The 71,125-nt window shown below is 49.3% G+C and overlaps 1 protein-coding gene across 1 annotated transcript; it reads left to right on the top strand.

Annotated features, from left to right (window-relative positions):
• Positions 1-14,622: 14,622 nt before the first annotated feature.
• ADRB2 (adrenoceptor beta 2) lies at positions 14,623-50,843 on the top strand. The gene is made up of 2 exons (XM_074916165.1): positions 14,623-15,995; positions 47,287-50,843. The coding sequence occupies exons 1-2, from the start codon at positions 14,822-14,824 to the stop codon at positions 47,319-47,321; spliced, it is 1,209 nt and encodes a 402-aa protein (XP_074772266.1). The 5' UTR covers positions 14,623-14,821; the 3' UTR covers positions 47,322-50,843.
• The last annotated feature ends 20,282 nt before the right edge of the window (positions 50,844-71,125 follow it).

The raw sequence follows: 71,125 nt of genomic DNA, 5'->3' as shown, positions 1-71,125 counted from the left end.
TATGCTAAGCATGGTGCAAAAAGAGGTGCAGGGAGCCGCAATTAGACACTGAGGTGCTGCATGTTAATTTGGGTGCAGGCAGATACATATTTGCTTACATCAAGGCACTGAGATGTGAAGAAGAGGATGAGTAAACCGGGAGACAGCTCCAATTGTTGGCCCAGGGCTCTCTCCCTTCCTGCCACTCTTCATTTTTTATCAAGATTTTTCCTGCATGATCTGGTAATGAAACCTGTTTGTGTGAGTGAACAGCACCCTCACACCCCCACCACATGTCCCTTGCAAGGTGGTAGACAAGCATCAGATGGAGGGAGCACAGAAGAAAGCATTTCTTCCTGGGAGAAAAGGCTGAGGAATAAGAATTCAGGAAATCCCTCCAATCAGTACTACAGATTCATAGTAACCGTCTCCAACACCATCTGTTTTCAACTCTTCCTGGTCCAGGCAAACCCCGTGCTGAAGAGGCTTCAGCACAAGAACAAAACAGCAATTGCATTCACGTCTTTTCCTGTTGTCTCTGTCCTTTCCCTGCTGTACCAGACCTTAGTCCCAGCTCATGACAGCATATTTGTGAAGGACACTGACCTACCCAATTCAACTCTTGAAAGACCTAGAATGCTGTTGTGCCAAACCACAACTAAAAGCAATAATCTTTGAAAAAACAGATTAAAAAATCCCTCCCTAATCCTTCTGTTTTGGCAGAACTTAAAAACATCCTTTAATGCATGAGTAAGTCTTTAGACATCTCCATGCATCCTAGTTTTCTCCTAGCCACCAGCCTGATGATTAGAAATCTGTCTGTTCTGCACCGTGTAGCGCTCCAAGACCTGGGACTGTGCTTTGCCATGGCCTGCCGGGAGCCTGGGGATGGTCCCTGGGTGTCACCCCTGCAGAGACAATACCCTGCATGGTTGTTATCTCCTCTCTTTGGCCAGGAGCTGACAAGCACTGGTCACAGTGGCACTAAAACGGCTTTAACTCCTCCCCTGGCTTTACAAACTGCTGTGCCCAGTGAAAATGAGCTTGAGAGAAGTGTCCAAAGCTGAGGTTTCCTTGGGTGCTATAAGACCTTCTGCCGTGCAGAGATAAGGACGTTGACAGCATACCCTTCTCTCCATGGCTGACTGACTCTTAGTGTCTCTTCACTGTGTTGTCAGATGAGTCTCACTGAAACTAAAGGTCATCCCACCGTGTGAAAGCAGTCTTTGAGAGAAGCAAATCAGACTCGTTACCTTCCACTGTCAGCCGGCAGCAGCAGTGGGCTGAGCTATTGATGATTCAGCTCTGCAGTTGCCGTTAGATCCTTTTCTTCTCTTGTTTTCCCAGGAGAGCCCCCTGACAGAGCAGAACAAGCAACCACCCTTCATCGAACAACTGCACAAACGGGAGCTGTCAACAACATCTGAGACCACTGAGGAACTCGGGCTGCCAATAGGCCTTTAAGAAACCCATGATTTATAATTTGCAACAGGAGCTACACACTCATTTTTTCCCCCTTGGGTGAAGGATCCAAAGCAAACAATGCTGTGTCCTTATCAGCAGAAACATTTGCTGGGGAGTGGTCCAAAAGTGACTGACGCAAGGCTCTCTTCTGTGAAGTGCTTTGTCCTATTCCCAGATGAAGTACATTTGCATCCAGTTAAATCCTTAGAGCTTCATCAGAGGGCGTATATATAGATGTGAGTAAGAAAACAATGATGGACACAGTGGTAAAAAAATTACCATAAGGTTCCTGCATTCTTTATTCCAAATCAATATGCTACATGGCAGACGGCTGGTCATATTTGTGCTGTTACCTATAATAATCAGCCACTTGTCTAGCCACCATCCTAGAAGTGGGAGTGGCTACCTACTATCAGTTACCCAGTAATAGCAAAGATAGGAAGCTCCAGAGATGAACAGACTCTTTATAGATGAAGAACAGATGCTTTGGCTCCTCCACTGACAACCCAGGTAAGAAATTCAGTAGTGCTTCCACCAGTAGGATGGAGGAAATATAACAGATGCATTAAATATGTGCTATTTCTTTCCAGTCTTGGGGGTGTGGGTTTCTAAGCAAGATCATAGGTCCCAGTGCACCGCTGGTCATGGCAGATGGCTACCAGGTATTATGGCTGCTCACAGCAATAAGGAGTTGGGATTATTGAGCCTTGGCCTCAGTCACCTGCAATGGCATCATGATTGCTGAAGTCAGATGTGGCCTGTTGCAGGACAAGCCCATTGCTCCTCATCTTGCTCAGCTGCATTGCTGGCAGCCAGACACCATCATTCATGTCCTCACACCCTGCAGTTCTGCAGAGTCCCAGGGAGTTTTGTGACATAAGTAAATGGGACATAGGTGGGAGGTGCAAGACCACAGCTGCTGCTGTGCTGCTGGGCTGATAATGTGTCCCCAGGGCTGAGGGGCTAGTGCCCCCCTTGCTTGATACCACTGATAGCAGAGGTGCCTGATCTCCAGGACTTTCCTGGGAGAAGGTGTAGATGCTCTTTCCTTCTCCAGCCTTGCCAAAAATCAGTTCAGCAGGCACTCAGGGAAAGTCCAGAACATTCGGGAAAGCCCCTGCCTAGAAGACAGCTTTTGAGATCACCAGGATTTTACCTGTTCCTCTGCTGTATTACAGATGGCAGTGGTGCCATTTCTGCCCTTTTCTCTGCCCCATGGCTTTCCCAGCACCCTGGCTGTGTGTTAGGCTCTGCACCAATACCAGCTTTGAAGTCACCGTGGGTGGCACAGGAGCAGGAAGCTGGGGATTAACAGGAAGATTTATTGTGAAGGGAATAATCACGTGCACATGGCACAGATCGGATAGCCCTTCTGCAAGCCAGAGCTACTAATGAGGTGTTTCCCCTGTGGTTGACGGGCTCATAACCAAGTTCCTGTCCTATTCTGTTTCCCAGCACTGTTTATGGTGGTTGTCTGACAGAAATATTTTCTTTCTTGCCCTCCCCTGGTGCTGCCCTTCTTCATCCTGGGCACAGATGGTGTGTTGAGTCCCCCAGCTCCAAGCTCTGCGTGGTTTCTGGGCTCAGCATGCAAGATCTGCTCTATGGCACAGCCTCTCCTGACCCCACTCTAGTGCTGGGTCCCAGCTTATCCACATGGATCTGTCCCAGCCACCCTGATCCCCCAGGCCAGGGCTCACCCAGACACACTGCACGGCCACCCTCACTAGTCGGCTACCTTTTTTTCTTAAAGGGTTGGTCTATATAATTTTAATTAGTTTTTACATAATGAATAGCTAAGCAACAAGCTTGGTTTTCATTTAGCCAGTGCTAAGTAGCTATCTTGTATGCTTTATTTTGCCAAGTAATATGTCAGTGGAAAGTAGCTGAGTAAAATGAAGATTTTGGCTTTATAGGATAAAGAAGATACTGTGCATGGAATGAAAATTGTTTGAAGGTGGTTTGAAAGTCACATGGTAGCACTGTGTTCCTGTGTCTAATCTAAGAGCATCAATGGGAAGTGCGATTTCAGACAATATTCCAGGAAAAGGTCTGCTTTTGAAGAAATCCAGACCTCAGTAGGACTTTGCTGTACTCCTGATAATGGACTTGAATGTGCAGGAGAGGGGCTTGAGAAGTGGCTGTGAATGAGGTGGTGCAGCCCTGTAAGGGACATGGTGGAATGGTTTCAGACTCCATGCTCAGCTTCACTTTTGCATTCTGTTTTGCCTTTTTGGGGTTCAGTATGAAGCATCTGCTTCCTGTCATAGGCTCCCCTTGGAAAGATTTTAGCTTCAGGGAAGCAGCAACCAAGCATGAAAGATCCAAGAGCTGGGATCCCACGGGGCTGGGCCAGATGCCTTCATTTCTCCCCCACCAGTGAAGCTCCTGTGAACCGGGGTCTTCCACATCTCCCACAAAAGCTGCTGACTTCACTCATAATGATAATAATAACACAGACTGTGAGGGTTGTTTAGTTAATAAGCTTCAAATTCTTGGGGGAAAAGAAAGGTTCGGTGACTTGGCTGGTGAAGTGAGTGATGAAGCCAGGGCCCGTGGTCCCACACTCACTGAAAGAGAAGTTTGTTATTCTTGGCACCAGACACCAGTGAAAAGCAGCGGCTCTGTATGCTCTGGACTGCTTTACCTGATTCAATAATACCCACATCCACCCTGGCTGGGAAGTACAACTGCTGAAGTCAAGTTGATAGCAGGTGAAGGATAGGGGTCCTGTTTATTTTAATTTATTTAAAGCCTTATAATTACTTTTCACATGGCTATATTTGTTATTATTGATTTTGGAGTTCAAGCAGGATTTTCCCTTTTAAAACTGCACCCACTTGTGCTCGGCAGCTGCCTTAACTCATGCAATAGGAATGAACTGAGATTTACAAGGGAAGAGAATGCATACCTTCCTATAAAACGTTTCTATCTTACTAAGGTCTAGCAATCACAGTCAAACTAAACCACTAAATCTGGAAAGGAACAAGGCTTTTTTCCGGATTAAAAGTCTGGGGTACGCTGCATGGGACAGTTGTAGCTGGTGCAGCAGACATCAGAGGGATGAACCACCAGGTCTCCTCCACACCTCTGCTTTGTCTGTAAAATCACCTGTGATCTTTTAACTTTAGACAGTCTCTTTGGAAGCTAATTAAGTTGTTATGGAAACTGCTTAAAGGAGTGAGTTACTCTCCAAAGGAAGTCTTCACCTCAGTCACCTACTGTGGTTTTTTGGGACAAAGCCCAGTGCTACATTCAGTTGGTGGTGGAGACAGCTCCTGACCCACCTTAGTCTGCAGCTGAGTGTCAAAGCCACCCACAGGAGCTGTGCCCCGAGTCCTAATGGGGACATTGTGCTTGGATTGCTCTGATCTCCTCAGTCTGTTTTTTTCAGCTGCACAAGAGCAGTTTAGGAGATGAAACTAAAATATCTGGTAAGAAACAAGGGTTTTGTAAACAGATGACAGGCAAAAAATCCAGTTTCTGGTCCAATGTACCTCCACTCTGATGTGCACAGCCCTGTGTTGTCAGCTCTGGGATGTGAACACTGCTCCTGTACCGCACTTCAGTCTCGAGAAGCAAAAGCAGCTGTTGTGCTGGTAAAGGGACGGTCACCTTCCCGGTGTGCCCTAAGCAGGCAGAGCCCACGCACAGGCAGGGAGCTCCATGCGGTCCTGCCCCACCACCCCTTGGCTAATCCTGCGCAGAGGGAGCCGATGGCACCAGGGGGGATGCCCACAGGTCTCTCTTTCCCTGCAAGTGCTTTACCCACAGTGCACATTCATCCAGCTGGTTGCCTGTGGTTACACTACAAATGAAACAGTGATGACTAATGAATTCATCAATGACGGGGACAACAGGGAGAGTGGGGAGCAGGTTCAAAACTGGAATAAAAGCCCCTTGTGCTCCTGCTGGGAAACACATGGGCTCCTGTGCAAAGGAGTTGGGACAAGGACAACACAGCACACCAGCTCTCTGCTGGCATTGGGGTATGCTGGAGGAAAGCGCACAGGCCCTTATAGCTGCTGGATCCCCATGGCTGTTTTATTTTAAGGATGAAGTCAGTTTGTTTGACTACATCTGCATTTATAGCATCCCCAGAAAAAAATGTACAGCTCCACAAGCTTCATGCATGTTGCTCCTGTCTGACTGTGCAGCAGAGCTGCCAGGCATAGGCATGACCTTTTGGCAAGAGGTTTCAAACCCTGACTCAGAGGGACCTGGCAACAGCAGGGAGAAGAGCTCAGCATGATTTTCAGGGTAACAGGTCTCTCACTCAGGAGCCAAGTGGGCTGCTAGAAATCCCATGGATGAAACCATGGTGTCCTGGAGGGAGGACTTCTACCCCATGAGGTAATGGCATTTCTGCCTTCTTCCCTTCCTAATCCTCAACCAGGATCTATGTTTACATTTAGCTCTTCATTTTGGAAATGCAGGAGGCACCTGCTCCTCCAAGTCTCTAGGACACCTCTCGCCACTTTTCCACTCCCACCAGAGGGTTACACAAGTGATTATGAAACCAAATGGTTTTGACCTTTGAAGTGGGAAATCAATGGCTGGGCAGGGCTCAATTCACTGCAGAAATATTTACAGTCACATCAGGAACATTGTATTAATTTCATTCTGGGGAGAAGGCAAGGAGCCAGTACGTGTTATGCTCGATTCATACATTAAGATCTTCATTATTACTCTTGGTTTACCTGCCCTGGCTTTCTGCTGTGCCCTGGGGAGCAGCTCAGCTGCAGTGCAGGAGTCAGAGACGTTTTTGCGGAAGAATGTTTCTAGAACTTGGAAACCTAAGTGCAGAAAACTCCTCCCGGGGGCATCTAGGGAGATGGAGGTTCCCATGGACCCAAAGAGTTGGAGAAAGATGACCACGACAGCAGTGAAGGCACAGAGATTGGGTTCCTGGAGAGCTTCCCTGCTTTTTGTGCTGACTGCCAGGGCTGGACCATCGCGGCAGTAGCATCTCCGGGGATGCAGTCACAAAAGTCCTCAGGCATCATACACAACCTTTTTTTTTTTTTTTTTTTTAATGCGAAAAGCTGAGCCTTTGATGCTTTATTGGTGAACTGAGGAAGAGCGTGCCTGTGTTCTGGGGGATGGAGAGCAATCCTGGAGGATACAGAGTTCTCAAAACTTTGTGTCTCCATCGAAGAGGTTAATAGCCCGAGTAAGAGAAAAAACCCAGGCCTGCAGGTTGTCTATTTAACTGGTCGGACTTGAAACCATTTTTATCCCAAGTGTTCTGCCGTGAGCTGGCGGAAGGGACGAATCTGCGTTTGCCAAGGCTAATTTTAGTCAGAGACAGCCTTACACCATTTCCCTCGGGGCTAGCTAATTAAAAAAAAAATCAACCACAGATTAAAATCACCCAATTACCATACTATAGCAAATAAAAACACTAGCCAGAGATGTAATCTCACGTGCTATTAAAATGCACTAACACACAAAACACCATTCACAGATACCATCTCCTAGATGAATGCCACACACAATAGCCCATCTAAAAGCGATTACTTACATTGTTTAAGGAGTGACACGCAGTGTTTGTTCTGACATTCCAGAGTGGGCTGGGGTGAGTGAAGAGTCTGGGTGGTCGTGAGACACGGTGCCTTTCGCTTTCATGTGCTGCTCTGAATTTAGCCCGAGATCATTAATGAGCAGAGAAAATGAGGACTCGCTGATGTATAGTAGGCGAGATATGCGATACGAGCTGGGAATGTGTTGCAAATTCCTCCCAGAGCTAGGGAATATGTTAAACAGGGTTCACCTCAGATGTAGTGACCAGGCTGAGAGGCGGCAAGCGATGTGCGAGCTATGGAGGCTGGCTTCTGCCTACCTTCTGTTGTACACATCGCCTTGACATCCATGGTCCCCAATTGGGGAAGTCTGTTGATGCTAACCAGCAAAATAAGTGTCTTTGCATGTTCTAGAGATGTTTGTGTCCGGGGGTCTCAGTGTGATCATATTCCTAAAATGCATTCACTTCTAAAGGATCCTCCTGTCCCCCAAATCTTGCATAACACAGCTACTGCCTTTCTTTTAGAGAATCGGTTCACTTCCATGCTAAGAGAAAAATCTCCATGACAATTCCCACTGCAAATGTCCAGCCTCTCTGTAAAACAGAAGCCTGATGGCTACAGACTGAGGCATTACAAAGAAATGAGACAAGTCTGGGTTTACGCTAAGCCACTTCTGAATTGTGATTTTCTTTTTCCAGCAAGGTATTTAGGAAAAGGATGGGACCATATATGTTGTAACCACAGAGAAAAACAAGCTTTTTAGCACCATCTTGTGAAGTCTGCTCTAAGGACCTGGCAGTAATTAGTGAATGTCCTATTCAGATGCCTGGAGGAATAAGGATTAATTAATTCTGCCTCACTGAGGGAAAACAGAAAGTTAAGGGCACAATGACTGAAGAGGTCTATGTGATCTAGGAACCAAGTGTCAAGGACTATAGTCGTTTCTCCTTGGGTGTATTGACAGTCCAGGTCTGGAGCCACCTGTGCAAATGCTAAGCACTTGCCCAAGGGCTCAGAAGAAGCTGTAGCTCCGCAGGGATTGTACAGCTTTTGAAATGGATGGCCAGGCATCTGCTGGCAGTGTGGGCACGGCAGACTTGACCTACCCATACTCTAGCTAGCCAGGGTGCCATCATCTCCAGCGTGGGCTGTTCAGATCTGTCCAAGATCTTGGCATGGCTGAAGCCCTTCCTCCTGCACCCTTACTGCTGCTGTCGGTCCTCCTGGCCATGCGTTCAGTGCAGAGCTACGGTTAGAGCTCAGCTCCATCTCCCCCTGGACATCTTCTCCTTCTGCACATCTCAGCTCCCCAGCTGTCTCTGTCCTGCCAGGTGCAGGACACCCGGGCACCAGCTTTTGGCTTGGCCCCAGCACATGTCAGCGTACCTGTTTTCAGTCCATGCCAAGGAGTGGAGAAAGTGATTAAACTAAAATTCCTTCAGTTTGCAGCAGATGAAGAGTGTGCACACAGCACCCACCGTGGCCATGCCACCCTGAAGCAGTGCGTTAGAAAATCCTCCTCTAACTCTTGAACCATCCCTCAGAGCTGAGGGAAAGCGTGGTTTGACCAGCAGCCACACAAGCTATTTTGGGTTTGATATGCAGCAGATTTGATAAGAAAGCTCTCAGGAAAAAACAAATTTCCTCTTGGACTCCGTAGAACTGGGCACATATTCCGGCACACAGAGTTCCCTTTCCTATAAGCTCATGAGTAGCCTTCTAAAATTAGGAATGAGAGGTGAAGCTCTGGCCCCACTGCAAGCAGGCACCTCTATCCCCAAGACCAGTATTCTCCTTAGGAGTACAGTAGACCCTCGATGGTGCAGAGGTGAAGAGGGCAGAGGGCCCTGTGCTTTCTGTGTGGCTTCCCTGGTGTGCCTCCTATATACATGCCCATTATTTATGTGAGTCGGAGGTTTACACTGCATCAGTGTAGGTGCCATACAGTTTGCCTCCTGCTTAATGATACTGAGCATTATTTGAGGAGCTCAGACCACCTTTCAAGAACAAGGGCAGGAAAGAGGCTGGAAGTGAGAAGCAAGGCCCCTCAGTACGGCCACAACTCAGTGCTTTTGTGTTTGAATCAGACTTGTCTGACTCACACTATGAGTGTGTAATTCAGTGTGTCTGCAGCCCAGGCTTCCTGGAAATTATGGCTACATTTATGTAGCCTCATCTGCTCTGTGGCCCCAGGTGCCCATGGTACCCCACTGGTGTCTCCTCTGATCTGCTGGGTGGGGTAATGGGACAGAAGTCACCTCCATGTTGATGATGCCTGGAGGATGGGGTGCATTTTGCACTCAAAAAAACTCTACTGTGTGGCAAAATCCCCTGCTGCAGGCTCACACCACAGCTTTGTACCATGCGGGGAAACAAGATACTGGGGAGTGGACAAGAAAGGACTGCTGGCAGCATGGGCTCAGAGGTCATTGCCAGGGACAACTCAAGAGGGAGGTGCGGGCTAGAGACAGTGACCTCCTCTGCTTATGAAAACCATGTTCAATTATGGGAAAAACAGTAATGAGAAGAAAAAAAGTCTTGATAACAATCTTTTATCTCTAACTATTATTCTGATGCTCTCTTCTCTTTCCTCTGCTGCCCTCATGTTGTGTCATTTTGTAACCTGTATTCACCATCAGTATTGATTTACAGGCGAGCAGTTCAGTATTTGGCCCAGAGACAATGAATCTCTGGTGTTCAGCTGTTCCGGCCAGTGTCATGTTCCATATAAAGCACCTCAGTTTTCACTGGGGTCATTGCTCATATTCAGCAGTTTCCTTTTTCCTTGGTCTAGTGTAAAAAAAAAAATAAATAATGACAATAACTGCCTCCCTACCAGAGGTTAATATTAATAGCCATGATCTCCCACACTCAGCAGATGCCCCGGGACATGCACAGAGAGGACGAGAGGATCCTGCCTGCCTTGGTGCAAGGTGATTGATTTCCCCCCTTGCTCAGTTTCCTTTCACACCTCCACGGCAGCCCTGCCATGGGAGGATGTGGGGATGGCCACTCTTTAACAGCAGTAGCACCTGTGGAAGCCTTATGGATCCTCCTGTGTCAGATGGGTGCTGTCTCAGGCACTCCACATCATCCTGCAGCCCCCAGAGTGGAGGAGAGCCCCTCCGCCACCCCATCCCCCTGCGGAGCACAGAGTGGGCACGGTCCTCCGGGGTGTTGGGGCTGGGGACGGCTGCCCAAGGGTGAAGGTGGCAGCAACTCCCCTGTCAAAAAGAAGCAGAAGTGTTTCCGTTCCTTTATTCCTTCTGCTGCCCTCCCTGCTGCAGGTGGGTGCCAAGGGGAGCCCTGGGCTTCTCCTTACTGCTGCGGGCTCCTGGAGCATGGAGAGGCCCCAAGATCCCCACCGGGCTCTTGCAGGGAGCTCCAAGAGAGAAAGAAGCAAACAAAAATTCCCCACTTTATCACTTGAACCCTAACTTCTAATTGCACTGCTGTTCCAAACAAGCATGAATGAGAGATTAACGGGGAGCTGTGAGTCACGGGTGGCTCCCCCTCATGGCTTATAAAGCAAGAGAGGAAGAGAAATCAAGAGCCAGGAGGCTGCGCTGCTGCTACCACAGCTAACCTGCCGAAAGCTCCCTGACCCCAGCCAAGCTGCTCTGAAGCAGAAGAATGAGGAAGCCAAAAGCCCCCAGAGGAAGGCAGAGGTGACCCACAGAAGGTGTCCCCATCGCTCTTCCCACGGGCTGGCAAGCTGCCCCAACACTGCACTGCTGCAGCACTGCCTAGAGCCCACTGACGGCCAAAGCCAGGCACAGGCAAACAAATACAGCAGAAAAAAGGGGAAAAGCAGATTATGAAGTCTCTCCGAGCAGGCAGTGCCAGAGTGCCCGAAGGGTGCCTGGCGTGGGTCAGGCCAGGGTGGGCTGCCCACCCACAGCAGGGGCTGGTGCTGATCCGCAGCCACAGAAAGAGGAATTGCTTCCATGCTGTCTGCACGCAGCTTCTGCTGCTCCAGAGCCCTCCCCGCAGTGACATACCAGACAAATACTGTTACTTAGCAGTTCTCTACAAGAAGAGAATTTCACAAATTCCTCTCCTGTCAGACATTGTGTTGAAGACTGTCACTTCTGAGCACTTGCCAAAGGCCTGATCTGGCCAGCTGCTTAATATCAGGGTGCTTCACGCATTCCAGCTTGTGACAAGCATCTGGACAGGCAGGACAGCAGACCATCATCCCAGCTAGTCACAGTCCTGAGGAAGGTCTTGCATGCCCGAAAGCCTGGCTGTTTTTTCCAATTATGTCAGTTGGGCTAATAAAAGTGATTATTTCTTTCTACCAACCCTGCCTTTCTCATTGATCCCACAGGCCGTTCTTCAAATGTCACTCAGCAAGGAGGGAGCACACATCCAATTATAAAAAGAGAAAAGATTAGCGTGATGACAAAGCAGTGGGGTCAGTGGTGCAGATGTGCTGCACAAAACAAATGAGACATGCCCGTTTTTGATGCCCTCCAAGCCCAAGGAACCCAGAAGGAGGCATTTTGGGGTGGGCTGGGACTCTCCTCAGTACTTTAGGCAGTGTAAGTGCGAACTTAACTGTCTTCCTAACCTCTCCTCTGAGGTTTGGTACTGTATTTGTTTAAATAAGAAGCCTTGAACTTGCTAGAAAGCTAGTAATTACTCAAAAGCACAGATAAAGACATGCAAACCTCAAAAGCAACTCAGACTTTGGGTGATGAAATTTATTTTTACGTGGGGCAAATTCCTGCCTTTATTTTGCACCTGTGGTCACTAGTCCCACTTGGTGTGGGTTGTAGCTGCATAGCCAAGGGCAAAAATCAGCTCAAGCCATGGACCCACCCTGACATGCCTTGCATAGGTGAACAAAGAGTGCCAACACAAGCAAGAGCTGCAGAATCAAGGAAGAAAAATCAGCCTTTCTCTGCTTCCTCCAGCATATTCTGTTAACCAAAGAAGAGGTTTAGGCTTCTTTGAATACAGTAAAACAAAGGCAAAATATTTAGATGTAAGCTTGGCTGACTGATTTCTGCACCCTGGGCCACAAAGACTTCCAGTGTCCTGAAGCAGGCTCTGGAGAGGAATGTAGGAATGTTACCAGGGATGTGCAGGACATACAGATGCCTTTGATAAAGCACTTGTTACGAAGCAGAGAACGTAGCTTTGACTGTCCCAGAGCTGGTGGTTCCCACCAATCCCCAAACGCGCTTCTCCTTTCAAGACCCAGTGCTTCATGCAAGGATAAACATTTGTAGGTCTATTAGGACAGGGGATCTAATGCTTTTTGAATGCTTTGATTTGGTGTCAGAGTATTCCCAGATGTTTATCTAACCCACAGGAAACAGCGTAGCAAACTTTACAGGTTATCACCAGAAACTTGATAACTATCTAGAGCTTTCTGATCAGCTCTTAAAAAAGAAGGGAAAACAGGGACTTAAGGATGATGTGTAGCTCTCACACCTTTTGCTTTTCCTTCCCTGTCCTGCTCTGCTCTCCCACTATCGCATCTCATCTACACCTCTGCTTTTCCCTCAGCTTTTTGCCATGCTTCCCCTGCAAGATGAGTGCTGCTGGCCCCGGGGCAGAGCAGGTGTGCAGGGGCCTGTGTGCACGGGAGCGGGGGTACGGGTATTGCACCCAGCAGGTGCCAACTGAGCCTGCGTCTGTGTGCGGGCCGGGCCCTCAGCTGGTTCGGTCTGTGACCGCCAGTGGAGTGCTACAGACTCACTCCGGCTGGTTACAGTTGAACATACCTGTTGGAATGTGTGGGAAATGTATGGCCTCGTTTATCTCCGCGGTGGGCAGGGAAACTCCGGTAACGAGGTGAGGTCGTTAGCACTGCACATGTGGCTTCTCCAAATGCCCCTGCTTTCCACAGGCTGCGTGTGTCTGCAGTGGGAAGGGATGCCCTGTGGGCCTTCTGTTCATGTTTCTTCATTTTTAAAACCTCTGAAGTGTTCGGATGCAGAAGTGGAGCATGGAAACAGTGCAGGGAAGCCACTAGTCAAGGAAGATCCCTGCCTAGACAGGAACCTCATGCCATTGAAACTTTCATCTCATTTCCTGATTCCACCACCTCGTTTGCCCCTCTCTTTTAAACCACAAAGCTTCCTCTCCCTACACCCGGCTCTTCTCTGTAAATAGCTGTGGTGCAGCTGGGGTGTGACACGGACACCCAGCAGGCCGTCGCGTGGGGCCAGGGGGGCGAAGGCTACTCCCCACCACAGCCCAGTTGCCACAGCCAGCACCCAGCCCTTGGCACCGTGGCACACCCTTGCTGTGAGGGAAAAATGAGGCAGAATCATGAAGCCCTGGAAGACTCCAGCAGCTGATGTGTTTCAAATCAGATTTAACATTAGTAACTGTTTAATTGCTAACAAAGACAGGAGTCATCCACCGCCTCATGCTGTGGGAGGGCCATGGTGTAGCACCCAATGAGCCACTGGCCTGAGCCTAATTCTGGTGCAGCTGGTGGCCTGGGGTTAAATGTGGGCAAAAGCAACTCTTTCTATTCTCGCTTTCTGTGGCACAGGGCAATTTTAGAACGAGACACATCAGGCTTCACCGTCACCTCCACAAGCCCTCCCAGGGCCTGCAGGCAGCATGAGATATCTCTGTGGGAGAGCAGCATGAGGCTGGACAGTGTCAGTACAGAGCAATGGGCAGAAATGAAACTCCAGTGGTGGCATTATCTCCCATTAGGCTAAAAGGAATTTTGCAGGATTCTTTAGTCCTTATTTAACAAATTTGTTTGCTTTGGAGGGAAATACTCATGATAGTGTCCGGGGCTACCCACGTGGCTGGCTGCAGCGTGGCAGAGCACAGTGCGCAGCCGTCGCACGGCCTGGCCAGCGCTGCCGTGGCAGTTGAGGGGTGTCTGTGCCCTTTGACCAGCTCTGGGATTTGTGGGGCTGCAGCTCCAGCACGCAGATGCACCCCACTGCCCCAACCGCCTGGGTGCCAGCCGGGGTGCTGGGCTGGGGGGTGAAGCCACAGCAACGGTGCTGGGCTGGGGGCTGGCGGGGACGGAGACCCGGGTGACATCGGGGCACAGAGTGTCACTGGGGGGGATGGGGCTCTCGGGAAAGGCAAACCCCGGCGCCCAGGCAGGGACAAGGTCTCCGTGAGCACCAGCATCCTCAGGATTTTCCTGGTGCCGTGTGTCCTGGAGACACCCCGGGGCAGGGAGCAGACAGGGTGCGCGGGTGGGGTGGGAGGTGTGTGGACACCCCGGGGCAGGGCGCGGGGTGGGGTGCGGGGGTGCGCGTGGGACAGGGGGTGCAGGGACACCCCTGAGGCAGGGAGGGCACAGGGACACGGGAGGGCGGGGCGGGCAGCGCGCGGGGGAGCGTGTCGGGTGGGGGGCACAGGGACCCCCCGGGGCGGGGAGCACGAGTGGGCGGGACGGGGCGGGGTGCGTGGGGACAGCGCGGGGGGGGGGGGCGAGGAGCAGGGTCGGACCGCGGGGTGGGAAGCGCGGGGACAGCGGGGGATGTGTCACGCGTGCTTGGGACACGCGTGGGGCACGGGGGGGTGCGGGGGGTGCGAGGTGCGCGCGGGGCGCGGCGCGGGCCGCCATTGGCTGTGGCGGGCTGATGTCACGGGCCTGGCGCTATAACCGCCGCGGCGACAGCGGCCGCGGGAGACGGGCGGGCGCGCGGCCGCCGCGCGCGGGACGGGACGGAGCCGAACCGAACGGAGCCGAACCGAATCGAATCGGAGCGGTGCGGCGCGGAGCGCTCCCAGGCACGCCCAGCTCGCTCCGCTCCCGCCGTCCCGTATGCGCGGCGCCCGGTTTAGCGCTGCCGCGGAGGAGCCCTAAGGCAAAGCCAAGCCCCCGCCGCCTGCCCGGGGGTCTGCCGGGGGGCGCCATGGGGGTGTCTGGCACCGAACTGCCCGGCGGCAACGTCAGCGCCAACCAGAGCGCCGCTGACCCCACGGTGTCGCGGGACGTGTGGATGGTGGGCATGGGGATCCTCATGTCGGTGATCGTGCTGGCCATCGTCTTCGGCAACGTGCTGGTTATCACCGCCATCGCCCGGTTCCAGCGCCTGCAGACTGTCACCAACTACTTCATCACCTCGCTGGCCTGCGCTGACCTGGTGATGGGGCTGGCCGTGGTGCCCTTCGGCGCCAGCCACATCATCATGGAGATGTGGAAGTTTGGGAACTTCTGGTGCGAGTTCTGGACCTCCTTGGACGTGCTGTGCGTCACGGCCAGCATTGAGACCCTCTGCGTCATTGCCGTGGACCGGTACTTTGCCATCACCTCCCCTTTCAAGTACCAGAGCCTGCTGACCAAGAGCAAGGCACGCGTGGTCATCCTCGTGGTGTGGGTGGTCTCAGCTCTCACCTCCTTCTTGCCAATCCAAATGCACTGGTACCGGGCAGACCGTGACGAGGCCATCCTGTGCTATGAGAAGGACACTTGCTGCGACTTCTTCACCAACCAAGCCTATGCCATCGCCTCCTCCATCATCTCCTTCTACCTGCCGCTCGTGGTCATGGTATTCGTGTACGCCAGGGTCTTCCAGGTGGCCAAGAAGCAGCTGCAAAAGATAGATAGGAGCGAGGGGAGGTTTCACACCCAGAACAAGGAGCAGGAGCAGAAAGGGGGAGCCGGGCACCGCCGCTCCTCCAAGTTCTTTCTGAAGGAGCACAAGGCCCTCAAGACCCTGGGCATCATCATGGGCACCTTCACGCTGTGCTGGCTGCCCTTCTTCATCGTCAACATCGTGCACGTCATCCAGGACGACATCATACCCAAGTATGTGTACATTCTCTTGAACTGGCTGGGCTATGTCAACTCTGCCTTCAACCCGCTGATCTACTGCCGGAGCCCGGACTTCAGGTACGCCTTCCAGGAGCTCCTGTGCCTCCGCAGGTCCGCCCTGAAGATGTATGCCAACGGCTACTCAAACAGCAACGGCAAGAGCGACTACAACGAGGAGGACAACGGCTACCCCCTGGCATCGGATAAAACCTGCGAGCTGCTCTGCGAAGAGGGCTCCTTCCCTCACCCCGAGGACTTTTTGCACTGCAAAGGTACTGTGCCGAGCGGGTAGCTGCGAGACGCGATGGGCTCTGGCGCGGCACACATCGGTTAGAAAGAGGAGCCTTTCTAAGGAAAAACACCCACCCCCCCACCTTAATAATAATGATCCTCTTCTAGAGCGCATCTAAAATCTAATGGCTGCAAGCAAACCTCCTGCGGGCGGGGGGTGCCCCGGGCTGGGTGCAGTTTGCTGTTGAGGGGTACGACGTGGGTCCCTTGAGCGGAGGGTGGCGGGGGGGGTTAAGGCTGTGCAGAAAGCTCGTCCCCGCGGCCGGTGTCGAACTACCCCATGACCTTGCTGTGAGCTGCCGGCGGCTGCTGCGGGAGCGCCGTGCGGGGGGCGGGAGCGGGCAAGGGGGGTCCCCCCGCCCCGGCGGCAGCAGCGGCGGGCTGCCCGGCTCCCCTCGCATGACCGAGCCGCGGTGGCCGTGGGCCCCCTCCCCGTCCAGGGGGGCAGCCTCGGGCCGTGGTGCCAGTGTTGTCCAGCCCGGGGGACGGTGCGGAGATGCCACCCTGCGGCACACCCCCCGGGGAAGGGATGCTGAGAGCGGGGCTGAGCGCGGCTCGGCAGGGCTGGGTGGGATCCGCGGCTGCTGCCGTCAGTGGGACAGTTTAAACAACGCCCAGAAACAACCAGTGCGTTTTTCGCCAAGTGCTATAGGACTTCCTGATGAAATAATAATGATAATAGAAAGAAATGGACCGTTTGCCCAGAATGTCAGACTGTGACTGTGGGACTCGGGAATGTGGTACTGGAGAGTCGGGTGAAATGCTGCTACAACCACAGACCATCCTTTTGTTGAGGCTTTTATACAGTTGTTGAGGCTTTTATAGAGCCCGGTTTGTTTAACTACAAGTCTCAAATGACAGCGAGCCCGAGGGGGTGGGAAGGGAGGAGGCTTTTCATTTTCTGTGGCAGACTGGAAGCACAGCTCTGGCCGCGGGACGGCTGTAGGTTAGTTCGTTGGTTTGTTGAGGCTTTTTTTTCCCCCCTTGCAGTAGGCTTCGCATTTTGTTCCCAGGTTGCAAGAGCTGGCGGCGGGCGCGCAGGGCTGTCAGGGGGGCGGCAGACACGGGCGGGCAGGTGTGGGACGGGGACGGAGACAGGGACGGGGACAGCACTGCTGCCGAGGTCTTGCTGTCTGAAAGTCCCGAGCTGGGGGGAAGCGGCGGTCGGGGGTGGTTGACGGGGGAATGGAGCTCCCCCATCGCCTCCACCCGCGGCTGCTGCGCGGAGGGCCGGGAGGGTGGGCAAGTGCGGGGTCTTTGCAGGAGCACTCGGGAGAGGTGGGGGAAAACGGTGCTCACGGGCCATATCGGCGCTCCGTGGGGCCGTGGGGTCCCGCGGGGGATGCTCGGGAACCGCGTGTGTGCGGGCTCTTCTCCCCTCCCCGCGCATTTCCACGCACTCGCCCCGCACTACGGGGGTTCCGCTGGGGCCGTGCCGTGGTCCGTGTGTGGCATCGGGGGGGTCGAGGGGTCCCCGGCAGAGCTTTTGCAGATGCAGTGGGGTGAGGGGCTGCACGCCCGGAACCGAGTCCCTGGGGCTGGTAGCCCCCGCCGCGGGCGGCACAGGGGGTTGGGGCAGCGCTGCAAGCGTGCACGGTCCTGGGACGGTCGGAGGCTGGGAGGGGGGATGGAGCCGCCGTTCTGTCGGCCGACACCTCTTTGCAGTCCCCATGTGGCTCTGGCTCTCCTGGCAGCTCTGAGAAGGACTTGACCCGGGCGCTGGGACCGAAAGGGGCAGCCCCAGGGAGCCTGGAGGGAAATTCCATCCCCCTGGAACGGCAGTGCGCGGGGGGGCGATCGCTGCTGCTCTCTGATGCGGCTGCTGCAAGGTGCGGGGCAGCGACAAACTCCTGGAGCTCTCACACCCCTCGTGGTAAAAACTCCACCTGGCTTTTGTGGGGCCGGGGTCTGGCAGCTCCTAGTGCTCCTTTCGTTCTCAAAACTGTCTTGGTCCTGCTAGGAAAGGGTGCTGGGAAGGAGGAACAGCATTAAGAGCCCTCTCCTCCTCTAGCCCTGCGGTGGGTGCTGGCCCAGCTCCGCCGGCCGCCGGCCGGCTCAGCACCACAGCGGAGGCAGAGCCCTTCCCTCCTGCCTCTCGCTCTCTGCTTTCATGCCTGCGCCTGCCTGTGCCCTCACCGCCTGCCTTGGGGGGTTGTCAGTGGTGCCCCATGTCCCTGGAGTGCCAGTGCGAGCCGGGTACAGGAGGGGTGGGATGGCGTGGTGCTGCTGTGTGAGGGCCCAGGTCGGCGAAAGCATTCGCTCCTCCGATAAACATTAACAGGCTGTCCGGGGGGGACCCGGGGCCGGGCGGGCAGGTGCTCTTGGCTTCCCACCGCCCAGGGACTGCAGTGCCAGGGGCCGGTGGGCTGTGGAGCCCGTGTTGTACACCCGCTCTGGCTGGAGGTGCGCTTCAGCTCTGTGCAGGCCCTGATTATTATTCAGAGGGAAGTGAAAATTAAGTTCTTGATTGTAGCAATCGATATCTCCGGTGATGTTAAAATCTCCTCCGTTTTTAATCTTGCCAGTCACTTGCCATATTTTGCCATGCCCATGGGCAGCACAGGTGAGCAGGTAGCAGGGAGGTGACCCCCAGTGACAACGCGTTTCTGACTGGGGGGCAGGCCAGGCTACAGCAGGCTCAGCAGCCAAACTCCCACCCACTCTGGGGCAGAAGTCTCCGGTACAAAGAAATCCAGCATCCACGTTTCAGTTGCTGTCTATATTTCCACTACTATTAATTATTTGCGTTTCAATAGTACATGTTGTGGATCAGGGATTTGTTGTCCAAATAATTGCTTTATTTGTTTGGCTGGCTATGTTCACACTTCAGATGCTGTGGCTGTATGTAGCCCAAGCTGAGAGATGAGCAAGTGGCTAATTGCAGAACCACTGCAGCATCCGGAGTACATGGATGAGGAAGAGGCAGGGACGTTGGGCTGTTTGCACTGGGCAGTTGACCTTAGTACTGCAATGCTCAGTTACAACTTTAGGGAACCACAGGCTTGCAGTGAAGTCTGAATGGTGAAGAACTGCTTTCTTTCTTCTAAGGCAACATTAGTAAAAGTGGTGAAGTACATGGTTCTGGAGGGCAGCTGGAATTGAAACAGGGAAACGTTGGAGGAGAAAATATTGTGGCACCGCCAAAGCCAAACTGTCAAAACCTTTCCTGATCCATGGTTGAAAAAGAAAAGCTGTGTAGAGGAATCCTTTGGCCTGTTAAAGTATTTTATACTAAAAATATAATTTTATAGATACATGCTAGGCATTAAAAAATGGAACATTTAAGTTGGGACACTAGCTGCTCAAATTGATTTTAGGATACTTAGGAATTTACCCTAGCAGAGAGCTGGCTCAGGTTAAATACATCTGATAAAAACACACTGTGGTGACTTCATCTGACGAAAATCACTGTGACAAAATACCAAATCTTTACTGCAAACAGAGCAGCTTCTGTGCTGCTGGTTTGTACCTTATACCACTGCCACAAAGGTGGATAGAGCACGAGTGGGACACTATCCACCCCCCGGGTGTCAGTGTGTCCAGCTAACTGGAGCTTTGCAGTACATTCCCTGCTTTTAGCCACGTTGGCCAAACAGATTGTTATTGTTTTTAAAGTCTTAGTCAAGATGAGCATGACAAACACAGCTTTTGTGTTGTTACAAAATACTGTCCTCACCATAGGTCCTGGTTGTGATTTGGTAGTTTCCACATCAGGATCTGTCTTTGCTTTGTCCTCCAAAACAGGCAGAGTATGGAGAGCTGCTGTGTTATGTCAGTCCCTTGCCTCTTGGGAGCATTCCTGGAGAGCTTTTTCTTTCTGGGAAGCCAGGCCTTGAAATATAACCTGCTGCTTGCCCAGCACTGGGGGGGCGTGGAAGTGCCAGGGCAGCTGGCAGAGGGTTCAGGGTCTGAGTGCAAATCCCCACCTGCAAGCGCGACTCGAGCATCCCTTGAGGACTGGCCGTTCCCAAAGCACCTAATATCCTGAACTGTTCGGCAGTGTTGCCCGTCAGTGCATATCGCATTGCCACACAGGGTGTCGGAGGGAGCACGTGGAGCCTGGCTGTGCCTGCCCCAGCCTTGCCTGTGGAGCCAGACCCACACCTTGTGGCCTCCCCTGTGGTTCAGGTGAAGGTGAGATCCCTGCCTAAGGGCTCTGCTAAGGCAGTGGGTAGGCAGAGAGGGAGGGAAGAGACAGAAGTTACCAAATGCAGCCAATTCTTTGATAATAGGGCAGGAATTAGTAGCGTAGAAAGGAGAGCCCAGCTTCTCTGGAGAGGGAACGGATGTATGAGCAGGCACACAATGTGTTTTTCAGCTCTTCCGTGTCACAGCCACTGGGCTTTTCAAAGGATTTATTTATGTATTTATTTACTATAAGGGACATGTGTTTCCCATAGAGGGGAGGGTATTGACAGGGCTGGCTAGGAGTAAACAACAGGCTGCACTCAAGATGATCTGCTCTGTAACCTTCCCCAGCATCAAGGTCAGGCTGGCAGGCCTGTAGTACCCTGGATCCTCCTTCCAGCCCTTCTCGTAGATGGGCATCTTATTCGCTAACCTCCAGTCAACTGGGACCTCCCCAGTTAGCCAGGACTGCTGATAAAATGTTTGAAATTGGCTTGGTGAGCACTTCTTTCTGCCAGCTCCCTCAGTACCCTTGGGTGGATTCCATCTGGCCCCATAGACTTGTGTGTATCTTAAGTGGTTTAGCAGGTTGCTAACCATTTCCCCTTGGATTATGGGGGTTTCATTCTGCTCTCTGTTCCTGTCTTCCAGCTCAGGGGGCTGGCTACCCGGAGAACAACTGGTCTTACTATTAAAGACTGAGGCAAAGAAGGCATTCAGTACCTCAGCCTTTTCCTCATCCTTTGTCCACTATGTTTCCCCCCGCATCCAGTAAAGGATGGAGATTCTCCTTTTCCTTCCTTTTGTTTCTAATGTATTTATAGAAACATTTTCAATTTTATTTTATGCCAGTAGCCAGATTAAGTTCTACTTGGGCTTTGGCCCCTCTAATTTTGGCCCTGCATAACCTCATGACATCCTTGTAGTCCTCCTGAGTTGCCTGCCCCTTCTTCCAAAGGTCATAAACTCTCCTTTTTTTCCTGAGTTCCAGCCAAAGCTCTCTGTTCAGCCTGGCTGGTCTTCTTCCCCACCGGCTCATCTTTCGGCACATGGGGACAGCCTGCTCCTGCGCCTTTAATTACAATGCTCCTGCTGCCAGGAATCTTAAACACCCACACTGGCTAAGAGGAGGGCTTTTGCCCCCTCCCTTTGACAGTCCTCTGCCTCCAAGTGTTTGTTTTCACTGGTGTGATGAACCCATTTCCCAAGGAGATGGGTTTATGAGCACGTTCATTCCTCTGGCAGGAGGGAGGGTGGACTGTCTTGCATGTTCCCTTCTCTGCTCCCTGTCAGCAGATAGAAAGTACTATCCTTCTAAAAGCAGCAGGGAAGCAAAGGTTTCCTCACTGACCATGGCAGTGCCTGGCTGTGTCCCTGGGCTATGATGATGGAAGGAGGACCTGGGAAAGGTGCCTGCTTGTCTGCTCACCAGCATCACCCCAGTCCTTCCCCCTTCCCAGCCGCCTCCACAGAAGAATCCAGCCCTGGTAAAGCACTTGGGATCTTGGCTGACTCACATTTTTGCTAACTTGTAAGAGCATTATTGGTGCTTGCACTTCAGGTTTGCAGTGTGCCTGGTACCCAGCGTGGTTCTTCAGGTTCAGATATGCAGGGGCTGTTCTGAAAAGCCACCTTGGCCTTGGATGTTGTTCTCAGCAGAGAGGTGGTGTGACACCAGGCTCTCTAAGCGTTTAGCAAGGATTAAGGTTCCTTTCATTGCTGTTTTTACACTTGTGCTTGGCTTCTCAGGTTAACGAGTAGGACCACAGCCACTCTTTGGCATCTCCTCCCTGTGCAGCAAAGTCTCTTTAAATGTGAAAGCTTGTCTCTTTCTGAGACTTGAACCCAGTAGCCTGAGCATTTCTTTCCCTTGTTATTATTTTATCAGAGACATTTTGAAAGCGAACATTAGTCCTAACCTTTCTTCCTAGGGGCAAAGAGAACATTTTGCAATGAACACACATCCTGGGCTGTGAGGACACCGTCATTTGGCAGCTGGGGTAGCTACACCCTCTTATTGGAGACATTCCTGTGGAGTGACCAGCTGCACAGGGCACCCATGGCAACCTGTAGGTGCTTTTTGTCATGTTACAGAGCAGGGCAGCAATATTTCACTCAGCACTGCTTCTTGGGAGATGCACTACTGCTGTTCCGCAAGGGCCCAAGCTACGGCTGGTGGCATGGGCAGACCCTGTGGCACAACCGCTTCTTTTGCACCTTTGGCCGAAGGACTGAGGTTCTTGTTTGTCTGTCGCAGAACAAAGTACAGCCAGCTTGGTCAGTCAGGAGCACAGACACTTCCCCGGGGTCTTAGTGACACAGCCTGAGTCTAGATAGAGCAGTGCACACTGGAAACTGGAGTTTGCACAGAACTTGGAAGGAGGTTATCTCTCCTGATAAGCATTGTAAGAGCAGGACACAACCCTGATTCCCCTGGATTTGGCAGTGGGTATCTGCTAGAATTGTTGTATGTAAGGGTGCTGAATCAAACAGAGTATTTCAGGGGGCGCTGAGCCTTTGAAAACTTTCTTTGTCATGAGAAAGGTGGATTTGCTTCTCCTTGGTTGCAATTTTAGTTTTTCTTCTGTTTTCTCACCCTCCCAATGGCTGGAGCGTACAACTGAATTTCTGTGCAGTATTACTAGTGCCAGCAAGAGTGGACTGGGAAATGTTTACTTGTTTACTGTCCTTGTTAAGGTCGTTTTTGCACAAGTGCATATATATTTAGATATACATATGTATATGTGTGTATATATATCTCCATTATCTATATACAGCAATATATAGATCTGTATATAAACAAGGAAATGTAAAGGTGTTTTGTTGTGCTAGTAGCTATGTAGCTGAAGATCTGTATGTTCTGAAGTTTGGGTATTTACTGCACGTCCTATTGATTGACATTGTGTTTAAATAAAGAGTATTTATGGTATGCTTGTAGTCAAGTGTCCTTGCTTAAAGCTGTTTTGCTGGCTGTTATTTCCCTGATAATACTATCCAAGACTCTTCCACTGAATCCTTCAGGGCTCATTAAAGAAAAACAACACCTGAATAGCCTGGTGCTAGCAGGGAGGCACACAGCCTCCTCGAGTGGACATGAATTTCATTAATTTATCCAGCACTTTGAGCCCTGGAAGCGGTGAGAAAATTGCGGGTGCTCAGCACCTCGCTGTAAAAGGGCGTCTCTGATTTTCACCTCTTATGTCAGGGTTTGCAGACAAAGTGGTTTTTAAATATCCATCTGCTTTTCTGCCTGTTTGAACTCGAAACAGTGGCAGTCTTGGATGGCTCCTGCGCTCCTGTGGCAGAGCAGGGCTGCTGCAGAAGCACGGACTGGTACAGCTGGGGGCTTTAATCCTCTGTTGCTGGTCACCAGTGCCAGTGTTCCCTGGGACTGGGAGGAAACACAGGTGTGCAAGTGCAGAGACTGTTAGGATGGGAAACATGAAACACTACAGAATGTATGCAGGGCTTGTCTCTAAAAGCCCAGTGCTGTCCCTGCTCTGCTCCAGCCCAGAAGCGAGCCCCTGTGCTGGCATTGCAGCAGGAGTGAGTGATGAGTCTGCTCCCTCTCAGCTGCCTGAGCAAGGTCTTACCTTGCCCAGGATAAACATTGTACATCTCGGCAGGGCTCCTTAGTCCTGGCTTAGCACGGGGCAAACACTGCTGCAGCTTCTCCAGCTGTGCTGGTTTGGAGCTTGGGCTGGAAGCAGGGGTAATGGGTGAACGGCCCTGCAGGAACGAGGGTGACAGGAGCACAGTGTGGTAGGTCCCTGCTGTCTGTCCCAGGTTGCTTTATCTCCTAATTAGGACTAGAAAAGCTTCTAGGAGGGGTGTCTTTTGAAAAGTATCATAGTATCCTGGTCTGTTCTCTGTTAACACTTGCCCAGCCCTGTTGTCCTGGAGCCCTTATTGCTTCAGGTGGGAGTGAAGAAAGACCATGGTTAATGTAAAGTAGGATCCCAGCCCAGCATGTTGCAATGACAAGTATTTTGCATTCTTTATGCCACTTAAGACCATGATGAAAGTCTTGGCAGTAGAGACCAGTGTGTGTGTGTGTGTGTGCCCTGCACGTTTTGAGGCTTCTCCTTTCCAGAAACAACACAGAGGAGTTGTTATGCAGTTTAGACAGGGAGGGATTACACCAGGCACTTCCAAAACACGGCAGATGCCCAAATTGTAATAATTTATGGGTTTGTAACTTTGTGCTTTCAAGGGATAGAGAGCCCCAGCTACAAATACAAGCTGTTGCTGACTGCAGAGGTCCTGGAGAAGGAGTCAGTTAGACCTTTAGCCTGTGGGGGAAGTCTCAGCTGCCATCCAGTTCTCCCCACCCCCATTAAAACAGAACATTCAGACCAGAGAATATTTCACATCCCATCTTGGAAATGTGCTTGGTCCTAAGAGATGTGTAGACCCCAGTCCCTGCTTCTCAGCACTTTTGGTGATTGCCCTGAGGCTCCCAGCAGCCCCTCCTGGCTCTGGTCCTCCAGCCATGCCAAAGGAGAGGCATTAAGAAATCACAGTGCCTGCTGCCAGGGCTACCTGCAGTCTCGCAGACATGACTTCATTGCAGGCGTAGGCAACAGGAGCAATGGCGAGAGGATCTCTCACCAGCCCTAGAGACAGTCTGAGTGCAGCTCCCACTCGCACAGCCTCCTCAGTGGATTGGGGGGATTTAGCCTCCACCAATGAGCTCTGCAACCTCAGCCCCAGTCCTGAGAAATGCATAAACAGCAAAGGGCCTCTGGGAAGCCCCTGCCAAGTCCTTTCTCCCTCATGTAAATATTTTTTCCTCTTAAGTGTATGTTAGTGTGAAAAATCCCTCCTTAATCTTTTTTTCTCTCTGGCTGAATGAAATGCTTGTTCATCACTCGATGGGGACTGCCCTTATCCTGAAATATTGCAGCCATCGGCCCAAGCAAGAACCACACTGCCAAAAACATTTGTTATCAGCCCCAAAGCCATACTACTCTTCTTGCTTCCCAAGCCCACTGGCATCAGATCAAATGGTGCCTACCATAATGCGTGCCTGCAAGGAGATTACACTCCTTAGTGGCTGTTGGATGGAGGTCGTCCCATGGGTTGCAGTGTGTGGACAGCAAATTGGTTAGGCAGCCTTGAAGAAGCCTTCAAAACCAGTACAAAATATCCACGGGGTTGAAGGGTCCCTGGTCCAAAGCCTGAAAGTCCCATCCTATTGTATTGGACTCATGCCTGGAAATATTGTGGCAGTTTTTACTGAGAAAAACTGGAGCAGGAGCCCTAGGTAAGTTTCTTGATGTCTGGCCCTGGAAGCAAATGGCTCAGTGAGATCAAGTGGAGGCTGTTACCCCTCTCTTCCAGCCCTCTGTTTGGGACCTCAGCTAAGGTCTGTGTCTCATGAAAATAAGAAGACTGTTGCTGTCGGTGGTTTCAGAGAGGAAGTGTGTCAGCATGGTGGCCAGCCTCGCACAAGGGAACAACGCTGAGATAAATCCCTATTGGCTGTGACTGTAGGTCTTTTGTAACCCTCACTGTAACCCAGATACTACTGTGATACTCTGCCTCAACACGGGACCTTTTTTATAGAGATGAGTTAGGCTCAAAAGCTGGAGTGCAGAGCTGCTGGGTGTGAAGGGCTGTACAAACAGCTTTGTAACTGAAGATGAGAAAGAAACAGTTCCCTTGTGCTCAGATGAGAAACACCCTTGTAGCAGCCCAGCAATTTGATAGGGAGAGATTCTGACTTTCTAGGCTGGGTTTTAGGATGGTCTCCCATGGGGATTTGCTGTACTGTGCCCTGCAAAGCCTTTCCTGCCCCCATGCCTTCCCAGGTGCCTTGCTAGGCTCTGTGTAAGTTAGCCCAGTTCAGGCAGGACCTCCTTCCACTCAGCTTGCCATCTATGAAAGATGTCTGTGCTGTAAACCATGGGGTCACAGATTTTCCATTGGGATGCATGTTACTTGTCCCTGTGCTCTTGCTGAACTGGACTGCAGTGCCAGATGCAGTGGTGTAAGCTGGAAGGTAACTGATGAAATCAGTCATGACAGGGAGTCAGTCAACGCTCTGCATGATCTTGAAAGCCTGCTTGTAGCAGGATCAGTGTCTGATTACAGAGACCTTTGGTGTGGAAGGGGAAGAGAGATGCTTCATGGTTGGGCTGGAGGTGTAGGTGTTACTCTGACAATTTTTTTTCTATCATAAACATTAGAGCAGTGTCTTACCCTGAATGGGATTTTGCTTTGCGCTGCGATGAGTGCTGGTAGGGACTTGCCTTTCACAGGACCAGCCCTTTGAAGTGCTGTGGCTCAGAGACACTCCTCCCCTTGTCTTCTTCTGGCAAGTGCAGGTTGTCCTCTTCTTTTCAGCTTCATGAAAATGGAGTCATTTGTGAACTTGCCAGGGTTTTGCACAACAGAGATGTTAGCACACTGCCTGCCATGGGAGATGGAGCCCTGAGCGATGTCAGTGGTGGTGGAGAGATAATCAAGACAAGTCCCACCCAAACCTGGATGTCCTGCTGTCTCCAGCTGAGATACAAATATAGAGATACAGAGTATGAGTATATACAGTTATAGATTTGGAGGCACTAAACTGAGGGTACAGTCCACAGCTGATTCATATCCCTTCAGCACAGCAGCTGAGGCAAAGGGGAGCTGTAGGGGGGAGACCCATGGGAGGAAAAAGGGAGAGCGGAACCTCAGAAAGACATTCTGTGACTTGGAACAAGAAGGCCATTCCTCAGTAACTGCATAGCATGATTTGTTCAGCTCACTTTAAAGCTGGCTGTGTGGTCCCTGGGGCTCCCTGCTGCAGAGAAAGACCCTTCTTAAAAGGGGATCCTCAGGGTACCTATTTATAGCATGGAACCCCCCCCAAAGAGTCATCCAGCCCTGAATGAACATCTCCCCGTCCCCAGCAAAGTGATGTACAGGCTGTTCCTCCTGTAGTCCCAGCCCCTCCTTCTCAGAGACCCAGCTGACATTTGCTAGCAGACTGTAAGGGACAGTTGCGGGCATCTCTCCCTGGCGCGGGAGGTGATGACACACCAGCTGCCGCCACGCCAGGCTGGCAGGGGCAGGAGGAGGCAGGGAGAGGGGCAGGGTGCTGGGCTGCTCCGGCCTGGCTGCCCCTCGCTTGGCAGTGGGGGAGAATCAAGTGATGGGAGGCGAGGGGTGCGTGCTCTTCCCAGAAGGGAAAGGTCAGGGCGCAGAGCTGTGGTGTGATTAGCCTCCGAGCCAGAGCTGGTGGCAGCAGGGCTGGGGCCAGGGGGACTGTGATTTCTAGGCATGACTTGTGGATGTTGGCCAGGAGACACAGAAATTAATTGGAGAGGGAGATTGTTGGTCTGAAGTGAAGCATGGGGCTCTGTGTGAGAGCTGGCTAGGGACACAGTGAGGTCCCCCTACCAGTCTGCAATTCCCCCCTGGATCTAGGGAGACCCCAAGAGGGTCTGTCTCAGTCCAACCCTCTGTGCGGGGGGCATGCCACTGCTGAGCACCACGCTTGAACCCACTTGTTTGACTGCAGGATAGGATTTCAGTTTGCTACAGTCAGATGGCAGAGCTTGGGGGATTTTCCTTTCTGGTATGATACACCAAGCCAGAGGCTTGTAACCAAGTCAGAGTGATTTCAGAGCTATTTTCTTTCTCTGCCTAAGAATTCCCTTTAACACACAAAACTCAGGAGGGGAAAAATGATGATAAAATTGTTTAGACAGGGCCAACTTTTTTAGCACAGGTTTGGACAGTGCAGCTTATTGAGTGACTGTGACTGTAAGGAGGCTTCCATCAACTCTGCCAGTAAAGTCATAAATCCAATACAGACTAGAGATGAAAAACAGAGAAAGGGAAGGACTTGAAGGAGAATGGTTGAAGGAACAGATAGAGGCAACCAAAGAACTGAGGCAAAATGAAACATAGCCCCAGGAGAGTGTAAAAAGATGACAAAGAAACAAATGGGGATAAGAAAAGGGCCCTAGGAAGGACAATGACTCAGGCACCAGCAGGAAACTCAAGGTGGAAAGCAAGAGGCTGGATTCCATGCGAAAGAGGAGGGAGAGGCTGGAAAGGGATTGCAGGAGGAGAAGAAACAGGGCTGGAAAATGATGTGACAGCAGGATCTGCATTTCAGTGCAGGCAGCCTGACTGGTGCCTCTTCCCTCCTACGTTAGTAGTTCCATGTCTGCTTTCAGCCAATATGAGTCTGACTTAGCAGATCTGGCAGGAGGAGGGCGGCAGGACAAAGGGAGAGGGGACAGTTTCTCAGTGATACAGAAATGTTGGGGAACCGTGGGTGAAAAAGCATGGCCATTAGAGAGGCAATGCATGCACAGTCTGATCCCAGCGACAGGGGAGCTGTCCAAGGCAAGTGGTCAGCCTAATTTACTCTCCCAGAGCAAGGAAGGTGAGTGTTGTTTTATTTTTAAAGATGGTCTCCTCTGCCTTGTGCCATGCTACGTCCTGCAGTGGGATTCCAGTTTCAGGAGGAGCAGGGGAAAATCAACCCCAACCAAACTAAAACATTCTGCTTTTATCCATAAATGGCATCAGATATTTTTGTCTCAAATCTGTGTCTGATCCAGCACTATCCAGCACCTCAGGAGGATGACCTGGGCAGGGAGCAGGCAGGCGGTGGGGCGGGTCTTGGCACAGGGCAGTGGAGCTATGTTTAAACCCAAATCACACAAGCAATGAGCATAGTGAGAGCACACCATGCCAGGTAGTTTCAGACCTCACCTGACTGAGCCAGGTGGCCGTGCGGTGGGACCACGCCAGGGAACCAGTGACAAACTGGAGCTGGAATTTTTCCATCCATGGCAGAACAAGCACACGATTCACTGAGAGGGCTAGTGAGAGATAAAGGGAGGTGCTGTTGAGAATTACCTCAGCTGAGCATTTCAGAAGGAAGGCAGGCTGCTCAGTGGACTCTCCTTTCCCTTGTTGCTAATGCCAGTGAAGTGTTTGGTTTCTCCTGGGGATGGGAGATGCTGAAGAAGAGCTGGCTCATTGCTAGCAACTAGTATGCAGGGGAAAGCTCTCTGCACCTGCAAACTGCAAGTAAGGATTTAAGTGGCCCAGGTTAGGGATTCACATTATGGTAGTGAGCAGAACCCTGTCCCTACTGATGACTGAGTAAATCAGCTGGGGCAGGGCATTCAGACCTAATCAAGGGATGTGGAGGATGTTTCCACTGGAGATGAGTGAAAAAGACATAACTGATCCTCTTGTTCAGTAAAAATCCAACAAATCCTGGCCCTGGGTGTCCAGCCTGGGTGTCACCTTTTTACTCTGTCAGTCTTGGGGCCAGGGGTCACAAGACAGCAGTATCAAGCCAGTCCCTAGTCATGTCCCATCCTAGCCTGACACTGGAGAAGGCACAGAGCATGTCACACCCATGCTGTGCTGCTCAGGTATTCTCCCCGGTCAGCCAGATTTTCAGTCGGCTCATTACAATACTTCTTGGCTCCTTCACACAGCTGGAGTGAAAAGAAAAGCCAGGAATTTTTGTCATGGGAGGAGACTCCTATTGCAAACCTCAGATGCACCACAAACAGCTGGATTGTTTCTGTTTTTAGTGTTTATTTTCCTTCAATGTAGCAAAAGTGCCACATCTCAACTGCCGGGCACTGCAGAGCAGTCCCGCACCACGGTGGTGTGGTGGAGTCCCTTCGCAGCAAGAGCGGAGCAGGAGCAGGGCTGTCCCTGGTGCTGTGCTCCTCAGTCCAGCATTGACTGCGGCATCAGACTGCCCTGTGCTTTGCTTTTGGATGGAGATGTTCCTTCTCTCTATGACATATTACAGTCTTGATTTCAATACTTCTCTTTCCTGTCTCCCATTCCAGCCCGAGCAAATGCAATGATAGTCATGAGGTGGCCTAAAACTGGCCTTGGGTTACCTAACCCTGCTAGAGCACTGTGTGTGCTCCTCGTAAGAGGAGTGGCTGAGGGAACTGGGGTTGTTTAGTCTGGAGAAGAGGAGGCGGAGGGGAGACCTCATCGCCCTCTACAACTACCTGAAAGGAGGGTGCAGAGAGCTGGGCATGAGTCTCTTTAACCAAGTAATAAGCAATAGGACAAGAGGGAATGGCCTCAAGTTGCACCAGGGAAGGTTTAGACTGGATATTAGGAAGCATTTCTTTACAGAAGGGGTTGTCAGGTGTTGGATGGGCTGCCCAGGGCAGTGGTGGAGTCCCCATCCCTGGAGGTGTTCAAGAGTCAGGTCGACAAAGCGCTGAGGGATATGGTGTAGTTGGGAACTGTCAGTGTGAGGTTAATGGTTGGACTGGATGATCTTCAAGGTTTTTTCTAACTTAGATGATTCCGTGATTCTGTGATTCTGTGTGTTGGTTTGGGTGTGTGTGATAGAGAGAGAGGAAGATGACCGTATAAGCCAAATAGTGACAGATGCATTCAGGATCTGACTGTCATTTTAGCTGCATTGGGTTTTATGCAAAACACAGCTCATAAGCAGCACAAAATTCTGTGGTTTGGTTTTAAATAAACAAGCAAATGAAGAAAGTTGACATGAAATCATCCTGTGTAGGCATTGCCTTGCCTTGTGTCTCCTTTGGAGTGGTGGCAAGGTGGGGCTCTGCCTATGCACTCCAGCTCTACAGGATTTCCCAGCTCCAGAGCTAAGCCATGAGGCCAGTGCCCAGTGTTGTCCCTGAGCCCCTGGCTGCTCCCAGCTGCTTGCTTCTGCTTGTGCTTTTGTGCCTGTATTTTACCCTCCTATTGCACAGGACTTGCACCTCTGGCATCCCTGTGACCCCTCTAACTGGCACTTCCCTTCCTGCCATTGCAGCTTGGAAAGGGGAAACCTTTCATCCCCTCCTCTCCTCTGTCCTGAGCTGTCTGACCAATGCCAAGACTTTCTCCTCTATCTCCATGGGGCAGTGGGAGGCCCCCAAGGACCTGTGATGGCAGAGCTGCCCTAACTGGGAGCAGAGAGCTGCACATCACACTCACTTGCTGGGATCAGCACAGGGGCTCACATGGAGCTGGGGAGCCAGGAGCTGGCAGGAGGTCCAAACAGTGGCCGCAGGGGGAAATCTTGGCACAGGTGCTGTGGTTTGCTGACATGATGCCTACCTGAGAGCCTGCATGACTTGCGGACCAGAATCCATTACCTTTCTTGGTCTGGCAATGAGCTTTGCCCTCTGCATCCAAGCATAAAACCTCTGAGCGCAGAAGCAGTCTTTGCTGTTGGTGAAAAGCCTCTCAAAACTCTCCTGACATGTCAGGAAGGTGTTTCTTCGGTCCAAGCAGGTGTTCTGATGGTGGTAAGGGGACAGACCCAGTTTCAGCCATGCAGGCAGGGCAAAGAGCCATCTCTAGCAGCCTACTGTGGCTCTTTAGCTCTGCTCAGGGCTGCAGGGACAAAAAAACCTCTGGACGTTTCAGAGTCAGGCACTCCTGTCAGGTACCACGGCACCCACACAACCCTGTATGCTGTATAGGAATGAAGTGAAGCTCACAGGGCTTCATCAGGCACCCAGGAGCCCCCAAGGCTGTCATTTCATGGTGGAATGTTTCTCCACAGTCTTCTGCTGGAGTCAAGTGAAAATGTAGCAATCTCTCCTTGCATTTTTTAAAGAAAGAGCTCCTATGGATGGGATGAAATGCTTGTGAGCATCTCACAAAATGTCACAAATCAAACTGCCAAGAAAAGAGTCCCTGCCAAATGCATTGCTTTTTTTGAATAAAAGCCATATCTAGGGAGAGAAGCATCTTGTTTTGGAAATTGGGACAGACATGCTTGGGCTGTGCCTGCTTGTTCTGTGGTTGGCATTAGATGGGGTTTTCAATTTACAGTGTTCATGCGTTCTGAAAAACTTAGAAAGTGGCTTAAAAAAAAGCATTTTTGAATGTGTTTTCTATTGGGAGCCTCCAACTGTAGATAGAGGTGCCCAGAGAAAACTAGTGATGGACAACAGTTGAAAACAGCCTGATGTCCATACAGCATCTTTGTTTGTCTTATTTTCCATCCCTCCCCTTCTGGAGCTGAAGCATTTGAATCCTGAAACCAAGTTCTTTCCTGAAGCATCTTTTTCCTCCTCTTCCTTGTAGAAGACACCAAGACAAACCCATGCATTTGGAAAGTCCCCTCCCAATCCTTGGCACAGGGCAGGATTATATAAAGCAATAATTGATGATTTCCCCTCAGCCTCCAGGTTCCTTCCCGAGTTGTTGAACCTTTGTGTAGATCGACGATTTCCTCTAAAATGAGCAGCAAGCTCGCTTCCTTCTCGGAGGCTGCTCTGCTGACTGCCAAGGCATGATTAGAGAGGGTGTGGAGCAGGCATTTCTGTCATTCTGCAGGCACGCTTGCCTTTGCAGTCAGAGTGTCTGACAGGTATGGGGACAAATCAGGACAGCCATCTCACTGCCCTGGCGTGGTGATGGCCTTGGTGATAAGAGGGAGATGCAGCTGTGAGGTGTGAGTAGGGAGACTTGGTTTTCCTGCGAGGAGAGCTGTGGGAAGGGGTTGAGTACCTCGGTGGCGCCAGGGGATGCTGCCTGGGCTTTGGCATCAGCATTGCTTACAGGAGCATTGTTGCTCTTTGTTTGCTTTTTATTTATTACCTTGAGGTGTCTTCACAGTGCAAGACATGCCAGCCAGCAGCTGTGGTTTGGAAGGAACAGGTCAGCGTAGCTCACCTCTCCTGGTATGTCCATCATGCACACTTGTCAGCATGGCGAACGGGCCTGCCTTGCTGCAGCTATTTCCAGTGCCTGTGGTAAGAGGAGCATGTGCCACGTGGCTAGCATCAACACTGCTTTGCTGAGATGCTTTCGCCATGAGCGGAGGGGCCCCGCAGCTGCACGGTGCCCCCAGGACAGGCAGACCTCCTGCGGGGAGGTGGGAGCCCAGCAGGACTGGGACCCATGCAGGACCCTGGCCATATTAGGGGTGTAAACCTATCCATGGTCCAGATCCAGGCTGGGGTTGTCCTGCTGTGCAAGGTGCCCTTGGAGTGACATGGAGACACCTCCAGCCTTCAGTGTCTGTAGCCATGCCTGAAAAGCAGTCTGGGTTATATTGCCACTGTTAGAGACTGTGCTGTTACTGAAACATGTGCAACTCAGTAGTTCCAGAATATTTGTTCAGGCTTTGTACATAATTCCTCAAGATCTCAATCCTCTCTGAAGCACAAAAGCTTTTATGTGAGGTACTTGTTTAGCCACAGGAAGAAATACGGCATTAAAGTATTGCTCTGTTCCGAAGTAACAAACATCTACGATGCAGGACCCAGATTAGAAACTGAGAGAGCTGAGGTCTGTGCTCCGCTGCCATGACTCATTTCACATCTCCATGCCTCGGCACACTTGCCTGCAAAATGGAGCCTGCCAGGCGTGCGGTGCCTGGAAGGGCAGTGTCTCTGCAAGTGGTGTCCAGGAGTTTGGAGACAAGATGCTTCACAATTGTCAGATATTGTAATTTCTTGGCTATCGCAGCAGGAATCTGAACCTCAGCCTGATCCAGTTTCACTTAACAATTAAATCCTTTTGTTACTTTGCTAGAGCTCATCTAGGGTACGATGAGGTTGTCTGTAAGATAGCTGCTACTAGGTCTATGCCACCAAGAGGGTGAGAGACTGGGGCTAGATCACCAAAGGATAAAACCCTTTGCACCAAGAGGGCAACCCTTGCCTAATAGCAGTAGAAAGCCATTTTGTGTTATATTTATCAGTCGGTCTTGAGTCATCCTGCCTAATCTAAAAGTTACTCCAGTCCCTGCAAAAACTTCTTGTTTTCATTACCCTAAGTACATGTTAAATTTCCTTCCTTCAGCTGATGACAAAAAAGGTTGTGCTTTCGGATAACTTTGTTCCATCCCCTCTGCTTCTTGCATGATTCATGCAGGGATGCCACATTCCTCTGTCGGTGATAGAGGAAGCCAGGCTAAGGAGGCAATTGCATCATGAACATCAATGCAAAGGGCCAGAGAAATCAGAGGATGCTAATGGGTGCTTTTCTGTACACATGCTAATTATAGCATCACCAAAGCCAGGTCCAGGCTAGGACTTTGCCTGAGGAAATCCCCAGTGATTTTAGCCAGGAGTTTCAATTGCTGTTTGTTACAAGTAAATTACTAATAGAAACTAGACCTGTTAGATCATCTTGTGCATTTCTGGAGGATTCCTCTGCTATAGTGTAAACATAGGGATGGTTATATTGTGCTCAAAAGTCACCCTAAAGTTTTCCATGCTGTGTTTGCCTGCAGAGGATGATGGGGTGCCCACCAGTTCACTGGGCAGGAGAATCTGGGACACCCCAGAGGCACACCATTTCCTAAGCCTGTATCCCCTCTGTTTTACCCCTTTGCTCACAGTTATTCTGTTTTGACCCTTCCTCCTGAGCTCTGTGTTCAAGGAGAGCAGCAGAGCCATGCCAGGGCCCTGCCTGCACTGCTTGTCCTGTGTCTGTGCTGTGCTTCTCACCGCAGGCATCCTCCTCTCCATCCACAGCTCCTGCAAAGGATGGCAATGAAAATAACAAGCACTGTATTGGTAATAATAGAGACAATTTGGAGATGAGCTGCTGAGTGATTAAAGGACTGGCTGGACTGGTTTTTGAGGCGAGAATAATAGAGCTGAATATATGGGTACATCTCACCCGCTCCACCTTTTATCTTCCTTACATGGAAGTTGTTAACATTTGACTTCCAGTAATTTATGAAAAGCTGTTACGATTTCCACACAGACTGCATCAGGATGGATTTCCGTGCCACAGAAACCACTCTTTAATTGCACATCACGGGTTCTTTACTGGCCATTTTATCACATCGTTGGAAACTCCAGTGATCCTGAACACTGCTCTGTCCTCTCGCCACGGCAGTGAGCCCTTGTATCTCAGGGTCGAACGTGGAGGAATTGGACAACGTTACACAGCTGCTAGTCACACTCCCATAAGAAGCTGGAGGCCTTCGGATTTCAATGCTGTCATAACTATGCAACTGATTTAAAATACAATAAACTTGAAAGCCCTTCCATATCAGACCATCACAGGGCTATAGACGAGCTGCTCGAACCCCTCGTAAATACCAGGGCTGTCATTCCTGCGGATGGACTGTCCATTTTTAAATGGGGTTTCAGATTGCAGCTAGGCTTCACAGCACAGCCTGCGATTACTGCAGGGTCATGATGTTGTCAGATAAGATTTGGCCCTTCCTGAAGAGCAGGGAAATTACAGTAAATAAATTGCTGAAATGCGAACCTGGTGTCCCTTTAACTTTCTGCCCCTGCCATTTCTGCATGTTCCTGGAGAGGTTTTGCAGTGCTTTTCCTCTCCTTTAGTTAACTTCTGCAAGGGTTGTCTCACTTCCAGCCCCCTTTCTGGGGGCCTGAAGGACAGGTCTTGCTGTTATGTTATGCACCACTGAGATTTGCATTAGAAAGCCTGGATTAGGTGATCCCAGCCTCCCTGGCTGAAAACATCCAAAGACAGATGTAGCTGCTGATGAAGGAGGGCAGAGGCAGGGGCACTGGAGGAAGGGGTGCATCCCATCAAGTGCAGCAGGTCACCCTGACTGAAACCATGAGATCATCAACAAGCTGAGCTCCACCTCACAGGGAAGTCTTTTTATATCTCCATGGCAGATGCCAACCATTTGCTCACTCACTGAAGAAGGTACTTGCCAGAGAGCAAAGTAGAAAAGTCCCTGAGGGTTGCTGTGGTGCAATCACCAGCTTGAAGCTGGGCTCTGGGAAAACAGGCCTTTTTGCTGTGGTTGTATTTACCCAGGTGCGATGTCTGCTCCACCCATGGATTCCTGGCTGTTGCCTTCATGCTGTTTGCACTGCAGAACTGGGTTGCTGCCTGATGCAGGGTTGTGTTGTGTCTGCCTGTGATACCATCAGCATGTGCAGCACCTCAGTGAGCCAGCCACTGCTTGGGCAGCTGTCGCTTTGCTTTGATGAAGGAAACCAAAGCGTAGTGTGAACTGGGCCATGGTGAGGCTGAGCATTTTCTGCACAGGTTTAGCCGTGTAAATCCTGGGAGTATTTATTAACCCTAGCACAAACCTTTGTGTTCCATCCTTTGATGTAGGTGAGCAGGATAAGGGAAAATGAATCGGACTTACTCTCATCAAGTAACATCTACTAATCTATGAGTGAATGATTACCCAAGGCAATTTTTAAGCTCCAGAGCTGCTTTTGAAAAAGTTACTGGAGATTTGTTGCACAAGATAGAAATAAAGGATGGCCAAGGCTCCATCTCTCTCCTTGCCCACTCAGTTATGTATTTCTAATACAGTTGTCACCAATTTAATGGGGTGATAGAGCTGTAGGACTTCCAAAGAGCAGTGTCCTCCAAACACCAATGACATAACCAGGATTGCAAATAATTGCCACTTAAGACTCTCCTTCAAGTTGTTTGTGTGACTCCAGCATACACAAGGTGAAATGAATGTGTTTGCTCTTAGGTTATTCTTGTGTGAGGTGAAAAATAGGTTTGTTCTTTATTAGGTTAAATACTGTGAGGAGGGGACAGGAAGGAGTGCCAATAGATGCTGTACGCTGAAGCCGTGTATGTGGACAGTTCAGAAATAGTCTATGGTGAGAATGTCTAAAGGGCATAACATGCTGCCTAGTCTTTGAAATCAGACTTTCTGCTTGTTTTAGGTGGGACACAGTGTCATGTGGGGACCCACCTGCCTCAGGTCTGGTTTCAGTGCTGTGCTCTGCAGTTCTGCACGGCTCTGCCACACTCAGCATCCTGTTCTGATGTCTACTTGCTCCCTGGCTGGTCAAGAGCAGGACGCTTGCATTGTTGCTCAGGAGTCTCCAGCCTTTCTTAACTCTTAGGAAAGAGAGGTGAGAAACTGCTGTTGTGGAGAAATCAGGCTGAGAGCCCCCAGCATGGGGGAGAGCTGCTTTATGCTGTGCCCCATGCGGATTAGGGACGCGTGCAGGGAGGATGCCAGCTGAGGGAGGTTTAACGCCACCTCCACCTTCCCTAGAGCCTTGTGTGTCCTGCTGCATCCTGCGAGGCAGTCACTGTGCAGTGTGGCTATGGAGAAAGGGCTGTGACAGGGATGGCCATGCTGTTTACACTGCTTTTGTGTTATTTACGTACTCTGTCAGTCACCACTGCCACCAGAGTGGAAGGACTTGCTGTCTCCAGATGGTTTCTTTGTGCTGAATCACTTACATTTATGTAACTGCCTTTCCCCAAATGTACAGCAAACTGTACAGGCCCTCAAAGCCTGCCTTAAGAAAACTTCAAAAACTTGTGGCTTTTCTTCTCCCTCTTTTGTTTACTTTCTCCTGTTCTCTTTGCCTGCTCCCTTCCAAGCCATTAACGTTCTTGTCAGCATCAAGTTTTTGAGCTGCCATCAACTATCCCAAGGGGCACCAGCATATCTCTTACTTCCCAGTGGCAGCAGCAATACCTTGCCAGGTCAAATGTTGTCAAAATTGAAGGCTCTCAAAAAGAAACCGTGACCTTTATGAGCCCTGTAACCACTCCTGAGAAGACAGAGCGCTTCCTGCCCTGCTGCAGCACTAACATTTCACCAGTTTCTCTTTCTACTTTGATTCCCATTCATCAGAGAAGCTTCCCTTTTGCTCTGTGCACCTGCTGCAGTCTGACTAAAAGCCAGCCTGAGCCCCTGAACAAACCGAATCTGTCCTGGGCAGACCCTGAAATATTTCCACATCTCTGGGTGTGGTCCCACTCCAGCAGGAGGACAGTAGCAGACAGAAACTGGTGACTACTTCCTTCCAAGTGATGATGCTTAAAAATACATCACTGAAGTCATATTTAGGACCAGCTGCTTTAGAGCTGTCCCATGGCCTGTATCCTCTTCCCGAATACGAGTTTGTGTAACATGATGGAGTGATTTGAAATCGCAAGAACTGGATTTCTTCCATAATTCCTTCTCACAGGCAGCTGCTGCCCTGTTCCTTGTCCTCTTTGCCATGTCCCAATCCCAAGAAGACAAGCAGGTGGATAATACACAGTTTTGAAGAATAAGTTCTAAGGGAAAGGAAGGGATTTATTTCAATAAAGAATCATATTTGTGGGTGAAATGGCATCCGCTATGTCTCTGGGAGTCTAAACTAGTAACAACATTACCTCATTAATCATGTTAGTCATAAACTAACATTAATGTTAGCTCATACATTCATCAGGGGATATCTGAGCGCAGAGAGTTGTCTGAAGACTGTAGATTTGGAAACCGGGTTTATATCACTAGTGGCTCTGGCTTGCTAAGCGACCTTGGTCAGATCATGACCACTTATCTGCTGGGTAGGAGAGGTAATGCTTCTTTCCTAACTGCTTTGAGATTAGCAGATGAAACACACCATTTTGAAAATGAGGGATATAAATACATTTGTGCTGACGTAAGCAGGCAAATGCCTTCCCTTTCTCCTTCCTCCCAGCCGCCAGCAGGACCATGCTCCAACACCAGCCACCAGCTGCACACTGTGGTGCTGGTGGCTGCAGGCAGGAGCCTCCTTCCTTCCCAGGGAGGGTCACAAGAGCCATTTCCTCCATGTGGCCTCACTACAGACCGTTTCTGGCATCACGTGGGGTCAGCGGCCAATGCACAGCATGCTCTGGCTTTAATTGAGGAAGGAGAAGAGCGGTCTGGAGCTGGGCTGGGTGGCAGGAGCATTGGACACAAACCACTCATCTCCTTCCCTGGCAAGGCTCCACCAGGCTCTGCTCCTTCCCAGCAGGAAAGGAAGCCCCAGCAGCCACCAGTTCCGTCTTATGGAGTGGACTGTGGCGGCTCAGCAGGGTGCAGCAATTATTGAGTGTGGTGAAAGTGTCTCATTCAGTCTCCCTGCACCCTGCCTAGCCCCTGGGGCTAGAGTGGGGTTCGTAGGCTGCCTGAGGATAAGGGACTTGGTTGTAAACCATTTCCCACATCCGAGGCCATTCCACTTGTGCCCTTGGGATCAGAGATCATCCGCACTGGAGCCTTGCATGGGAACGGCGTCTGCGAGAGAGACAGCCGCAGAGCTGCACGTGACAGATGAAGGGAGGACGTCCTCTGTGTCTCGCACTTTCTTGTTGCCTCTTCCCTCCAGGAAGAGTCTCAAGGGAACCACAGCAGTGTCACAAAATCTCACAGCAAAGCACAAATGGGGATCTTAAGTCTCTGTGTTTCCAAAGGGACTGATGGTAATGCCCAGTTTCACCTGGCATGAATGCCATCTGTGTCCCTGTCCCTTATTCAAGGCTGATAACCATCATGGAAATGCTTAGTTCAAGGAGGCAGAATTTAGGTTAGAACAATCTGGGTAGCTGTGACTGTCAGTTACGGGTGTGTGCATGTAGGAAATGCACCAAATTCCTCTAAAAATGTGATTCTGTGCTCTGACCAACCATGGGACAGCTGGTTTGGATGTTTGCCAGTGAATTGGAAGCAGAGATCTGGGCCTTCTTTCCCATTCCCTTAACTCCAGCCGGATTGCTGGTTGTGGATTGGGTCTCCGAATCTGACTCAGTCACCCTTTACTAGCAATGATATGCTGGGCATGGGAAAAGCTCACTCTTCACACTTTATTCGGCAAAAAGGAAGCATTTTACAGGGAAAAGAAGCAGTTTTACTTGTTACCTGTTGGACCCTCGCACCAATACAGCATGGAGGTAGCCTTGAGGGATGCTGCGATGGCTTCATGCAGCTTTGAGGAACATTGTGATGGCTTCATGATGGCTTCTGTTAAGCCACCTGACCTCGACAGCATTAATGCTAATTCCCTGTGTTTTCTCTTTCAAGTCAGACCTTTAAGAACAATTTAGACTGGAGCATTGTGGTGGCTGCTGCCAAGTCATGGAGACCCTCAACATAGCTGAGAAGGATCTTCTCATATAAGCTTTTTGTGGTAGAAAACAAAACCCTGGCTGAGCACTCCATGCGTTACCAGAGAGCTGCCCCATGACGCTATTGGACTTTCTAAAACAAAAATGCTTTTGCATTTTCTGCTGACCCTAGGTTATTTTGCATAAAACAATTAAGTAGACCACCCAAAATCCATTTACAAGGTTTCCCAGAAATCCTCGGAGCATTTAAAGCAGTTGGAGGAAATCAAGAGTTCAGACCTGAATTCCACAAGTGATGACACTGAGCTGGAGAATGATTTTCATTGCTTGAGGCCAAATGTACACAAATGTTTATTTTTCAAAATGTAAGACTTTGTTTTAGTGTGAAGCCCCTCCAGGCATTGACAGGCAAGCACTAAATAACCTGCTGTTATGTCACTTCTGTCACATTTGTCAGATCCCTGGCCCTTTCTCATACAGAGGACCATTAGCTGGGCTTAATATCTGTAATAATGGCCCTTAAATTTGGTTGTCTTGATGGTCCACCTCTGTCTCCTGGAGCTGGCAGCCTGTCACTTCAAATAGTCCTGGACCTGAATAATACCTACGGAGCCTTGAGGAACAACCTGACCCTAAGTGGGATCAAACCTGAGTAACAACCCTGTCATGCTCTCTCATCAAAGCGTTGGCTGCTTTCAGCTTAGCAGCTTCCATCAAAGGCTGATTCTTTTGGTTGTTTATTTACAAGTAGCTGACACAGCAGCAAATCATAGTGTAGCAGGAAAATGTAGAACTTCTGAATTAATGGGGAAAAACACAGTTGTAAAGAAGTCAGTGGTGTTCTCTACTTGAGCTGGTAGTGCCCACGTCACCAGCACCTTGCCACTCAAATACCAGTGACACTTAACTGAAGGGTCCTCACTGTTGTGAGTAGCTTTGACAGCCCTGCAAGTAGCAAAGACTACCTCCACCACACACAGGGAGAAAAAATCATTATTTGCCAAAAAACATAAAACCCCCGAAAAACATTACACAAGGCTCCCAACTCTCCAACAGTCAAGACCTCCTGCTGGGGGACTGCAGGATTTTACAGTTTGATTTAATAGTTTCACAGAGAATTGTTGCTCTGTTGGGAACCACCTTCAATCTGTTCAATGATTACAGAAGGCAAAGCAAATAATGTCCTTCCCAATTCCCAAAAATTAAAAAAAAAAGAAAGAAATAACCCCCTCAGAAAAGCTGAGGCAAGTAGACTGGGGCAAGTAAACGAGAGAGAAATAAGATAACACAGATTTTAAAAGCCTGTTGCTTTGCAGCTGTTCACATTCTGGATACTTTCCAGAGTTACTTTGATGATCCTCTGCCAGGAAAAAAATAAGTCCTTCAAACTTAGAATTTGATGAGGATGTTATTTCTCATCAAAGTAAATGAAGATCCAGGTTTAGGATTTAGTGACAGGACTGCCATCTGCATCAGTTTAAGAGACAATGATCTTCACCAAGACCCTGGCAGATTTGAGTGATATCCTAGTGATGGGAGATCTGTGTTCTTCAGCGGCTGATAAAGGACAAAGAGCACTTAGGTCTTCAGAGAAGTTTGATACCACAACCAACAAGTGGAGATGTGAAGTTAAATCGGTGCTTGGCTAGTGGGGAGCAAGCTGTGCTAAGAACTGACACTAACTGAGAAGTTGTGTCAAAGTTTGGCTTTGTTGCATTAGCTGCTGGATCCCTGTCATAGGACAGCTCGTGGGAAAGAAGTGTGAAAGAAGTAAAAACTGTTGCAGTGGAGAATGACAGGGAATAAATACTACCCCTGAGCTGATGGATGCATTATAAAGTGTTGAGAGGCACTGCCAGGCATTCCCAAGGCTGTGACTTGTACCTAGGAGTCATGGATGAACTCTGTGGAGGAAAGATGCTGTGTCAGAGCCCTTCAACAAAACAAGCAGCACCACCATGTGTCACCCAGAACATCACCTCATACAGCCAAGTACAGAGATGCCCTAAAGCACAGTTTTGGATTACAGCGAACTAAAAGGGCTGGGATGTAATTTTTTTCCTTTCTTAAGTATGGTCATAAAGTAGCCTAAGCCTGGGATTGGTACACTCTGGGGTTCCTTGTGCACCTCTTACACCTCAGCTTCTTATCATACATTAACTAGTTCTTCTTTTATCTTGATCTGTGAAGAAGAAACTGATGGTTCATTTCATGGTTTTGTACCCTAGGTTTCTTTTCACACCCTGTACTTTTAACATATGCTATTTAAAGGTTATAGGAAGAATTGTTGGCAAATGGTAGATGACAGGTTGCTGAAACATGATAAAATAGAAAGAGTTTCCAATGAGAGACTGAAGAGGCAGGAAAGGATGGAGAATCTGAGCCAATCTTTACTAGGTTGGAAGACCCCCGTTTAAATGCAGAGACTGTGCAGTGCAAGGCTGACAGTCTGCCTGGCATGCAGGAAGGCTATAGTGTGAAACCCATTTTCTCTGCCCTCACTTCACCCTGTGAATCCAGTTGATGCTTACGGGAAGAGCTGCTCAGCTGCCTTGCAGATAGCTACATTAGTCTGAAGGACTGGACGCCTAGAGGAGCCTGTTTCTCTGGATGACTAGCTCAGATGGAGATATCCACACTGTACATGTCTCAAATTAAGTGAAGTAATCTTCTAAGATTTACAAAACCACTTAGCAGACTACTAAGAGAATCTACGACCAATCTAGAGCCTAGGGCCAGGGAGGTAATTTTTTCCCTCTTCATCCTTTTCTTGACCCCTTGGGAAATGTCCCTTAGGGGGAATTTCAAAGTCCTACTGTGACTATGTGGGCAATAGCTGATTCCCACTGGTTGAAAAGGTCATTTTTACTTTTTCATCAGATCTTCACCCTGCAGAATGGATGCCCTTGGCCTGGGGTGCGTTATGACTAATGACCAGAATTTGTTTCATCATTAGTCTTTCACTTCTTCTAGGAATGTACTGAAACAAAATAAGGGGAGGTAAATCAGTGATACCCAGTGGGTTACGTAGTTAGCAAGATGAATGTATGTGGCCTGTCTTCACACATCCCTTGCTCTGTGGGATGCAGGTGGTCCATCCTACTCACTGTGTTTGTCTGGGGAGCAAATCCAAGCTTCCCACCGGTGAAGAGGCACTGGTCAAGAACAGAGGCTACAAGGTTTCTTCAGCTGACTTCTGTTTTGAATATTATGTTTTGACTTGTGAACCCTGAGGAATTCAGATCTCAGGGCAGAGGAAATGTTGGAAGGGGTCAGGCGAGCTGTGCTCCCTCTGTGTTACTCACAGCAGCAAATAGCACACGTTCCAGGGCAACATCTGATTTTCTGCTTTTACGAGGCAGATGTTTAGGATAAGTGATCTGCTGTTTATTTTAATTGCCATCTTCCAATCCTCTTTCCTACGTGCGCACACACATTCAGAGACCATAAATAAAGATTCTTCAGATGATGCCGTTATTTGGGTAGCTAGCCCTGTCTTCCATCAGTGCCTGGACGGGGCTGTGTGCTGCAAACCCAGTTCCCCTTGCACATCAGTTTTACAGTGGTGTAAATGAATTAGATCTAATCCTTTCTCAATGACACTAGCATAAATTTGAAATAGCTCCACTGACGTCAGTGCCATAATGGCAGTATAAAGGAAATTTAGACTCTCTTGACTTCAGAATGTTGCTGCTGATTTACACCATAACAAGAGAAAAAGTAGTTGGGCTCAGCATGTCCTAGCACTGTGTTACTGAACAGCAGGGCAGGGTTTGCTCTGGGATGCAGTGGTGATGATGGAGAGAACTCCATGGATTTCACTGGCATTAAGTTGATAGAAATGAGTTGTACCATGACCACAGTTGTATCTCAAAGAGCTCCATGTAGTAGTTCATTAATGAAAAGAAAGGATAAACCAGTGCTTCTGTGTAAAGTGATTAGTCCCATTGCCTGTCTTTATTCCAGGAGAGTCATATAGGGGTGAACCTGACCATTTGGCTTGTGTTGTGATGATGATGATGATGATGGAGAGCAAGGCAGTGATAACCTCATAGCTTGATGGACACCAGACAAGTGTCCATGGAAGAACCGATGGTCCTAGCTGAAGACAGAGTAGCTGCCCTTGCAATTGGTGCAAAGAGCCAGTCTGGAGGGGTAGGAATGCTGGCTGCACTTTTCTCCTCTGAGAGGACACAAGCAGTTGTTGTAGGCATTCTGTGCTGGCAGCATTCAGGGTGTAAATCCCTACTCACTTGTTTCTTCAGATTTTCCCACCTTGTCTCTAAAGGGCTAGAATTGAAAGCCTGGCTGTAAAAGGGGTGCTGGCCCCTCTCTCTGCTCTGCTGTGGCTTCAGCCTGCAGACTGCAAATTTAAGCAGAAGGAGATGAAAAGTAGGTATTTCCTCTTGAAGCTGTAGGGCTTCCCAAACAACCTTATTGTTTAAAGAGACTTTGGCAAGGAGAGCCTGGATTTCTGGTGGCTGCTCTTCAGGAAATTAGAGATCCCAGTGGTCACCTCAGAGCCCATGAGCCTTGCTCCATTAAAGCCAGTGGAGACAAGCTGATTTACACACCTCTTCTGTTGGCTTCTGGCCAATCTCCTAACTGTTCATAAGTGACTTTCTTTTTTAATAGCACACGTTTGCTCGGAGTGGCTTGGTTTGCACACAGTGAAATGCAGCCATGTGTGACATAACTGCTTTAAAGCCAGTGAGTTGAAACAGGGTCCATGTGAACCACCAGGTAGCCTGGAGGTGTCACAGAGTGGGTTGGGGCCATGGGTGTCCCAGGGAACTAATCTCTCACCTTTCTTATTTTTAAAAAAGCTGAGGCCATGCTTTACCCATCTCTCAGCCTCCACTATGCTGGCAGAGGTGGGAGGCAGCAGAAGAGACTCAGAAACCAGAGAAGAACTGCAATCCTTTCCTTTCTACTTCTTATCCAAGAATCGAGCCACAGCTGTCATCAACAGTCAGGAGGAATAAAACTGTTCACCACGCTCCCAGCCCCAAGAAACCCCAGCTGGGTGCACGAAGTAGTTCCCACATCCATGGGGGTAGATGGCTGCTCTGAGCTCCAGACATGGGTTTTGGCATCCCAGGCTCACACTCGCCTCCTTGTCTGCACACTCACCTGGAAGGTGGCCCTGTGGACATGAAATGAGGGCTAAGGGAGCATGGCCCCAGTTTTCCCACCCATTTTGTTCTCACCAGCAGTGAATAACTCAGCAGATGCATTCGCTGACAGGGAGCGGAAGATTTACCAGTCGTGAAACAAAACTCTGATTATTGCCATAGAAACCAGAGCTTGAATGTGAAGCTCATCCAATGGGGCAGCAGGAAGAGAACATTAGACTTCTGTCTCTTATGAAAACTCATGTGTGGCTTGGATTTGGAATACCAGAAAGTCACTGTTACTATAATCATGTCATAATATATCCAGATATCAATAGACATTGAGTTCTTTTGGGTTCCTATGAAGAACTAAGTCAGGACCTTGGGGTCTGGCCTGTGAGGGATGAGAATGTTAGTAGCACTACTACAAAGAGCAAAGCTCTTTCCAATTAGAAAAGGAGTCAATTAAATCGCAGGCTGAGGGATGCAGAGTCAGAAACAAAATGTTGCTCTGCTTCATGCCTCTCTTTCCTGAAGGCAGATGTGCAAGTTGTTTAGAGAATTCCCTCCTCCTTCCCATCTGAACTCTCTACAACAGTGGCTTTGCCCTGGGAGCTCACAGCATAGTTCAGGTTCCCTTGTAAGCTTACAAGCACCATCTATAGGATAGTTGAAGAAGAGACTTTTGGCTTCAAGATGATGAAAAAGGGCAGAGATTCACTCAGAGATTCCAGTTTTGTTCTGGAAGAATTCCAGCATGCTTAGGATATCGCATTGCAGAAAGTCACTGATTTCATTGTCTTCATATCTGGGTATAGCTTTCCTTTCTGGTTAAACTCTCAGTCCTCGGCCCCATGCCGCATGACTGTGGGGCCTGTGGAAATTGCTGGTGTTGTGAAGCCACTATTATTCCACATGGGAAATCCCAGAGATTCTCTAAAGAGCTCCTGATCTGCAAGATTTCTGGGCTACCGTTCTGCTGCCTTTAGGTTCTGATAGCCCACAGTGCCGCATGTACAAACCCAAACCAATTAACCTGTCCCAGTCATCTAAAGCTAGCTGATTTAGCAAATCAGTTTCTCCTTAGCTTGGTGTTTAATGATTGCCAGCCCCAGCCCACACTTCACTGCACAGGCTGCACCAGCAGAAGTAATTGCAGTCCAGAGGTGGTTTTTTTAGGAGGAGGAAACACAAAAGGTGAAAGACTTTTCTTCCTTCTTTTGTGCAAAGTAGACCCTTTCTTGGCCATAAGGTGTGATACTGGAGCTGTGTGTTTCTGAAGGGAAGGAGACGCTGGCAACTGACAGTGTGGCAAATTATCTCTCTCATGTTGGAACTTCATCTTTGATTTGCACAAGAAATAAAACTTCATTGTGGATCCCCAGAATTCTTCTGAGAAGCATTGTGTTCCCAGAGAACAGACATGGTTTTTTTCCTTTCTTCAGATCTGTTCTGGTTTTAAATGCTGCTTTCTCCCCGCACATGCACAGACTGTAATCTTTGACATGTACTTATTAAAATATCACTTGCAGATAAATAAAAGCACAGGCATATCCAATACTTGTTCCTTTCTCTAACTCAGGATTAATTTCCCATTTTTCCATCTAATGTGTCTGACATTAGGGCATCTCCACAATCAAGAAAAAGCCGTTTCTTCCCTTTTGTAGATTCACAGATATTAAAACCAGAAGGAAATGTGTTCTTATCTCCTAGGCAGCTGACCTGAGTACACTCTCTAAAGATGTATCTGTCTGTTCAAATTATTTCATGCAAAGAAACTTTGCTTTTTGGTAGCTACTATGGGAAAATCATTGCTTGGGTACTAAAGCACCCAGGTGCAGCCCCTGCCAAAGGGCTTGGTCGATGATGCCACTCACAGAGCTCGGGAGTGCAACAGCATTGTAGCAGCCTCTGCAAACCGTGGGAGCTGAAGCCACCCCCCTCGAGGAGGTGCAGCATCAGCACAAGGTGGCATGTATGGGCAGGGAAAAGCTGGAGCCCAGCTCTGTCCACCCAGCATGGAGAGAGTGGGCTGCTCTTGCTGCTTGTTCATCCGCTGGTGCCTTCCAGGGAGTGTTCAACAGCAGCTGGGGGTGGGCCTGAAGGCTAAGGTAGAGCCAGTGCACACAGTGTACACTGGGCAGGACTAGCAAGTCCTGGGGAAGTGTAATATCTCTCCTGGCTTCAGCATCTGAATCTCTCCTCTACCCCAACCTCTACTGTGCTAAACTGATGCTTTGTTTTTCTTTCTTTATCTGTCCCACAGAGATCCCTGGGTGTCCAGGAATGGTTGAGAGCTGAATGGGCTGACCTCTCTTCCTCACCACCCTGAGCTCATGAGGGCTCTGAAGAGATTGAGTGGGAGCATGGCATTGCTTCTCTGAGCCTGGGGATGCTGTGGGAAGCGATTGCCTTGGCAAATGTCTTCATCCCAACCCATAGCCCATCATGCATCACCTGAAGGAGAAGCTGATGAAAGATAACCAGAGGACCAAGAAAGGCTCTACCAGCACTTCAAGCATTGGAGGACACAGATGAGGGACTGGCACTAAGAGAGGCACTTTTCAGGAGTCACTGCATGTGCAACTGGTTCTGGAAAGAAGCTACAGGAGCCCTGTGAACTGAAGGGGGTGAACGTGTAAATCACCACAAAAGGTGCTGAGGGGTTTCCCTGGCACAGCATCCTTGGAAAGCACTTTCAAAAGGGAAGGGGATATCAGGACCACATGGCCACCTCCAGTGCCTGTTTTGGAAGAGGCACAGCAAGGTCACTGCCTTACGGTCGGGTCAGGAGACTGGCAGGACGTGCCCACAGCTGCCTGTCCATGTGCTGGCTGGGGCTGCAGACGAATCAGGAATTTAACCAAGACTGGCCAAGAAGGAACGTGGAAGATTGTTTTGATTTATTCTGTGCTTGTTTCTCCTTCTGGTGTCTTCTCTGTCTACCTCTTTTTCTCTGTAGGCCTATGTGTACTGCATGCAATGTGGGGCACAGACCCTCACGAACAGCAGAAGTATTAGCACAGGGCAAATCCTATTAGCACAGGGCAAATCCTGCCCAGTGCACGGCTGTGCTGCCCAGTGCAGTGCTGTTGCTAGGTGGGGCTGATTTTGCACTGTGCAGACGTAACGTGGCCTTCGTTTGCTCCTTATGCCAACAAATCTGCAACTGCAATGCCTGGACTTCATATGGGAGAAAGGCTTGAGCCTGGCAATTCTTTTAGTTGCAAGCAGTCACATGCTAGCACAACCAGCCACACTTGGGAGCTGAGTTTTAACACCTGAGCCCCAAAACATTATAGAGCATCCATTCCTCTCCTGTAGCTGTGGAAATGAGCATGCCAGCAGGCTGCACACCCAGCTCCTGCATGACGGATTTTAAAAATCTCATTCAGCAGAGAAAGAGACAGAGATGGAGGGAGTGATGGAGGCTCAGACAGGAAATTGTAGGAAAAACTGATCGAAAACCAGAGGAAAACGTGCACCTTTTAATTGCAGGTGGTGTCCCAGCTGCAGACTGTTGTGCCCAGCTGGGCAGCTGCACGTCTCTGTTCACCGAGCTGCTCCCAGAGGCCTGGGTGAAACATGCCGGTACTGAACTGTGCCGGGAGCCCCATCTCAGACCTTCTCTCTTGGGCTTCCAGCTGCAAAATCCTTCCCTCATGTGCAATCTTATTTATTTATTTATTTTCTTGCTGCTTGATGCAAAGCTGCTAACAGAGCACCCTCCTCACAAACATCTGCAGCCGGGAGAGGAGGGAGAAGGGGGAGTGTGGTGTGTGTCTGTGCGAGGGGAGCAGGCGAAGGGGCAGGTTTGTGCCTTGAGGGGCAGGATCTGGCCGTGCACACTGTGTGGGCATGTGAGGCGGGAGGAAAAGGCTGCAGTTAAACCAGAAATACTTTCCCTGGGCGTGCAATTTTGATCTTTCAAGAATTAAGAACAGGCAGGGCAAACCCTTGTTGGGAAGAACAGCAGGGGAGCTGTGGGCTGCATAAACTCTGCAGAGCCGCTCTAGTCAGATGTGCAGCTGTGCTTGTGCAGGGTATGTGTCTCTGTGCAAGGTGCTTGCCCAGATCCTGCCCTTCCAGCACTCCCAGCTGTAAGGAAGCAAACTTACTGTGTGTGCATCCTGGCTTTGGACACTTGCAGGGGGCCAAATCCCCAGCGAGGTCACGTTCCTACCAGCGTGTTTGCAGAGGTTTAATACCTGGCAGTCTCTTCTGCTCAGTTCACTCAGTCCAAAAGATACCCATGTAGAGGCCCATTTAACACAGCCAGTTTGAGACTGGCAGACATGAGCCTCTCTAGACAATGCTGTAGCTGTGCTGTAACAGTTTATGCTCAGCCTTGGCTGTGCCTACCCATTTTACTCAAAAACTGGCACACCAGCAGCATCCGCTCATGGTCAAGTATCCCATTTTATGGAAAGCCTGTGTGTCCCAGTGCAGAGGGGAACCATTTCTCTGGGAGAGGGCAGCTTTCCTGTGTCCTGCTGCTCTTCCACAGCTCCCACACTTGGGAGGGAGCCAGGGTGCCTGGGCATCCCTTGGCAGGGCTCCTGGCGGCTCCAGAGGAGCCTGGCTTCTCCCATACCCTTCCCTCTGAGATGCCCCACCAAGGCTTTGTTCAAACCTGTGTGGCTGCTGAATGGAAATATTTCCCAACCAGAACCTGTTCCTCAGAAGATTCCTGGCTGGCTCTAGTCACTATTATGCACTGGAAGCACTGCCTTTGGGATTAGTTTTCAGGTTAGAGACATGCATGGGATCATTGTAGTTCCTTTTCTCACAAAGCAAGAGCAGGTTGCAGTAGGTGAAATGGATCCACTTGCTCTGATAAGTTGCCAGCATAGCCTAAAAGCAGTGACCTGCTTATTGCTGATTGCTTCCTTGCAGAGTTGTAAGAGTTGGAGATAGAAGAGATGTGTTAAAAATCCATCTGCCTATGACCCTTCAGGCTTGTTCCATGTTATTACATTTACTGGTGGTGTGGTGGGTCTATTTTTAAATGCCCTGGCACCAGGGTTATTGTGCTGTCCTTTGGGAGATTGCTCTGTAGTCCAAGTCAGGAGCTGCTATTAGTATTCCACCTGCGTTTCCTCCTGAAAACTTCATTCCATTATTCCTATTGAAGCTCTTCAAATACCTGCTGCTCATCATGTCCCGATCAGGCTCTCCCACTTGGCCTGCGCTCCTCTTTCCTCCTCCAAGAACCCCTCTAGCTCCCTGTCCTTCCCATAGTTTGGCAGAATGAGCCTGTTTGTTAATTTAGCCATGCAGAGTTTGTCAGGGATCCGTACTCACCAGCGGAGCAGCCAGGATTTCTGGCAATGCCCAGTCTCCTCAGCGGCTGCGGAGCTGCTCTCTCCCTCATTGCAAAGCACGTGGGATGCAGGAAAGGGGCAGGCGCAGAGATGTGTCTGAAACCAGACCAGCATCGGCGAGGACCAGCCTCGTGTCCTGCAGGGAGCGAACGTCTGCTAGGGACAGTACACAGTGAAACCTCCATCTCAGCAAAGGCCAAGCTGAGCAGTGGAGGTGGGTGAAGCTCCAGGAGTGCCTGTGCAGCCATACTGGGGATCGGTGGGAGGCAGAGGTCCATGCTGCGACAGAGTGCAGGGTTCTGTCCTGCTTGGAAATCATATCCAAGAGCTGGATCTGCAGCTCCTCATGGAGGGAGCAGCACGGAGGCTCGGCAGGCTCGGTGCACGTGGAGCACTTGCTTGGGGAGTCTTTGTGTTCAGCGCTCGGTGGGAGCACCATTGTGATTGTAAGAGCTCTGTTCTTCTCACCGAACAAATTGTTCCTACAAATAAAGAATGAAAAGTCCTCCTCTTCCCACTCTTTCTCTTTTATGCTATTCATCGAGCGGCACCAGAGGAAGGGACTGCACCCGGATGGTGGGAACAGAAGGTTGCTGTGCGCCTGCGGATACCAGGGCAGCTCGTGGGGAGGTGTTGGGTCTGCTTGTGAGAGAGGCTGAATGCAGGCAGAATGGCATGGGGAAATCAAAACACAAAGTGCACCAGAGCAGGTTGCAGGGCCTCTCCATGAAACCTGCTGATGTTGCAATATCTCCAGACACTCTGGGAATGGGGCTGTGGGACAAGGCTAGAGAGGAGCTGAGCAAAAGCAAGGCTGTCTGTCTAGGTACCAATCCTGCAGGTGCTGTGGAGCAGAGCAGGAGCAGGACAGGTCAAAGAAACCAAGGAGAGAAAGACACATGAAAGAGGGTGCTGAGTCTCCCAAGTGTTTCACAGGTTGACAACAGAGGAATCTGGAGTCTTCTATGTGGTAGCATAGGGGCCCGAGGGCTGGTTCTTTTCCCAAACTTCAGATCAGTGATAGAGCAGAAGGCTCGTTAATTCCTCCTCAGTCCCCAGCTGTTCTCCCTGGTGACGTGGGGCAGGGTGGCAGTGACAACATTGCAGCTTTTCAGAAGCAATTGTCAGGGGAGGAATTTGATCCCCAAACAACATAAGAATCAAAATGACACATTTCCAACAGAATTCATGATTAGACAATTAATCATCCCAAATTAAAACATTGGAGGGCCTGGCGTGCCCTAATACATAAACATGTTGAAAGCAGTGGTTGTGCCACGTCTGTCAGCAGCCTCTTCTCTGGCTGTCAGTGAGCACAGGGCTTCAGGCAGCATCCACACTGGGTCCTCACAGCCTGGGGACTGGTCCTCTGGTGGGACCTGCATGCAGAGCTGCCAGGCCAAGTTGGTATGTCTTTTGTCAAGAAACAGAGACAGCCTTGAGCTGCTGCATAACTGTATGCAGGTCTCCATGGTGTCATACCTCCACTTTTTAGTGTTAACTGCAAACCACAAAAACTCAGCATCTCACCCCTGCTTCCTAAGTACACTTCCAAAGTCACTTATGGCTCAGACACTTATGTGCCAGCCATGTGCAGACCCAAGTAATCTATCCATCCCCTTTTAAGAGGCTTATCTAACCTCTGCAGGCCTCCAGCAAGTTAACAGGATGGATTTTGTCCATCTCCTAGACTTCGTATCTGGATTAACTGAGCTCTGAGGTCAGTCCTGGGTTTTGGGACTGGATAAATTGTGAGCCTTATTTGCCAAGAGCATACACAATCCCGCTGCCTCCAGACATCCCAGGATGTGGCCAAATATCTTTCTAAAGTTTCTAAAGCTTTAAAGCAATCTGGAGAAAAGAACTGTGAGAAGATTATTGCAGCACATAGCTGCAATAAACCTTTTCTTCATCCTTTCATGGTTAGAGGTATGAACATGAATTATGGTAACTTAAACCTCTTGAGAGCAGCATGTAAAATTGCTTTCTCAAATGGCTGGTAAAGAACCTCGTTTAGCTAAGATGTCAGCGCTCGCAAATGCTGCTGTCTGAATGAGGCTATTTTACGAGTCAGTTTAATCCTTCCAGGAATCAAACGACCCCTTTCCACCCACACTGAGCAGCAGATTCTCTCTCTGCTCCCTGCTTCCTGACCTGTTTGTTCATTTGAGACTCTGGCACCATCACCTCTTGCAGCAGATGAGATGCCTCAAAACTTGCAAATGTAAACAGGTTAATAAAAAACTCCACATCTGGCTAGCTTTCACACTACCTGGCAAATAGCAGAGGCTACAGAGAAGTCAGGGGCTTTTCATGTGCAGCCAGCAGCAAAATAGGAGGAAAGAAATGTTCACTTGCTCAGCTGCAATTTTTAGGGTTGTTCTGTTAGCTGCCATGCAAGCAGGGCTCTCAGTCCCCAGCAGCCTTTGTAGGATGCCTTGTGGCAGTGCCCTGTTGCTTCTGAACACATTCTCCTGGAGGAGGGAGGAGGACTGGAGGGACCATGCCCTCAAGGGTGTCTCAGTTCCCACATGCACCCACAGCCACATCCCCTCATTCAATGATCCTTCATCTCTTAGCATCCTTCTAAAAATCATACAGCAGGACATAAGCAGCAGGTACTTTCCCTGCCTTACAAGCCTTCAGAGGATGTGTGCCTTTCTCCAGGCACGCTTCCTTGGCCTGACACCCCACCCAAGGGTCCTGCTGTCATGGCATTGATATTATTCCTGAGCCTCTTCTAACAGCCCCACCAACCCCATCTGGCACCGTTCTGCCTTCCCGAGGCAGAAACTGATTTCTGCGTCTCCCAGACACATTTGCTTTCAATTCTATAGGCACAAATCCCATTAAATGTTGGATTAAATAACTTTATGCTGGTAATTTACCATAATTTTGATTATTATGGGAGAATGTTTAAATCCCAGATGCTCTGTTTTGGTCTCCATGGAAATTGATAGAAGGGGTCACCTTTCAGTTGCAGAATCCTGATGTTGAGGGGACTGGTTTTGCCTCGTCAGTTGGGGAAGTGATGGGGGCTGGGTTATTTGTCTGCTTTTCTTTTTGTACATATCTATCAGTGAAATTCATAATGAAAATCTGAATCTGCACAGACCAGGCTGTCATCTGACAGCAGGAAATGAAAAACAGGAAGAAGGGGTGTTACAGAAATGGAAATTATGATAATTAAAAGACGAAAAATAACAGCAAAATGTATCCGGGCATTACAAACACCAGGCTGGTTTATTGGTGCTACTTCTCTAAAGACTGTTGTGATGGGAAACTGAAAGCGGAGAGAAATATCTAAAGCTGTTGTTAACCATTAACTATTTTGCTGCTAATATTGACTGCAGCCTGCATGGGGAGCTAGTGTTTTTACAAGTTAATCCTCATTCAAAGCCCACCCAAGCCAACAGAAAGGCTGTACAGGCGTCCAGGGGTGCACATGTCTATTAACTGTGTTTGCAACATCAATAGCAACCAGGCAACCGAAGCAGGGAGCTCCACGGCTCTGGGTGTCACACCAGCCACGTGGGAAAGGGTCTGGTCCTGCAAAGCTCAAGATCTAAATAGGCAAGAAGGGTAAGTAGGAGAATAAAAGACCAGCAGAGGAGACATCCTAGGGGTAGCAAACAGCATCTAAGTGTATAACCTAGTTAAGCAGAGGTCAGCTAAACATCAGGAAATTATGACTGTCCTATTCTAGGATAAACTGCCTCTCTAGACGGGCTATTCTTCTACCAAGATTACAAAAGCGCTTTGGAGTAGCTTAGCGGGAGACATCTGCATTTGGTCAGACAAATCCTGGCCACTCACTCTGCTCTCCGCAGCCTTTTCAATGGCCCCGCATTGGTACACTAATGGGGACCTGGCTCTACGGCAGAGGTGTATTTTGCCCCTGGCACCAGCCTTCCCAGGGCAGGGAATACAGCGGTGCCCTGCTTTGGGGAACTGCACATTTCCATCTGTAGCCCCACACGTGCGTGACTGCTGTGCAAGCCCGGCAGGAACATCAGCTGCTGCTTCTTGTAAGAAACGTGCAAAAATTGTAGAACCCGAAAGCAATTGCACAATGACTACCAAGCTTGCAAAGGTAGATTTTTGGGAAGGTTCTGTTTTGTTTTGTTTTGTTTTGTTTTTAAAGGGCATGTTTATCATCTTTGAAAAATCATTTTGGATGTTTCTTTTTAAAAAAACAAATACGTCACATCTCTATTGCCACATTCTTCCCTTTCCCCTTTCTAATGCTAAGTGGAGTGCACTGACCTGCGTGCGGACTGTTCCACTTTCTCCTACACTCCTTTGGTTGGTGAAGTTTTGTGATTTTTTTTTTAAACAGCAAAGAAGGGGAGGGGAAAAATAAGAACACCCTTGGCATCATCTAGACAAGTGCATTCAGGGACAAAGCAAATGAAGAGGAAATTAAATTTTTCAGTTTTCTTTTATCATCAAAACCAAAGCAAAATGAATGCGTCAATCCCAAATGAAGTTTGCCATGTTTCAAAGATCTCGCTATGAAAGTGTAATCAGAAATGATGTTTTTTTGAGAAGAAGATGGTTTTGATGGAATCTGACTCTGATCTGCAGATTGTGGTTAACCAGAGTTAAATGGCACTTCCAGCTCTTCACCCTGTGGCTGTAGTTGAGTACTTCATGCTGGTCATTGTACAAAGTCTGGATGGTTTTGGAAACAGAGGAGAATCCCACTTGGCAATCAAGCCGCACAGACATCCTGCACCCCGCGGGAAGCTGGGCACAGTGTGAATCTTTGGCAGGACAGGTGGAAGAGGGGGAACCCTCACTTGCCCTCCTGTGCTGCCGCCTGCACCCCAACCTCTGATGCATCCCAGGTGTGCCTGGCAGCGGCCCATGGGGTAATAGCATGAGAAGTTACGTGACATTTGCCAATGGCTGGGGGGCTCTGAGCACCCCAGTCAGCCACAGCGGCTCCAGGATGGCACCTGTTGCTGTTGAGGCTGCGCTCGGTGAGGGCTCGGTGCTATTTTTGGAGCATGATTGAGGGCAGGAAGGATTAGTGTGCCCCAAATGCAGAAATCGGGCTTGTTATGAACAGAGAGGGCTCAGATTTGCTCAGCAACAAGGTCTGCCCCAGCTGGGGGCAGGAAGGGCTAACCTGGACCTCCTCAGGCGTGGAGGGAGCAGGTTCGGAGGAAGATGCTCAGAACCCACTGACAGCAATGGGGATAATAATGTCAAGTTTTCAGCAATCCTGGCATGGCTGAAAAGTGCCATCAGAGGCTAAAGCTTCTCTACTGGCACGACGCTGAGCAAACTGTCCTGTATTTACACTGAGCTGGAATATGAGAGGGAGACACAGCTCCTAGATGGGGTCTTGAAGGAGGGAAGCAGGAGGAAGAGATGCTTTTTCTAAGATCAGGGAGGTTGACTGAAAAGAGGCAGTCATTGCACAGATCAGAAAAAAACAAGAGGAACTTCACAAGAGAGGATTTTCTCGTCGATAGGAGCCAGATCATGTGGTGTCACCCATGGATGCCAGAGGAGCTCCAAAGCTGACACTCTTAATAAAGATACACCGACAGGGCAAGTCCCTGGAAAGCTTTCAAAGAGTGTTGTTTTCATCCTGCTACGAACAAACATGCCACTTCTTCTGCCACCCGGAGCCCTGACTCTGCCTGCAGTCTCCACTCTTGTTTTGGGTCCTGCAGAGAGAGGTGACCATTAGCTCACAAGGTGCTCATGCCAAGTCCTGAAGCCTCATCAGTGCTTCTTTCCATGTGGATAGGGCACCCCAGCAGCTGAAGTGCATTTCTCCTAGTCAAAAGTATTGCTAAAAAAGGGACGGACAAAACTTGTCAACAGTGAGATGAACAAAGGCAGTGGGGTTGGGCAGAGGAGTTAAAGCAGGCACAGCAAGGCTGGAAGCAAAGCAGCTCTCCTGAGGCACATGCCCTGAAACCTCAGGGGAAGCCCATGGTTCTGGTTTTTTTCCCCATTTTCTTCCTCTCTGTAATTGATTTATAAGACATACTTGTGTAATGAAGACACACCCAGGCAAATAGCGGCCAACACTCCTGCTACCCCTGAGCCCCGTAGCTCTGAAGCAATGCAGGGCTGGCAGGGTGGTAGGGAGCAGCCAGGTTCATCTGCAAAATGCTGCTACAAATGTGTCAAGGGAAAGATTTCAGCAGATGCAGATCGGGGGATTCACAACTGCCACTCTTCAACTTCAGCACATGGAGAAATCCAGGATACTTCTCAGGAGCAAGAGAATAAGCCTGTCCCCAGAATAGAAATGAGCACCCATTTCATTAGCTAAGACTTCCCTGTGCTTATTTAAGCATCGATTCCTGTGGTGGTTACACACTATATAGCGCTGATTAACAATTACAGAATGTACCAGAGCAGCATCTCCACAGCACAGCTGGGGACTGTGGAGCAGACTGGGGTGATGCCGTGTCAACCTGGTGGCTGCATCTCCAAGGTTACTTTTAATAGAAAACCACTTCGTGGATAACTTTGAAGGAAGCAAACATGTTTTAAAAGTCTGTTTTTAGTTTGTTGCGAATTCCCCTTACCTCAGCACTCTATAGCTGCCTGATAGAGCAACTGCCTGAGTGGTACCTCACTTTCTAAGACTGTTTTGTCTTCTTGTTCTTCTTCTAGTGGGGGATATATTTCCTCAAAGCCCAAGCTACACCTCCATTTCTTTTGCCACAGGCTGCAGGAGGAGTTCTCCAGCTCAACACTGATCCCTGCATGGCTGGTAAGAAGAATAGAGTCTCCATCTATCTGTGGGCACATCTTCCAGGGCATTTCATGTCCCCTCCAACAACAAGCTTAGTCACCTCTGGTCCAAAACTCCACACATTTGTTCTAACAGCTGAAGAGGACACATTTGGGGTTGATTTGTCCTGTCCATTGGGAGGCTGAGCTTCCAGATGCAGCCAGACGAGGGTATCAGAGAGCAATGTAAGGGGGGCTTTCCTCCACCAGCACGGCCTTTCTGCAGCCTTCCCACCTTCCCATGGCCCAGGAACCAGCCTGTTGTGTGCAGTCTAATGGCTTCCCTGAATGAATTGGAATCAGCTTAAAATACAACGTGCCTCTCTGGGTTTGAATCCTGCTCTATTATTAACTTGACTGACGAACAGGAAAACACTGTGCATTTGGCCAGGGCTTGCTTGCTTTGTGTATTCCCCATCTTCCTCTGGGACATCAGGTGCCACTATCAGGGACAGGATATTGGCCTCAATGCAGAGGTAGTATGAAGTCTTCCTCTCCTACAAGACATCCCTGTCTGGGGAACAGCCTCCAGGCAGTACCACAGCAGCACTGGAACGATTTCCTACCTTCCACTGGACAGGGATTCAGAGGGTAAGAGCCTCTATCCATAGAGGTTTGGGTGCTTGGAAGTCCCAGGAGCTCACTGAGTCCACCTGGCCTGCCTGCAGCACTGCTGCTGGCTATGCTAATACTGCCTGGGGAACGTTGGCATTTCCAGAAAGTCCAATAAAATAATGGCCTCATCACTATTCCTTCATTTGGTGCAGACTTTCTTGTATCCACATGAATCCTAATGTGCTGATAGGGTATTAATGTGGGTGCCCTGGGTGTCCCTGAGGAACCAGTACTGATACAGAGTGTTAATAGCCCATCTTCATTTCCACCGAGAAGTTGTTACACGTGGTGCACATTGGCTTTAACCCATTCTGAGCAAGCTCTTCTCCCAGGCTGCAGTTTCTCTATGCTGATGGTAGGGGCTTGCTGCAGTGGGGCAGAGTCCTGTGGTCCTGCAGGGACCCTGGCACGGAGGGGACCGTGGTCATGCTGGCACAACTCATGGGACTCCTGGAGCAGCAGATGCCTGATGCAGAGTCATGAATATGGGGTTTGTACGGTTCCCTCTACCCATCCAACATGTCCCCATCACTTCTAGCTTCCCCAGCGCTAATCACCCTGCTTTGCTTAAATCAGCCCATGGTGCCTTCACGTGGAATCAGGCAAAGATCTGCTATCCCACCTGCCTGGGCAGGCGATGCTCTGCAGAGCAGCACTGCATACGGCCAACAACATGGAACCCCATCCCCAGGCAGAGGAAGCGGGGTTCATCTCCTGGTTGCTCAGCTCATGCCCCGTTTATGGTCTGACACCCAGGGTCTGGCACTGAGCTTCCTCCCTCTGATCTGGGCAGGCAGCTGCAATGTGAAAATGAGGTACTTTTAATTAACCTCAAAAAAAAAGACAGACAGCATCTCTGGGGAAGGAGAGAAAAAAAGAAAATTTACACTCTTAGTTAGAGAACTGCTCCTACCAGCTGAGGGATGCCTGGGACAGCAGGAAAATGGGAAAAAACACTTGAGAAGAAAGACTTCCAGAGAGACGTGGACTTGGAAATGAAACATCGAATAGAGTATTTTTTATACATAAAATACCTGCTGCTGCAGGAACCCAGGCTGTTAATTGGATTGACAATCCCTTTGATCTTAGATATATGTCTCTTGGCTGATTCATGCTGAGACATCCTTTTGACCTTTTGAATATTCAGCTTTTTGGGGAGAAGCAAACGGGAAGCAGCTTTCTTTTAAGAGACTGAGAAATAAAGCAGTCACTGTAGCAGTCCTCCTCATTTTCTTCAGCATGATGTGTCAATATCTGACTAATGAATGTAGTCAATAGCTGAGTAACTTAACCTGCCAAGAGCGTGACCCTACCACAGAAAGACAGTCTCCTATGAACAGTAGTGCCAAGCGGGCAAGGGAGCAGGACCAAGGCTGATGGGACAAGTGGCAGCTGTTGTTCCATGTCTTCATCAAAGGCAGCCCCATAAAGTGTGTGTTGAGATTGACTCAACTCAAAGCTGGAACTGTCCATAGCAGCAAGGTGAGGAGATGGCAAACACACCAATATCAGCCCAGACCCACAGTGCCTCCTGTGCATACAGAGCACAGATGGAGCTCTGGAAGCGTGGCTGCCATCTCCAGCCGTCTTCCCCAGACAGGGAGTTGGGTGTCAAGCCCACAGCACCTCAAGGGAGAAGGTTTATCTGCCTTATCTTCCCTGCTATACAGCCCCTGTGCAGATGGGTCTTTCAGTGGCACTGTCACATTGTCCCCTGGCATGGTATTTACAGCATGAAGCATCCCATCATGTCTCTGGGGGGGACCAGGGAGCTGGCAGACTTGCCTGTCCTCTTGGCATGTGACAGAGGTTTGTTTGTCATGGGAGCTCCTAACGAGCTCCATTAATGTTCCCCTGGGAGAGACTGAGACTAAAGTCTTTGTAAGATAAATAGAGCTTCTGCCAGGCTGAAGGGATTTCTTTTTGCAGCAGCAATTTATCCTTCATAGCTTTTCTCTATATTTATTGCCTGGCTTGTCTTCTTCTGTAACAGAAAAACTGATGTGGGGACTTCTGCAGGAGCTCTGTGGGCTGGAAGAGTGTTTCAGGGATGCTGTACCCATTATTATAATATATATGTGCCTGTTTATTGGGAGTGGTGTTTCCTGATAAACCACATCCAAACTGGATCTCACCTCTCATTTACATAGGTGTAAATCCAACATCACTTCAGCCCCTGCAGGGCTCAGACACAGCCAGGCCCTCCAGAGTTACTAAAGCTCCACTTTTTCCTGGAAACCTCCCCTGCTCAGGCTCTCCCACAACCTCAAACAACCCAGTTCCAGCTCCCAGGGACCCTTCTCAGGGTGGTATTATTAGAGGGAGAAAAAGGAGCTTGACTCACCAGGTCCTGCACCTGCGGCCGAATTTCCCTCCAGACTCGCTAGCAGGGAATGCAGGTTCATGTCAGGGCTGTTTTTCCATCCCCTTTTTGGGGTTAATCTCTCCAGGGCAACGCCTGCTGGAGAAGGCTCCCTGACTCGGTCCTGCTTCGGGCAGATGTCTGTGTGATGACAGAAGTGCCCTTTATGCAAGCCTGTAAGCTTCATCTGCTGTAACCTGGTCACTCCTGCGCTGGGGGCAGGTAGCAGGGGACAGGTAGCAGGGGGTCACAGCCCGGGGAGGAACACAGTGGTGCTCCCTCCTCCCCACCCACCCTCGGCTTGGGTGGTGCATGGAAAGGGACTGGAGACCCAGCGAAGAGCCCTGCTGCTTTCTGTCAGAAATAGATGGACAAAGCTCAAGTTTCATCCATATGGATCTTCCCGTTTTCTTCCATTTCCCTCCACCCTCAACGGTTTAAAAGTCAAAGGGAGGAAAACCAACAGGAGTTCCGAGTGGGAAATTTCTTTCTAGCCCTGGATGCAGAGCGTTGAAATCTATTTGTATTCCCTGCTCAAGTGCAGGGATAAATTTCAGAAGATATATTTCTGTCTTTTAGTGATTAGTGCAGCCTTCAGCAACATAAATTGCTTCTGCTGATGCACAGAATTTATAAGCAAGAGGATCGTTTACTACATTAGGAACTGAACCACAGGTCTTTCAACCCACCCCATAACTAAATTAAATTGATATAAGCAGTTGGACAGGAGCTCCCTGACGGGTCTTCCACAGCAGTTGGGATGGGGAAAAACATCTCCACGTAGAAATCTCAGGAGGAACTCATTTCTGAAGCAACACCAGCCACGAAGACACCCTAATGATTAGGTTGGCACATGAAACCCAGGAGAAGGGTTAGAGGAGAGCCAGCATGCCCTGCCTGGCTGTGCAATGCAGTCTGCAGAACAAAGCAAGCACCCTGCCTGCAGGGCTCAGCCTTGCTTCTGCCTTCAGCCAGCTGGTTAGAGAGCAGCTCCCCAAGAGCACAGGGTCACTAGCAGTACAGGAGGAATGCCTAGGTCATCAGAAATGCCTAACAGAAAGACAAACATGACCAGCCCCAACAAAAGATAGAGAACAAACTTCCTCAGCTATAACCCTACAGCTCAGGTCATTTAGCAGCTCTGAGCCAAGCTCTACAAGAAGCAAACCAAGGCTTTATACCTGGGCAGTCAGTGCTGCCTTCCCTCCATTCCTGCCAGCAACACTCATGCACAGATGAGTTTTTAAATTCTCCGCAGCTGACCTTAATCTACAGCTCTAAGTTTTGTGGGTATGCTGTGGAGGAAATAGGAGTGGGTGCTCTGTTTTCTAAAGTAACTCCGCAGGTCAGTAAAATAGAAATGCTAATGGGGAGCTTTTAAAACCTACTCAGAAGCAAAGCCTTGAGGGAGAGAAATGCTACAGGTATAGGGAGAATGTGTTTTTGCTTCTTGCATGTCTGGAGTAGAGGATGTTATGGGAATATACCTACCACTGGTGTTTGTAGGGCTCATGCTGGCTGTGATGGTTGTTCTGATATTCCTTAGTCCTTCAGAGGAGGTGAGCTTGGAGATGGGGAAAAAAGTAGGGTAGGAGAAACTGGGAGGATTTCCAAGCAGCTAATTCTTGTACTGGTAACGGGGAGGGGAAAAAAAAAAAAAAAAAAAAAAAAGATTTGTGAGTTGTGGGGTTTTTTTCCCTGGGAATGTGATTATGAGCAGAGTGGCAGAGGGCTGCAGTCTCACAGTAAGGGGCCTCTTGTCAGGAGCCAGAAGTGGTTTCTGGGTGCTTTCATTGCCTGCACATCTCCAGATGCCTTTACAAAGCTGAAAACTAGGCTCAGCAACACCATACTAGGTGGCCGCGGAGATGTGCTTAATGGTAGGCAGGACTCTATTGGAGCCCTCATCAACCAAGCCATCTCTGGGAGTAGCTTTGTTACTGAATCATTGGTGTGTGTCTTGAGCTCCCTACCCAAAACCATTTGAAAAATCCCACTCCTTGGCATACAAAACTCCCTGGAGCATTTTCCCTGTATCTAGTCTGAGAGAAGAAGAAAATTCCTGAATTTACAATTACAATGATGGAGGCTGAAAGCAAAAGGTGGGTAATATATCCCAACCTGTTCATGGCATGGCTGCAACAGTACTCAGGGTTAACTGAGCTGGTCAGGCATCTCCTAAATGAAGCACTACCTCCTTACTTTGCCCATTTCTTACTTTGCCCCAGTTTCTTTCCTTCTCACCTCCAGGTTTTAAGGCTAATAAGTGAAATGCATCCGGTGTCATAAGGGCAGCCCTTGCCTCCATAGCTTGCTGCTGGGGGAGCTGGCAGCGTGGTGGTGACTTCCCCTGTGCTGGGAAGCAGAATTTCTAAAGAGAAAGTTTGAGTCTGATGAAGCCTTGGGGGAGTTAATGGAACAAGACCAAAAAAGAGGTTCTGATGTTAAATCATATTAATTGCAACGTAATCTTGAAAAGTGTGTTCTTGGCTGCCTGATCCACTCATTTGATGAGAAATTGTACACCTACTTTCTTTCACCAAGAGTTCGTTTCACACTCAAATAACAGCAGGGTCTTTCTTCAGCCGGAAGGTTTCCTCCTGCTTTTGCATACAGAGCACTTAACATGTTTGCCTTGTAGCCACTGTTTTAAAACACATTTTGTCCCTCTGTTGTGTGTTTTTCCCCATGTTATCCTGGATCAAGCAAAGCACATTGCATCTGCAGTGCTCCCAACCATTGCTGGCTCTGCATGGGCAGGCTGTGCCGGAGCCAAAGCCCAACTGCCCATGTAGATGTGTCTGTGGTCAGCTTAGCTCATACCACTTAAAAGCAGGGGAATTGTAGCCTACAGCAGTAATTAAGAAGATATGAGGTAGTTCCAGAAATAGCTCTGGTGGCAGTGCAAACCCAGCCATTGCTGCCTTTATCCTGGTGCAATGGGTCAGAACCAGACTAGACTCTTCAAGGCATGAAGACTTAGGGGTTTCAGCCTCTTGGCAGGCTTGATGTCAAGACCCACATCTGAAATTCTAACCATAGAGCTTTGCCAGGTCAGAACCCAGCTTCTTTGCCTGTTTATATCTAACTGCACACAAGTTATTTCACTGCTTAAGGGGAGTCTCCTTGTGCAGACACTGAGTTTATTTCCTTTGTCACCCTTGCTGGCTCTCCCCATGGAAGAAGATAACAGCTCAGCTTTGCAAGGCAGCTCTGCAGGAAAAGCCATAACCTTCCTCTCCCTGGGGATGGGCAAAGCTTGAGGTGTTGCAGCTGGGTCCAAAACATGCAGGTGGAAGTTTCATAGAGGATGCCAAAAATAAACCCACAGCGTCCAGTCTGGAGCTGTATGTGGCAAGGGGACTTAGACAGCCACTTTCTCATCCAGGTTTTCCACTAAACCCACAACTTTCCCTGTGCCCTGCTCCAGCAGACCTCATTTGACACGACATGAACTCAGTGCAGAGAGGAGGGGGGCACCAGGAAGGAGCCCTCTGTTTCCTAAAATAGCCCTGACAGGTGCCTTTAATATCCTGGCACCAGTGTGACACCGCCGAGTGAGGGCCATTAGAGATCCTGAAATGGATTTCATCTCATTGACTCTAACCAGATGTAACCCTGGACCTCTGGGTCACTTTCATTTGTCCATCTTCTATCAGGCACAGAGAGTTGAGATCAGAAACATGCCCGTGTCCATGAGTACACAGCAGTCACCTCGCTGCTAACGCACGCAGCTTTGGGCTGGGGTGAGTGTGTGGGGTGTGCCCACCCCGATGGAGGCACACGGCCAATCCCTCCTGATCAGGCAGCCCCGGGAAATGCTGGCGTCTGCTGCTGCCTGCAATGGACTAATCTTGCTGTGTGGCAATCTGTCTTCCCTCTGCCGTTTCTCACAGGGTTTCTGTGCTTTGTCAGGTCAGGGCTTTTTTTCCTTGAATCTTTGATTTCACATCTTCTTTTTAAATTGTCACTAACTAGTAGCGACTTGGCAATTTCACTGTTGTGCTCTCTCCTTGTTTTTCCTTCTTAATTTGTGTGGTCAAGCCCTTGTGCTCTCTTACTTAAAGACAAGAAAATAAAGGAATACAATGGCAGCTCTCAGCAAAACTATGCCTCAAGTTCACCTGTAGCTATTGCCCCAGATATATGCAGTGATTGTATCCTGCTGATCCTATATGCAAACATGTTCCTCCTTCAGATTTAAGTCTGGACATTTCCTGCGGAGGCTGGGACTCTCTGATGGATGGACAGTGTTTGCATGGACAGAACTATTGGAAGGCAAAACTTCACAGTGCATTGCACGGGGTTTTGGGGATTTCTTCCCAGCACTGCCAAGAGGCTTTTGGGAGCATCAACTAAATCACCTTGCTCTGCATTTTGTCTTCTGACTTCTGCTGTAAAGGCATGAAGTTCTCTCTAGGATAAGCACCAGGTTTTGTAATTGTTATTCTCCCTGCTTGAGGGAGCCCTAGGGATGCCATCCACAGATAGGTACTTTGCAGTTGTCTGTCTTCACTGGGACCGGTTCTGTCCCCTGTCCTCCAGCCTACAGTTTCTGGGCATGGCTGTCAGCCTGTTGGACCTGCAGGAGCTGCTCTGTTGTGATGGCCATGGGGGAGAGGGCCCCAGAGATGACGGTGAGGCATGCAATATATCAGTTGTCTGATTAAACAGGACGATGTGAATCCTTCAGAGACAGAAGTTTTTATTAAAACGCAAGAGGGTAATTTTTCATTTGCAAAATGACACGGTGTTCCACAAGGCAAAAAAAAAAAAGACCACTAACGTAACTGAAAACAATCCACCCAGCCTCAAAACGGTAAATCCAATCAAGCTTTCCTGTTAAATGCAGGCTTTGAAGAACATTGTATTTAATCATTAACAGTGCTGAATCAATATGAATAATCTGAAGCGACTCTGAGCAGCAGGGGCAGTTTATGTTTACAAAGAGATTAATATTGATGCAGCCATTGCAAGTGCAGCCCGAGTGCTGCCGAGGCTACTTCTGCCGTGGCCCATACATGGGGGGGTGACAGAGGACACGGGCCACTGGGGAAGCATCCTCACAACCTGCCAGCTGGGAGAAAAGGCCACTGAAAATATGTAGGAGGCTGTTCTCTGCCACATGTCAACCCAGGCTGTGCTGTTGTGTAGGAGAACCCAACACACAGGTTGTTTTCTATTCCTCCTCCTGCTGCTACTCTAGCTGACAACAGACATCACATTCGCACCACCATCCAGGACCAAATGATGCTCTCCCTACCCCTCTGCAGGCTCAGCTCCCAAAATCAGGTGGTTACCTCACCCGAACCTGCTGCCCACCCCATGTTGGCAAGGCAGACTTTGATTTGCTTACTTGTCCTGGTGGGACTGGGCAATGAGCAAGATGACAAGTTTACTCTCTCAATTTAAGTTGCATTTGTAGGTTTAGAGTATCCCAACTGCCTTCAGCCCTATCTTTTCACTGACAAAAGGCAAGTCCCAGGGCATTAAAGTGATGCTATCTGCCTTGAATCATTTGGTAGAGAGCGGTGGTGGGTGGGTGTTGGTGTGTGAATCACAGGACTCATAACTGTAGCCCTGGCTTAACAGGCAACTGCTTAAGTTTTTGTTTAGTTTTGTTTGCTGTCCTATTTTTGCCTTTGCCTGGCCATTTGACAGCAGTTATTCATTAGAGAGGTTTTTATTTGGACATTTTGAGAGGCCTGTTGCCTTTGGCTCTGGGATGCCAATAATTTTTTAATGAATTCCCATGAATTTCCCCCAGATGGAAAATGAACAAAAGAGCTGGAGGAGAGGGTATGATTTCCAGTTTCTGGGAGCGCTTTACAAACAACTCAGATGATTAAAAAGGCAAGGGTGCTCTTTTAATAACAGGTTTTGTCAGGATTCAGCCAATTAATTTCAAAGAAAAATGAGCAATTTAGTTAAAGCAGCCACTTGAGCTTCCTTCTCTATTCAGTTTCTCTTTGGCTTCACCATGCCTTATGGCTTCATTGGCTAATGTGAAGGGTGTTAATGTGGGGAGTAGAAGAGCCCTCCAATTCCCGTGCGGGCTTTGTGGGGGAACGGCTGCCGTTACTGCCAGCTCCTCCTTACCGCGGGGCAGCTTTTGTGAATGTGTTTTGGTAATGCATATAAGTAGACAAAGAGATGCCTCAACAGAGGGTGAATGTGGGTGACTGCCGAGATCAAGAGCTCACCTGGGTGTTCCTGCAAGGAAAGCGTGGCTCAGCCCTCCTCGGTGACAGCCACCACCCAAGCCATGATCCCGCTGGCAGACCACAACAGGTATCACTGACATCTCTCCCAGGGCTGAAGAAGCATCGCCCACCATCCATGGGGAGGTGGTTGCACGGGTGGAAGAAGGTCCAGCTATGGAATAACCAAAGGGGAGATAAAATGCACTGAGAATATGGAGGAGGCTGTTCTCTGCCCAACTGGCAGCGCTCCCTGCCTGCACCCCACGGGTGCGTGTGTCAGCAGCCATGGCTGTGCTAGGTGCCATGTTCTGATGTGAGCAGTTCAGAGCTGCTGATGACTTCCAAGAGTTTTCCACCACAGTCCCCACATCCCTTCCCTCTCTAAGGTGGTGCATGGCTATGGTGTTACCCTGCTGCCTCACAGTACGCACGGACCAGAGCCAACTGTTTTCTGTCCTGACTTCTGTGATTTCCTTGATTTCCTTTTCTCTGCACAGTTCCTTCCTCTCAGCATTTCATACTTGGAAAAAAAAAAAAACACCAAAAAACATGTTGCCTGATAAAAAGAATAAAATAAATAAATAAATAAATCTTACTCGACATCATTACCTTGGCGCATCTTGGGCAAATTCATTCTCCCACACAGACATCTCCCAGCCAGCCACTGTCAATTCTGAGAGTGAAGATGGATTTGTTAAAAAAACAACCTCTCAGAAAATATGTTGGTTTATTTCTGAGGATTAAAATGGGCTCACTTTTTATACTGTTTTTCAAATTCTTTATCTGTATTTTTCCAAATGCCTTACGTCCCAAAATTAACCTATGTGTTACAATACAAGAAGTCAAGTTTGAGTTTAGCTAGCACTTCCTGGTGGTTTTATTCCTGAAAAAAGGTATCAGAAATGAAAAAGAAAGCGCCTTTTGGCAAATCATTAACATAAAAATTATTGGTGACTTGAAATTAGTGGTCTAATCATGTATCTTTTGTGAAAGTAGAATATTTTGATAGCCTTTCTCCAATCTGAAATAGTTAAGAGCAGTATTGATCTGGGAGGACAAAAAAATAATAGAAGTCTAAATGACAATTGGCAGCTATTTGAAATAAAACTTTTCTAGCTCTCTAATCTTACAATCTGCAATCATACGAGTAAGCTTCATTAACTGAGAGAAAAAAGAAATAAAACATAGAGCTTCAAAGAAAAAGTTAATAGACTAATCAAAGTGTCTGCTCTATACTGTTTTCTGGGTTTATAAAATAAAATAAATGACAAAAGGAGAACATTTACAAAACCTGCATTTTTCTGATTGTCAGGGAGGTGTTAAAGACTCACTTTACAGAAAAAAAACAGGAAGTTTATCAATTTAGCACACTAAAGAGAATCTTATAGAGGTGGTTTCCATTGCCTGTAGTTAGATATTTGCACTTTTCCTTTCCTCTGTACCTGACTGCATGAATGCAGTGCAGTCCCACATATCAGAGCATTTCCCTATGTCCCTGCTATCATCACAGCTTTTGGCATGTCTCCTAGCCCCCGTTGCTCCAGTTAGGATGCTGCCCTGCTTTTCCAGCAGGCACTGCTCATGCAGACTATGTGTAGCATCCCATATGTCAAAGTCCTTCGCAATGCAGTCAGCAAAACCTGATTGCTCTCTTTGCAAGTTCTTTTGCATGGGCATTGTAGAACGTAAATGCATGTGGCATGTGAATGACAACATCTTTGGTGCTAAAAGCCTACAGAATGGTTGTCCACCTCCTCTTGGTCTTTCTCAGGAGGGTGGTGTGTGTTGGCACACCAGGGTGGCCAGCCCCAGTGCCCGAGTGTCCCCAGCTTTGCAGCAGCAGATCCATGTTGCCCAGGGTTGCCTGCCAGTGGGCAGCAGTTCTGGCCCAGGGATTCATCTGGAGGTCTGTCCATCACACAGTGTTCCTCTCCGGTCCCTTCTCCTTCCAGGACGCCGGGCACGTACCCCAGCCCTGGGCAGATCGCCTCTCCTGGCTGAGAATGCGTGTTTCTCCTCCGTGTTCATTAACATTTCACATGGTGCCCAGCCTGACAAAGGTTTCTGAGCCAATACTGCTCACAAGAACCCTGTTGTGACTCACCCACCACCTAGAGCTGGGACGTCAGCAATTGCATTAATTTCATTAGTAGCTACCACAGGCTTTCAAGAGCCATTTGTGCACTGAACATGCCGCACTGGCCACACAGCCATCTGGCTGAGCCTCAGCCTGCAGCCTGTCTCCCCGTGAGAAGTGTGGGCAGGGTGAGAATGATGAACTCTCCATGCTGTGACCTTGGCATCGTGCAGGGTAACACAGAGGGAAAGTTCCTTACAAAAAAAGAAATTAAAATTAACCCTGCCTGTTCTCTCCTGCCACACTGGCAGTGGCACCTGGGGTCTCAGTACACAGCTGCTGAGGGTGGTAAGAAATCAGGCACAAGAAAGGAAGGGAGCGAATGAGCATGGAGAATAGGGACACCTGCAGTAAGGAGAAGGAGCAGGGAGCCTGAGTGGCCTCCCAGAGATGAGGCACCAAGCCCACTCCCAGTTTTAGCTTGGTTTCCCTTGGTCCCTGACCAACCACCCACTCTTGCCCTCCTAGTGTGTTGCACACCCACAGGGGTGCCAGGGCTGGGAAACACCAGGGCATCTCGGGCAATGCATACCCAGGGAGCTGGGGGTGCCAGCCTGGAGGAGGCCAGCAGTGCTCAAAACTTCTCACCTGCACACTGCAGACAGCAAATAAGCAGGATATTGCATTCAGTAAGTCCTGCCTGAAGATAAAACTGCTGGTTAGTTTGCCCTGTAATCTGCGCCTTGTTTAGAGGCTGTCAGCAGACTGCTGGTCTGACCGCCCTGTTCCTGCTGCCCTCCCCTTTTTATACTTGTTGGTTAAATAAATGTCTATTTCTGTGCTGAGCTTCTGCTTGTTCACCACGTACTTGCAGGAAAATGAAGAGCTGTGTTTATACCAAATGGGTTTATTGAAGTATCAGAGAGCACAAATCAATTTACAAACGAAATTATATGGTACCCCAGGAATCAAAACTGACAAACACAGAGATTTGCTGTTAAATTAATAGCAAGCCAAGATAAAAGGCAATGCAGACCATAAAATTAGTCAGGTACAATATACTCCCTAAAATTTAGAGCTCACAGAGCACACTTATCAATTTCAGAGCTAAATAACCAGCAGAGAGGGTTTAAAAATTCATATTTGCAGGCCACATGGCAAAGCAAATTCCAGAAAGCACTGTATGCATTTTGCAATGGAGAACTTGCTTCTGCCTTCCCTTGTCCTCTGCAAGCCTGGGACAGTACTGATGTACACACTGCCCATGTTGTTGGCTGCAGAAGGAGAGCACTGGTAGAACTTCTACAAGAAGTTCTTTCACATTTCACATTGGTTTGGGCAGAGGCAAATTCAGCACTGCCTGCCCTTGCCTCTTGGGCAGAGCCTGAGGACCTCCTCTTGTCCTCCCGTGCCAGTGGAACTAAGAGTTGGTGCTTCCCTGGCTGGTTGTGGTATGGAGCTGAGAGTGCACATCACTGCAGAGCTGGGGAAATGCCATTTGTCTGGTAAATAAATTAATAGAAGAGATCAAGTTGGCAGAAGGAGCCCATGGCAAAACAGGAGCAGAGCAGTCCTCACCCACTGCATGAGTAACAGGCATCTCGGGTTCCTCAGGGCAGCATAACCCAGCTCCACGGATGTAAAAATGATGTAATGCTGGAAATCACCCTCAAAGGCTGGAGGATAGACCCCGGGCAGCCAGGGTGTGCCAGCATGGGACACTCTCTGGAGATGGTCCCTTTGCCCTGCTCTGCAGTGAGGAGGGTCCCTGCTGAAAGCCGGGGCCATGGCAGGCTGCTGACAGTCCCCCTTGGACAGGAGGTGCCCTCTGGGCACGGTGCAGCAGTGAGGTGCTGTGCTAAGTGTATTTTTCTACTAACAGAGCTGTCCTGATGTGGCACAAGTATCTGCCTGTGCTCCCTGTTCATCCTGAACGACAGGAACAAGATGCCCAAACTGTGGCTTTCACAAAGGGCAGCACCTTGGGCTTTGCTTTCTGAGTTCCTTTGACATTTTCACATGTTTTGGAAGGCTTCTGTGACTTCTGCTGCTTGCTCTTCTGTCCTCTAATTAACTAACGAGACATATGATGAAGCCATGACACACACAAGAAATGACAGGGCCACCAAGTGTTTCAGTGAGGCATTCCCCTCGGGTGCCCTGCAAAGCAGCAGGCATGGGGGCAGACTTTCAGAGATAACATGCTAATACACATTGAAATATAAGCACTTTTTAAAGTGAGAATAAATCATGCCTCGAAAGAGACTTAAGGCTCCTTAATCCCAGGGTCCTCCTGCTTCCCTGAGTGCCCAGCACTACAAGACATCAGCAGGAGGGGTGGGAGAAGATTGCTGGCTTCTCTGGGAGTCTGCCTCTGTTCAAGGCAGCATGACACATACTTTTTAAAAACTGCCATAGAGTTGTGGGGAGTGCTCATATCTCGAGGATGTGGGCTAAAACTCTCCTGGAATGTTCCAGGCTTTGAGCTAATAAATCTATTATACATAAATTAAGTTATAGGTATCTAATATTAATCTCTTTGGTTTTCATTGCCTTTTGTTTATGAAACTAAATACAATGATACATGATAATAATAAAAGATTGGCTGATGAGCAGGAAATCAATCCATGTCTCTTGGGAAGTCACTGCGTATCAGTCATTTTTAAAGATCTGTTGTTTTTTATAAACATGCAATTATTGTCTTACCAAAACTGAATTAACAAATTCAGCTGATGTATGCCTGTATGTAAAGCAGCTCT

This window comes from Athene noctua, chromosome 12 (genome assembly GCF_965140245.1).
Source record: "Athene noctua chromosome 12, bAthNoc1.hap1.1, whole genome shotgun sequence".
Taxonomy (NCBI): domain Eukaryota; kingdom Metazoa; phylum Chordata; class Aves; order Strigiformes; family Strigidae; genus Athene; species Athene noctua.
Note: the sequence above shows the minus strand (reverse complement) of the source record. Positions and strands in the feature narration are given on the sequence as shown.

Excerpts from the sequence above, each read along its gene's own strand:
- ADRB2 (XM_074916165.1), top strand. The coding sequence starts at position 14,822 with ATGGGGGTGTCTGGCACCGAACTGCCCGGCGGCAACGTCAGCGCCAAC. Across the intron at positions 15,996-47,286 it reads GGACTTTTTGCACTGCAAAG|AGATCCCTGGGTGTCCAGGA; the intron begins GTACTGTGCCGA and ends TCTGTCCCACAG.